Genomic DNA, 72,089 nt, shown 5'->3' on the forward strand with positions numbered 1-72,089 from the left:
TGCTCGCAGTGATGTAGATGTAGATTGAGCCTCTTGCTCTCTGCTCTCACCCAGAGGCTGGCAGTTGGCTGACAATATCAGCAGCATTCAGATGAACACTGAGGGTGCAGATTCTGTGGCCCCACCAAACTCCTATCTTTTACATGTGTAACAACTTATAACGAAAGTCAGTGGACAGAAAAATTGCACTCCACACACAAGGCAGAAACACATGACCTGACAGTTACCTGATCAGTGACTTCAGATAATGTTTTAACAACACATTTTATTGCAGATTATACATTTTACTCACTAGCTAAACAATATTATCCATGCTCATTTAAAAAAAACAGACATTTCAAAGTATTTAAGTCTTCTTCACTGAAGTTTTAGGATGTGAGGAGAGGTGGGGTGGCACCCTAGCGCTCTCTATTGACCAGCTAGATGGACACCGAGATTATTAATTATTCTTTGATGCCAGATCAAGGATATTTTGCCATTTCAGTTGTGTTTGAGTGTTTGTATGGTTACTACTTTATCATAATTATTTGCAATGTGATATGAATGTATGGAAACAATGATATTGATCAACAGCTCCTACTGTGACCTGTTAAATTTTTCTATTTCTATTTTGTTTACAGTGCGAGAGAGCTGAAATAAGTACAAAACAGGTCAGTTTTAGCTCCACTTTTAGGTCACTTTATGCAAGGTTCATTATTAGAAGGTCAGTCTGCTCAATTAATGTGAAATAATTATGTTAAAATACCCTCTGCTCCAGATGGTCTTTCAAAGGTTATGTCCCCTCCGTCTCCCGGAATCTGCACCCAAGCATGTTTCATTTGTATGTTATATAGACAAATTTATATTTAACAACATTCACACAGAAAAGCAACTGACATATGAATTAAAAATAAAATAAAAAGTATAATAAAGTGAGTTAAATGAGGGAAACTAGCATTTGAGGATGGTGACACAATCCTTGAATGTCTCCTGCTCCAAAAGTTACTCTGTTAAAAGGTCAGAAGCTGTATGTGATCACATGAGATCACATTGTTGTATCTGTGAAATGTAGTGACTAGCACCCAAGGATCATTTCACTAACAAAGACCATGCCAGAATAGATTTGCACATAAATGGTTTATTGGCTATGATGGATGGAGGAGAGCTTGGATGATGAAGTAGCTGTCTGGAAGGGGGTGCAGGTTGGAGGTAGGGAGGGAAGGGGGGCGGGGTTAGGGTTTGAGGGATGGAGGGATGAGGGTAAAGGGATGCGGGATGAAGGGATGAAGGTATAGGGATGCGGGATGAAGGGAGGGGGTGGGAGTGAGGGATGTGGGATGTAGGGTGAGGGATGAGGGTAAGGGGATGTGGGATGAGGGGTTAGGGATGGGGGTTGTTGGATGTGGGAACGAGGGGTTTGAGTTGGATGGATGGACAGGTTCGGTGGAGTCAGCTGGTGGCTCTCTCGGACTCCTGATGTATGGAGCCCCCAAGAGAACCTCGGGCTGAAAGGTGCATGTGGGCGTTTCTGATGTCTTTCAGGTCATGTCGGATATAGGAGAGGTAAGCTGGAGAGGACCAGCGATCAAGAACTTTAATGATGTGGTCAGGGATCCCCTGCTTCGATGCGGTTGAGGCGGCTCCGATGCGGAAGGAATGTCCAGAGTAAAGCTCAGGAGATATTCCTGATCTATACAGGATGTGGCGGAACCAGAAGTGGGAGACGGCCTTGCCCGTCTCGGTGAGGAATAGAGGATCTTGTGGGGATGCTCAACTGGCTAGTCTTGAGTTGATGTAGTCACATATGGGTTCGTATGGACTCGGGTATGAGTTTAGTCAGAAGAGATAGATGAGTTCCGCTGGACTAGACTGGTTTGTTTTGCTGCATTTAAGGTGGAAAACCAGGGTGTCGGTGGACTGAATTGTAATATCTGACAAGGTTGCGTGTCGCGATGGTTGGAAGTTAAGGGAGGAAGTGGTGAACTCCGAGCAGCGTAGGAAGCCGAAGAAAGCCAGCAGGAACATTGATTCTAGGACCTTGTCTATGGGAGGAGTAAGGTAGCCTGAACGGAGTGTTGCAATGCAGCGGGTGAGGAGGTCTGATGTGAGGGGCAAGCGTTTTGGTGTCTGGTGAGGTTTGGCCTTGCGAAGGCCTTTGAGTAGCATACTGATGTGGGAGTGAGACAGGGCTGGGCATGGTGTTCCAGAGGACAGTTTAACTAGGAAGTTAATACCACTGACATAGGAGCAGTCTGTGGAGCTGAGGTGGTGGGCATCAGGGTGGGAGGAGCTACAGTGGCCAAAGAAGATTGAATAGGAAAGGTAGAAGAAAGGAAAGAGGAAAGGATGCTGGGATGGAGGGATGCATGTGCTCGGGTTGCTAGTGAAGGCTGGGGGAAAGAGGAGGGATGAGATTGCTCTGAAATGGGGAGAGCTTGAACTGGTTTAGATACAACCTGGCCCTCTGAGAAGGCTGATGTGGAAGGCCGGGCGTCGTTGGCCGTGGAGTGCATCATGACGTCATCTGTGTGGTACTCGTAGTACGGAAATAAATCCGTCTGAGGCGTGGTCTTTGTTCCTGAATCTTGTTATAAAACTTCATTTATGAAAACAGCCGACCATCTGCCCCTCTGAAACTTTCCACTCACACTAGGGCTGAACGATTTGGGAAAATAATCTAATTCCGATTTTTTTCTCCAATATTGCAATTGCGATTTAACATGCAATTTTTTAAAAAATTATTATTTTATCCTCTTTTTTCCCTCAGCAAAATGTCATGAATTATTTTAATATGGGCAACACAATATTAGATACATTTAGTATAAAATGTTCTTTCCCATAGGCTGGGTGTCTGTTAGAATTAAAAGATGTCACAATAAGATGCTCATTACAGAAACATAAGAGCAACAAATTTTTGGCTTTGCCTCTATGTATTTAACTTACGGTACTGTTTAATAGCATGCACTTTTTAAACATTCTGCAAAATAAAGATAATTTTAAATGCTCAGTAGCAACTTGCTCTTTGCACTTTTTGTACATCTCTGGTATGGCAGTCTGACTGAAGTATGTACAGGAGGGTATACTGTACCGTTTATCAAGTGTATTTATCAATGCTGTGAACCCAGGCTTGGTCACTGTGCTGACCAGGCACCATATCTTTAGCAATGAACTCAGTTATTGCCCAAGTAAATTCCCCCGTGCCGTTATGAACTACGCTCATACGGAGTGACACTTTCAAACATATCGGGCAATGATGCCTGTCTTGGGTTTAGCGTGTGTGGCGCAAAGGTGCTCAGCATTTTAGCCATACGACTGTCGTAAATGGCTTTGTGGTGTTTTTTAAGTGCTGGAAGAGGTTTGTAGTTAGGGGTGCAACGGATCAAAAAAACTCACAGTTCAGATCGTATCACGGGTTTGAGTCATGGATAGGATCATTTTTCGGATCAGCAAAAAAAAAAAAGTGGTGGGATTAGGGTTAAATTATTTTAAAAATGCACTTGTCTTTGATCTTTGTCTGTCTGTAATTATCACCATAGTTATGTAATGTAATAATAATGATAATAGTAATGATAATGATAATAATATAAAAAAACTTCAAACTTATACAGTGCTGTATATACTATCCATATATTGATATATTGATCATTATCAGTGTTTCCCCTGTAGTGTATTTGGCAGGGCACTTACACAGAAATTCAAGTTGTAGAATTTTTTTGGTACAGTCACATCCACCCACACTCAGAGAGCGGAGGAGAGAGAGTTTCCGACCATTACGGTAAAAAACAACAACAAACAAACAAAAATTGTAAATGGACGACCAGAGGTTCCTCAACTGTTCGCCCCGCCAAGAAAAAATATCTTCGTTTTTTAAACGAACCGTGGCGAGGCGGGAAGCACAGGTAGCTCTGCGGCCAGTGTTAGCCAAAATGGGAGCATCTCTCCCAGCCCTGACCACAGCGCTTGCCAATCTCCTGCCCCTGTTAACGTCGCCATGACTAGACCCAAACACACATGTTCCAGACCTCCCACCGAAGCACGCAGTAAAAAGCTGCAGACAGGTCACTGCCATCAGTCTGGCTTTGATCCAGCATGGCTGTCAGACTGTAGATACTCCGCATGGCTGTACAAGAGCGAACTTGGTGAGTGAATTGATTAATGAAGATGGATGGATGGATAGATGGATGGATGGATGGATGGATGGATGGCAGCACGGCACCAGGATTTTAATTTTGGGTGGCCCACGGTAACTTCGGATGGGCCTTTTAATTACAAAAGTTAACACTGTTTCCAACTGATAATCTCACTTTAACAAAAATCACTGGTATCATACTGTGGATGGCAACTAACACTTCCAGCTGATTATGACACTTTTAAAATCTTTTTAACAGTTTCAGTCTGTAGTTTATATTTATTTCAAATGGCACAGGATATCTCCTTATCTATGTTTTCACTATGGATCAAGTAGATCAGTATATCAATTCATTAAGAAAATGTATTCCTTTTAATGCATTTTCATTTGATCTGGCTGGATTACTCTTTTGATTGATTGTAAAGAGAGAGAGAGAAACAAAGCGATCAGAATAATTGGTGAGTTACAATGACATTTAACAGGAGAGAGAGCACGGTGCGATGCACTGTTCATTCATAAACGTAACTTTCTGTGCTGTGAAGGTAATCTGAAGACATCAAGTCAGGCAGCAACATTCAGCTCTACCTCCTGTATTGTCTACATTTTACAGACGTTCTTGATGAAAAATGCATTTGCAGGTATAAAATAAAACAATGATAAGCTTTCCTCAGTACACTGGTCATCATTTCTGCTGAACAACCGCCATAGTGTGACATGACGTGATGTGCATGCAAAAGCATAACATATCTGGTGTGACAAATTATGGCCCACTGTGATTGGTCCAGACCTCACATGTGATAATAGCTGAATAAAGGTAAGGTGGACCAGTTGTGTATTGTCCCAGGCTCGTTAGGCCCACCCATAATGCTGCACCTCATGGATGGATGGATAGATGCATAAATAAGTAAATGAATGAATAAATGAATAAAAACAGTGTTCCACTGCTACAATAAAAAAAATGTGAACACAAATCAGTGTTAACTGTTTATTCAGGTCGAAATGCTCTGTAATCATGGTAATGGGGTCCTTTGGTGAGAAGGTCCTGCAAGGACCCCAATGACGACCACACTCATTCCAGCCCAGGCATCCCCCCTCCCAAAGGAAAAAGCTAGGGGAAACACTGATTATACACTGTACAGTATAATACACAACTACACTCTGTAGTCTGGCTCAATATCCTGCCTACAGCACAGCACATCTGATTGGTTAGAAGTCATGATCAATCAGCAGACACACTGTGTCACAGACGGGGTGAGACAGAGCTGCACCAGTGAGCAGAGAGGAGCTGTGTAGAAGTTAAGACAGCTGATATCACCAAAGTTTCAATAAACATCACAGTTTTTTGATCTGTTTCTTTGGTGATAGCATATTTACATCAGTGAAAAAAAGTTATGGTCTGGATTTCACTCAAGGCGAGGTGAAGGCTTTTAAATCAGTCACTCTTCACAGAGATGCGCTGCACACAGCAGCATCTGTCCTGTCTTTTCACTGCAACTCTGCATTGAGATTTCGGGTATTATAACTTATACAAAAGTAACAGGGACAGTAAAACTGTGATGCTCACATGTGGTCCGCGGATCACACGTGTGCTGAACCATAGAGGGCGATCTGTACGGGACACGGGTCAACTGCGATCCGTTGCACCCCTATTTGTAGTGTTGCCCTGTGAAGTAGCAACAGTAGCATGGCATCTTCTGCACAACACCTGACGCTGCGCAGCATCTTCCTTTTTAAAACTGAAATAATTCCACACCACTGATGTGCTAAGGTGCAGCACAAAACGTTGTTGCAGTAGAGTCTCTCTCTCTCTGTCTCTCTCTCTCTCTGTCTCTCTCTCTCTCTCTCTCTCTCTCTCTCTCTCTCAACAGTCAATAGTTTTTATTTTCTCTTACTCTCGTGCCAAATGTTGCCTCAAGGTCTGCAAAGTATGCTCTCTACTTTTGAGAGCCTGCTCTGTTTTGGATAAACCATGTCACCATATCACAGCAAGTACCTGCTTGGTTGAACAGGCTGATACAAAATATGTATTAGAAACAGAGCTGTCAAAATGCACCCGAATGAGATGCTTCTCACCTTGAGGACATCAGAATTCTAGGGGACAATAGTGACTGGACCACACTGATTAAAGGGATAGTTCACTCTAAAATGAAAATTCAGTCATTATCTACTCATTCTCATGACATTTTTCAGTCCACAAAATGCTGCTGGAGTTTCACAGGAAGGCAGTGTTGCAGAATCTCCCAAACAATGGAAGTGAATGGTGACCAGTTTTCAGACGTAAAAAAAACCACAACAGGATAAAAACATAAAACGCCTCCATGCTGCTCATCTGGTGTAATCCAAGTCTCCTAAAGCCCCAACATGCTAAATTGAGTAAAAAAAAAAAAGTTACACTATGTTTTTAGCCTGAATCTTCACTGTAGATCCTAAGCTTGGAGCCACATTCATGTGCACATGCACATTGTCTGAACTGGATGTGTGTGGTGAGACAGTGTACAAACGGCATGTCGGTACTTTAGGAGACTTGGATTACACTAGACGAGCAGTATGGAAGCATTTTCTGTATTTATGTTTGAAAACTGGTCACCATTCACTTCCATTGTTTGGATTCTGCAACACAGTTTTCCTGTGAAACCTAAAAAGTGGGTAGATGATGACTGAATTTTTCATTTTTGGATGAACTATCATATCATGTCATATCTTAAGCTCTCCAATAAAAAATTAGAGGCATAAAAGCCACAGTTTCCATCCCAAGACCCTTATAGACAACATTCCATTTGGCCAGTTCCAGCGACTAAGACACATCTGTGACACAGAGGAAGACTTTGATGACAAGGCTATAGATACGGTGAAAATCTCTTCAAAGAGCTAAGTCCATAAATAGAAAACAGTTGCCCCAAACCAAAAGGAAAATGTACCAGTCATTGAAAATATATTTTGTCACACAGTACAGTAAACAAGCATCTCAAATAAGGAATATTATTAAACGCAACTGGAATATTTTCCGCAACTGGAATATGTGGTAGTTGTAATCACTGTGAAAATGTGGTAAAAATCAATCATTTTCAAGATGACAGTACATGCCCAAATGAGACATTTTACTAACTGCAACACCACACAGACTGGAATGCCCTTGTGGTTGTTTTTACATTGAACGAACAAAAAGAAGGTTAAAAGACAGAGTTGCAGAACATAAAAATGCCATTTGCACAAAAAAGCACAAAAGTTTGATTTTGCCATGGCATTGCATTATGTGGAAGCTGGACATGACAACCCAAACACACTGAAGGTCAGAGTGTTGGAAGTTGTGGAAAAGGACATCAGAGGAGGTGATTGCTTAAAAAGTCTCCTTTAACATACCTTGGTTTCAATGAGGACAGTGACTTTTCTCCTTTTTTGTAAAAATGTTAATGAAATGAATTATATAAAAATGGATGTTAATATATGGAGAGTGTGGAACTGTTGATGGTTATGGTTGATGGGTAATTAGCAGGAATTTGCCATGAGTACACAAAGAAACAATTAGGTCCATCTTGATTTGATAGCCACATTATATTTATTCTTTTTTTTTTTAATGATTTGGATTTACCCCTACCCTCCTTTTCTTTCACTCACTTCCTTCCAGTTCTCTCTCCCCAGTTCTTTTTCTCATTTTCTCCTGTATTTCTTTTTTCTTTTATATAATTATTATTTTTTATATTTTTTTCTTTTTGTTTTCTCTTTATTTTATTTTAATTTGTTTACTTTTTTTGGTATTTTTCTTAATCTTATTTTATTTCTCTTCTTTAGTTATGCTTTTTTTCCCCCTGTTTTCCTTTTGTCCCCCACCCCCACTTTTTCAATTTGATACCACTTTGTGTGGCCAGTGGGTGTGTGCTTTGACAGGGAACTATCCTCCCACTCAACTCATTAGTGTGACACAGCGTAGGAGTGCAAGTTACTCCTGTTTGACCCTGATGAAGACCTGTGTTGGTCGATACGCATTGGTCTTTTTTTTTTTAAACTCTTTTTGCCATGTAAAATAAAGGCATTTAACACAAACACACATACAGTGTGCCTTGGTGTTTTTGAAGGAGCCTTGCATTTTTGATTTTTAACTACAACTGTCTGACCCATGCAATGAGCCCTTCACCTGAAGAATAAACCCAATTGCAATTATTTTGACTGATATTGCAATTCAGACATGATTTGCGATATTAGAAGGAATGCTCATTTTTACATCATTATTCTTATTTTCATTTAAAGATATTTATGGTGTGATTTTTGCAAGGATCTGTAACAAACAAAGATATTTTCTTAAGTATGTACAAATATGATGTGTAGGCCAGGAAATTCCTGCAGCACAATATTTCATTTAAAATGGTAGATTGACGCACATTTTGCATTTAACACATATTGTGCCTCCTGCGTTTCTGAAATTTCCATAGACCATATTGCAATTTCAATAAAATTTCAATTAAATGTTCAGTCTATATGGAGACCCTTGCCCCATCTTTGCTTGTGGACCCCTGAGCCTTTGGAGGATGTTCTTTCAACTTTTACAGTCTATTGTTGCTCCTGTCCCAAAGTTTTTGAACATGTTGCAGGCATCAAATTCAGAATTTCTGTAGATTTACAAAAAACAAAGTTTGAACAATAAATGGCTTGTCCTTGTATTCAATTGACTATAGGTCAAAAAGATTTTTTTATTTACATGTTTTACTCTTTTGGAACATATGTAATGGCTGGAACTGTTGGTTTATATGGATATAGTCTTTATCCCTGGAATAAACTTTACTATTGTACCAAGCAGTAAAAAAAAAAAAAAAAAAAAACATTACTTAGCAACGGCAGAAACTCACACATACACAGCTCTCTCTGTCTTTCTCTCTCAGATACACAAACAGATTTGTTAACTATTCTCTGTCTCCCCTGTTACTGGGCAGGGAGCAGCTCGTTGCGATAAACAGCAGGTGAACACCTGTGGCCTCCTTTCAGTGCTGCATGCTACGCTCCTCCCTCCGTCCCCCCTCTCAGTCATTGTTTTGACACACACCTGAGCTCCTCTCAGCTGAAAAGCAGCATTGTGTTACTCAGTGGTCTGTCATTCACATTCACATTCATGAGCAGAGAGGAGACTGATCATGGAATGTGTTGTGCTGCTGCTGGTGTGTGTTGCTCCAGTGGTTTGGTGCTACAGCTCAGGTGAAGTTGTGGACAGCTGTGAAGATATGCGACCCCGCCACTCTGGGCTGACCCCGCAGACAGATTCTGCACCCTTCACCATCACAACAGACCACAGCAGCTATACATCTGGAGAAGAGGTCAAAGGTAAGCATTAGGCTTATCTACAGTTACCAAAATGCAGCTGTTATATATTCATTATTGAGAGGTCCTTTTCACAACTAAGGGGGGGGGCATATCCTTTAAAATAACAAATGCACTCTCTTAAAGGGTCAGTCATTTCATTGTACCTGAGAATAATGACAATGAAGATTCTGATTCTAAATGACTAAAAATTATATTTTCTCTCTTCTGTGTAGGGTTATCTTCCCATGCAGATGCTTTTGATTTTGTTTTGTTCAGGTTTTGAGATATCTATTGTTGTCTCCATCACAATAGAGGTGAATAAAGTTTATTTAATAGTACTCGAAACTACTCTACATAATCCACATTCTCTGGTCCCATCCTCTCTAATTTGTTGTTGTTCCTCTTATATAATTGTAAATCCAGTACTTTAGTTTCTTCACTGTTGGTAAGACAAAGCAAGACATTTTTAGATGTCACCTCGGGCTCTGAGAACTCTGAGAACTGAGTAATGCACAGTTTTTACTTTTACTGCTTGTTTTTGAAATAAAGACAAATTAATGAATAACTTAATAAACAATCATTTAATAATTAACTAAAATGTAACTGATTGTGAAAATCATTCAAAGTAATGACCTAGAGCTTTATAGTGTACTGAAAACAAATGAGCATGTGATTTACCTCATGCTATACCAAAGTCAGTGTCCTGAAATGTCAGAATTTTTTGTCAGCAGGGCTGTATGTGAACACTGAGCCCAACTGTTTTTTCTTTTTGTTGTTTTTTTTCTCTCAGTTCAGCTTCAAGCTCCTGCCTCCACACCATTTATTGGTTTCCTGTTACAGGCTAGAGAGGTTGGGGGGTGGACTCCTGTGGGATACTTTGTCCTGACATCGGGGGCCACACAACTCCTTACCTGCAGCCACAGACCTGTGAGTTTTCTCCCATACAGCAGACTTTAAAGGGAACAACTTGGAGAAAACCACTATCACATATTTTGGAACTATCCATTGATAAATATACAAAAATATCCCCAACTAATTATTGGATTGAAATAATATACAATGGAAAAAAATAACACAATCTATAACACACCAGCAGTGAAATATGGAAATTGTTGTTTGATTCAACAAGACGGGAAAAATGAAATGATGGCTGCACAACTGACTCATTATTTTTAGTAAATATTGAAATCACAATTATTTATCCAACTTATTCAAACCTTAACCTTATTCCAACCAGGTGTTGGCACTTCAAGCTGTGTTCATCCGAGGTACACAGCTAAAGTGTCTACTGTGTAAACATGTATAAGCCTATTTATACAACAATCTGTTCAAAAGCTTCTTGTTTTTCAACATATGCCATCTATTTCCAGTTACAGTCAGAGGAGCAGGTACAATCAGCAACATAAACAAAAATGTACACAAGTAAGCAATGTTTAAACATCTAAGGAACTCAGATTTTAAGACTCAACAGTAACCCAGAGATCAATAATATGTAACATACACTGTTGTTACACTAGTAAGGTCCAGTCAACCCAGTTCAGTAACATATTCAGTCCAAAACATCCAATGAGATCCATAAATACCCTCAAAATGCACAAAATTAGCCAAACCAGTTACTGAGGCAACTTACCATGTGTTGTCTTCCAGTCTCTTCCAGTCAGCCAAACATGGATTATATTTGACAAAAACAGTCTAATTTCATTCCCAAAGATCCAGTCAATCCAATACTGTAACATATCGAGTCCAAAACACAATTTCCATCATAAAACCACGCAAATTGCAAAAAACATGTTGGGAGAAGTCAGATTTACTCGCATGGTGTCTGCACCTTTCATCACAGCCGCCATTATTGCACTTTCATCTCTCCACTACAGTCTGACCTTTTGATTGACGCCTCACTTGAGTCCAGGGGCATAACTACCATACCAGATATGGTAGTTGCATTAGGGCCGATGCACACAAGCTTCAAAGTATGCACTGAACAAGACATTATGATACTGCACTACTGTACTACTACTGCACTACTGTATTGACAAGGGGGCGTGGCTTATTCAATCAAGACACTTAGGTCATGGTGCAACATAGTTGATGTCATTCACCAAATAAATAACATTACAATAACACAAACTAAGTTTTACATATATAAGCTTATAGTTTATTGACTCATACACCTGTGTCACGTTTCTAAATTAAGTTTAAATAAGGATTAATTGGCCCCTCCTTGAACCACCACCTTATCGTGGTGGAGGGGTTTGAGAACCTGAATGATCTGGGGAGCTATGTTGTCGGGGGCTTGTTGCCCCTGGTAGGGTCTCCCAAGGCAAACAGGTCCAAGGTGACGGGTCAGACTAAGAGCAGTTCCAACGCCCCCAATGAATAGTTTAAAACCAGGGATATCTACGTAGCCTGGATTGGCATTACCGGGGCTCCACCCTGGAGCCAGGCCTGCGGTCGGGGCGCCCAGGCAAGTGCCTGGTGGCCGGGTCTTTGCCCACGGGACCCGGCCAGGGTCAGCCTGAACGAGCGACGTGGGCCCGCCTTCCCGTAGGCCCATCACCCGCGGAAGGGTTCAGAAGGGGCCGATGCAGTGTGGTTTGGGTGGCAGTCGTGGGCGGGGACCCCGACCACCCAATCCCAGGACATGGAATCTCACTGTAGGGACATGGAATGTCACCTCGCTGGGGGGAAGGAGCCTGAGCTGCGGGAGGTTGACCGGTACCGGCTAGAGATAGTTGGGCTCACCTCCACGCACTGTCTGGGCTCTGGAACCCAGCTCCTTGAGAGAGGCTGGACTCTTTTCTACTCTGGAGTTGCCCATGGTGAGAGGCGGTGGGCTGGGAGTTTTCCCCAGTGAACAAGAGAGTCGTTGCCCTGCGCCTTCAGGGGTTAGGGTGAGGTGCCTCACTGTTGTTTCGGCCTATGGGCTGAACAGCAGTGCAGAGTACCCGGCTTTCTTGGAGACCTTGGGAGGGGTGCTGGAAAGTGCTCCGACTGTCGTTGTGCTGGGGGACTTCAACGCCCACGTGGGTGGGGACAGTGTTACCTGGAGGGGCGTGATTGGGAGGAACGGCCTCCCCTGATCTGAACCTGAGTGGTGTTCTGTTATTGGACTTCTGTGCTAGTCATAGTTTGTCCATAACGAACACACCACGAACACTGGCAGAGGAGGAAGCTGGAGAGACTTGGCATTGAGTCCAAATGGACCATATTCTCCACCTCCATTGTTGACGTGGCCGTTCGGAGCTGTGGCCATAAGGTCTCCGGTGCCTGCCGCGGCGGCAGTCCCCGAACCCAGTGGTGGACACCGGAGGTAAGGGATGCCGTCAGGCTGAAGAAGGAGTCTTATCGAGCTTGGTTGGCTGGTGGGACTCCTGAGGCAGCTGACAGGTACTGGTAGGCCAAGCGTGCTGCGGCCCGGTTGGTTGCAGAAGCAAAAACTCAGGTATGGGAAAAGTTCAGGGAGGCCGTTGAGTAGTACCCTGCTAACACTGTTTACAGTGGTGGTGGGGAGCTGTTGACTTCAACTGGGGATATTGTTGGACGGTGGAAGGAATACTTCGAGGATCTCCTCAATCCCACTGACATGCCTTCCGTAGAAGAAGCAGAGGCTGGGTACCCAGAGGTTGACTCATTCATCACCCAAGCTGAAGTCACTGAGGTAGTTTGGAAGCTCCTCAGTGGCAAGGCACCGGGGGTGGATGAGATCCGCCCTGAGTACCTCAAGTCTCTGGATGTTGTAGGGCTGTCTTGGTTGACACGCCTCTGCAGCATCACGTGGCAGCTGGGGACAGTGCTTCTGGACTGGCAGACCGGAGTGGTGGTCCCTCTTTTTTCGAGAAGGGGGACTGGAGGGTGTGCTCCAACTACAGGGGATCACACTCCTCAGTCTCCCTGGTAAAGTCTATTCCAGGGTATTGGAGAGGAGAATTTGGCCGATAGTCAAACCTCGGATCCAGGAGGAACAATGTGGTTTTTGTCCTGGTCACGGAACACTGGATCAGCTCTATACCCTCCGCAGGGTGCTTGAGGGTTCATGGGAGTTTGCCCAACCAGTCCACATGTGTTTTGTGGACTTGGAGAAGGCATTTGACCGTGTCCCTTGTGGCATTCTGTGGGAGGTGCTTCGGTAGTATGGAGTTCGGGGCCCTCTGCTAAGGGCCGTACAGTCTCTGTATGACCGGAGCAGGAGCTTGGTTCGCATTGCCGGCAATAAGTCAGACTTGTTCCCGGTGCATGTTGGACTCTGGCAGGGCTGCCCTTTGTCACCGGTTCTGTTAATTATTTTTATGGACAGAATTTCTAGGCGCAGCCAGGGGCCGGAGGGAGTCTGGTTTGGGGGTCACAGGATCTCATCTCTGCTTTTTGCGGATGATGTTGTCCTGTTGGCTCCTTTGAACCAGGAACTTCAGCGTGTACTGGGGCAGTTTGCAGCCGACTGCAAAGCGGCTGGGATGAGAATCAGCACCTCCAAGTCCGAGGCCATGGTTCTCGACCGGAAAAAGATGGCTTGTTCCCTCCGGGTTGGAGAAGAGTCCCTGCCTCAAGTGGAGGAGTTCAAGTATCTTGGGGTCTTGTTCATGAGTGAGGGGAGGATGGAGCGTGAGATTGACCGATGGATTGGGGCAGTGGCAGCAGTATTGCGGTCGTTGCACTGGTCTGTCGTGGGAAAGAAGGAGCTGAGCCGCAAGGTGAAGCTCTCGATTTTCTGGTCAATCTACATTCCTACTCTCACCTATGGTCATGGACTTTGGGTCATGACCGAAAGAACAAGATCTCAGATACAAGCGGCCAAAATGAGTTTCCTCCGCAGGGTGACGGGGCGCTCCCTTAGAGATAGGGTGAGGAACTCTGTCACTCGGGAGGAGCTCAGAGTAGAGCCGCTGCTCCTCCACATCGAGAGGAACCAGCTGAGGTGGCTCGGGCATCTATATCGGATGCCTCCTGGGCGCCTCCCTGGGGAGGTGTTCTGGGCATGCCCCACTGGGAGGAGGCTCCAGGGAAGACCCAGGAAATGCTGGAGTGACTATGTCACTCAGTTGGCCTGGGAACGCCTTGGGATCCTCATCCTGGAGGAAGTGTCCGGGGAGAGGGAAGTCTGGGCGTCCCTGCTTGGATTGCTGCCCCCGCGACCCGGCCCCGCATAAACGGAAGACAATGGATGGATGGAATGATTAATTGGTAATTTCATGTTCAAGAATGTACAAAGTGTGCCCATGTGGAATTCTGGGTTATTGCAGTTATGGACATGTGCAATACTACAGTGAGGGAAAACCAACAGACAGTTAGTGAGTGAACTGTTAAGACAACAAATAAGTCAGAAATGAGCAATGTACAAACACAAAAGTAAGTTTGAGAAGCCAGAATTGAAAGAAGCAGCAGAGAAAGAAAAAGCAGCTTTCAAAAATAGCTTCCTTCCATAAAGTTTCAGAAAGATGAGCAAGCACAAGTTGTTCCCATGGATGTATTTTGATGTAAGTATAACTTATTTATTATTTTACTTGACAAATAATCAACTGGCATACTTATGTTTTTGTTTCTTTGCTAATGCCAACATGTAGACATGAAGATTGTAATGGTGTCACCGGTACTGTACTTTCATCTGTTTTAAGGTGCACCGTCACCTGTTATAGTTTACTGTATTTTAATTCATATTAAGGTGCGCCGTCACCTGTTAACCTGTATGTTTTTCATCCATGTAAAGGTGCGCTGTCACCAGTTAGTTTTTATGTATGAAACAGTGATGATGCTTTAAAAATAGATTTGAAGCATAAAGTATCAACAATGAGGTGATAAACCTTTAAATAGACATGTGATAACCTCCTTTTCACTGTGTGTGTGTGTGTGTGTGTGTGTGTGTGTGTGTGTGTGTGTGCATCCAGAACTCTGCTGTATCCCACAGATCAGAGTCTGCAAAGACCTCCATTCAGGTGATGTGGAGATCAGATGCATCAGCAGACCAAAAATCCATTCAATTCCAGTAAGGTTGAATTATACTTTCATTCCACTCTGTCCTTTTCTTTTGCCAAGCTTAAAGTGAACCTTTACTTAATTGCACAATGCCTATATGTCTCTGCTTCGACATATCTGCAGTGCATCCTTTGTGCAGAATTATAGGACATTCTGGGTTGATGTCACAAGTCCTGCTCTGAACTTCACTAACAGCAGCACTGGTGGATCTACAGGTCCCACCACCACACCAACAATGACTATGGACACTTCAATACATCAACCTGCACCTCCTTCTGTAAGTAATAATGATGACTGGGAACAGGGTATGAAACTACCCACCTAACCAAACCAGCAAGTGGCAGACCCAACTGCCAAATACAGCTTTAAAAATGATACACTACAGTCTTCACTGGTTAAAAAAATATTGGATTTGGGAGCAGTGTCCACTGAATCCCCTGTCCAGTCCCACAGCAACAAGCACTGTTTAACTGGCATGCGTGTCTTGGAAATTGGCCACACACAGACCCTTTGGAGGCATCATACCCATAGTGTAACAGCTCTGGGAAGTTGAGACTCAGGTGCAGAGAACACACAGGAGGCAGAGTGAGGTTCAAATGAAAATCACTGTCTTTACTGAAGTCCAAAAAATGCAAACACAGGGAGTCCAAAAGGCAAACAAAAACAGACAGGGAAAAAAGGCACAAAACTATAATCCCATAAATAGGCGAAGTCCAAACGGAAACATGAGGCCTAAAACAGCACAAAGCAGCTTCACAGACAATAGAGACAATCTGGCAGAGACATGTGAAACTGGTGGGGGTATAAATACACAGGGATGGCAAGGAGGGTAATCAGGGGCAGGTGAGTGAGTGGCCTCAGGTGCAGTTGATGAGGGGCGGGAAAACACAGGAAACTGAAAAGACACAAGAGGTAGCGTTAAAAAATAAAACAGGAAACAACATAATAAAACCCAGAATGTTACACGTAGTGAGTTGTAATGCATGAATTACATGTGTTATGTACATGTAAGTCCAGATTTGTTTAAATATTTACTTCATGCACCTCCCTCTAATCCTGAGTCCACCCCCTAAGTACTCAGAAACCAGATTGAAGGGTATAGAACCACTCCATCACATAGCACCAATGATGGGAAGTTTGTATCCACAATAGCTTAATTTTTCCAATGAGATCTGATACCGTCACTGGAAATCCATCCTTCTGTACACCACAGGAGGAATATACAGTTAGCTTCACATAACGTAAAGGTCAACTTTATTGTGTCATATATGACAATAAAAATTACAATTTTATAGATTTAGTCTCTGCATTTAAGCCATCCTAGTATCAGGAGCAGATGGCAGCCCCTGTGCAGTGCCCGGGGACCAACTCCAGGTCTAAGCCAGCACCTTGCCCATTTTGGAGTTATAGAGGACTGTGGATTAGTAGAAGGGGTCTGTGGACTCCTTAAAGAGATCAGCAGACTAGTTGCAGAGGTCTGTGGACTTCTTACAGAGAACTGTTGACTACTTGCAGAGATCAGTCAACTAGTTACAGAGGTCTTTGGACAAGTCTGTGGACTGGTTACAGAGGTACAGATCTAAACGTTTTGGGACGCATACATGTACTTACACCACTATTGTTATGTGAATGAGCATTGTACTGTCAGTCATGAGGGCCGAGGCTGAATTATATTCCTCTGGTTTAGGTATATTGACATGATAATACAGCTTTAGTCTTTTTCTACAGAAAAGTATCTCCACTGCAGACTGTGGCATCACCAAGGTGTGTTTCAGTCAGCCTTCAAACTGTGACCCTACAGTCAGTGCTGACTGTTATTTCATGTCAGCCATGATGTTGTCTACCAGTGATGCAGCCATCCGTTATGAGATGACAGGTCCTACTGATGGATACATCTCTTTTGGATTCTCAGATGATCAGAGGATGGTAATGTAAAAACAAAATGCTTGATTCTATAAAATGTTCCATATTTTGTAATAATTCTTTCAATACAGCTCTTGATATACTTGTCTTTAACAACATGTGTTGACAAGCAGCTGCCATTCCTTCAGCATTGTTCAGATACTTAACCTCAAATTTTGTGTGTACCTGGAGGATTCAAATGTATATCCATCATGGTCAAATCATCCATCACCAATATTTTCCAAGATCTGCACAGTGTAACCATAATTACCCTCCGCGCTATCAAGCAGATTATTATACTTCAGATTGACTTCAGCCGTTATGTTGTTTGTACAATCTGCAGCTGACCATGCCCCCATAGTTCATCTACTCCATTCCATCTTGTGGGTGTGCAGTGGTACTTTCCAGGGTGCACATTAAACACAGGAGTAGCTGTCATGCACATTCAAACACATGGTTAAAAGCATATATATCATGAACTCAGCATGGTCAGTTAGTTCTGTAAGACTGTAAATGGTTCATTCAGGTATGCCAATGTTACAGGTCTCAGGCTGAGAACCCATATGCAGATAAGATTCCTGTGTAAAACAGGAGAAAAGAATAAGACAGGCGACAGGTACTTCCATTAAATGCAGCTTCGCTCCGTTGACTTTATTTGCCAACATGAAAAATATATTTCTTACTGTATTTTGTTTTTGTTTTTCTCTTCTTTTCGGTTATGACTTTAACTGTACAAAACTCACAATATCAAAATTGAAACAAAATACATAACCTGGGTACATTTTCAAGTAAAACACACATTCTCCCTTTCACAATAAAAATACTGCAATTCAACCATTGTACTACTGTACTAATTTGTAATCCTTCAGTCCACACACTGAGCTGTGTTTACATTTAGCCTACCATGCTACAATTAAACAATATCCAGAAAAATAGAATTCTTAAGGCCTTGTTCCCCCCATTTATACTCACATTTAGAGGAACATTAAAAAAAAAGAAATGTATGAGCTGAAGACTTGCATAGTAACCTTTCAAAGTGCTAATCATATTCAGGAACACCTCAAAACTTTAACACCAATAACAGAGTAATTTAAACAGGCTATTACACCAATACAGTATTATTTAATAAAAAATTAAATGTACTGGAGCCAAAAACAGGACAATGTTTGCATCTTACGCTAATTTCAACAAGCAGTTTTGCGGGCAGCGCCATCTTAGGTCACACAAAAAAAACAAAGGAAAAACACATTTTCCCCACTGGTCAAAAAACATATATGTATACCAGTTACCCTCACAAAATCAATCTCATACTCATTCTAGGGTATTTAACAACATGTGTATGTAGTTATTCAAGTTTAAAACCTTCACAAACCCGTGTAAAACAGGAGAAAAGAATGAGACAGGCGACAGGTACTTCCATTAAATGCAGCTTCGCTCCGTTGACTGAGGAAGCAGGAGAGGCCGCTGGGTAAGAGGGCTCTTGAGAGAAGCACAGCGCCACACTGCCTCCTACTGGTGACATTGATGTGCAACTGAATTGCAGAGAGACCATAATTAACCCTTAAGGCTCACAATTTAGTATAATAAAATGAAATAATATCCTCAAAGAGAGAACATGAATAATACTATTTTGTATATACCATGAAAATATGTATATATATATATATATGTATATATATATATATATATATATATATATATATATATATATATATATACATACATATATATATATATATATATACATACATATATATATACATACATATATATATATATATATATATATATATATATATATATATATATATATATATATATATATATATATATATATACATATATATATATATATATATATATATGTATATATAAACAAAATTACAAAAAAAAATGTGACCATACATTTTGTGTGCGTCACACGCTCCCTGACAAAAATAAAAATGGCTCCAGACATTTCCAAACCCATAAATCTCAAATACTCTTGGATTCTATGAACACTTTCAACATTTAAAGGTAAGTTCAAGGTAAGTATATTTATATGTGTGTGTGTGTGTGTGTGTGTTTAAATCAGTACACAAATAATGGTGCAGTGTATTGCATGGTTGGGGTGTAAGGTAGGAGTGGGTATGGTTTGGGACATGGCAGTGTCCTGACTGATGGGTAGTAGGGCATGGGGTATGTCTGCATCTCCCAGATTGGTACTGAGGGTAGTCCATGAGCCCCCACTGTGTTGCAAATCGTTTGGGGCTGGTAAGAGGGCTGGCCTAGCGATTCATATGTGAACATTTGGGGAGGCCTTCTCTCACGAGTGGACTTCCGAGTTTGTGGCTGACTGGCTGGATGATCATGGGGCTGCTCACTGACCGCTTGACAAGGCAGCAGTCCATGGGATGGCCGCATCACATCTTCGTCCTCCCATCCCATAGGTAAGTGCTGCTCCTCTTCAGTTCCTTCCTCCTCGTGTGTTCTGTGCCTTGTTTCTCTGCTCTCTACAGTGGGCATGCTCTCTCTTCTTTCACTGACAGGTGCAGTTCTGGTTTCTCTTTCAGGTGTGAGTGGTGGGGTTTGTTCCGATCTCTCAGTGGTTGTCACATGATTAGGGTTTCTCTGAAATCCATGTAGAGGCTGTGGTTGTGTCCCCTCAAGACCTCTCCTTACTGGTATTCTCAGCCAGTAGCGTGGTTCATCATCATCTGAAGAGTCACTACTTGGATCCCGTACACTTTGTTCCTTTGTATTTGACTGATGTTTTCTTGCCCCCTGATGAAGTTGCCCTTCAGTTGGTTGAACAGGTAAGTGTCTTGGTGGGGCGTTTGTTCTTCCAGTTAGTGGTTTCTGTGATGGCTGGGGTAGGTCTACAGGTAAGTCATTGACCAAATGAAGCAGATTGCGGTGTAGTGTTCGCACCCTGTTTCCACCTGTTTCTGGTGTCACTTTATAAACAGGTCCATCAACAATCCTCTCCTTCACAAAATGAACCTGGTCTTCCCAGTATGCTCTTAGCTTGCCTGGCCCCCCTCTCTCACTCAGGTTTCGCACCAAGACACGGTCACCTGGTTCAAGAACAACACCTTTCATGTGGCGGTCATAGTACTGCTTTCCTCGAGAACTTGAAAGCTGACTATTCTCGGAAGCGAGCCTGTAAGCTTCCTTCATTCTTGAGGCCCACTTCTCTGCATAACCTCTTGGAGAAGCAGCTTCTTCGTCAGTGGCCAAGCCAAATATCATATCCACAGGCAGACGTGGATGACGGCCGTACATCAGGTAGAAGGGTGAAAACCCAGTTGCCTCATGCTTGGTACAGTTATAGGCATGGATGACTTGTGGTAGGTGCTCTTTCCACCTTTCCTTTTCTTTTTCCTTCAGAGTTCTGAGCATTTGAAGCAATGTATGGTTAAACCTCTCCGCAGGGTTTCCCTGAGGGTGGTAGGGGGTGGTCCTTGAGTGACCTACTCCACTCAGCTGTTGTAGGGTTTTGAAAAGTTCATTCTCAAATTCCCTTCCTTGGTCGTGATGTAATCTCCATGGGTAGCCAAACCGTGGAATGAAATCATCAAAGAGTTTCAATGCAGCTGTCTTTCCAGACTTGTTTCTGGTAGCATAGGCTTGTGCAAACCTGGTGAAATGGTCTACAACCACCAGAATATACTCAAAGCCCCCTTTGCTACCTTCCAAATGAAGATAGTCAACAGACACAAGTTCTAGGGGTGAGCTGGTGCTAATGCTCCCCATGGGTACTCTGATGTGCGAGACAGGCTTTTTCTGTTTAATGCAGGGGCACTTTCTTGTCACATATGACTCAACATCCCGCTTCATGTATGGCCAATAAAACTGGTCTCGGGCTAGACCCAGGACTCTTTCAGTCCCCACATGGCCCATATCATCATGAAGGTGTCTCAGAACCATAGGACGGTACTGGTCAGGCAAGACAAGTTGACTCCTCTGGCTGGTTTTCCTGTACAACAGTCCATCTTTGAGGTGAAGCTTCCCCCATTCATGGAGAAGTTTACTTGTAAGACCACCAACTCCCCTTCTCATGTCACTGGTCAAAGTGTTACTGGTCTCTTTCAGTCTGATGACTTGACTGATGGCAGGATCCTCTCGCTGAGACTTCATGAGCTCTTCGTGGCTTATGGTTGGGAGGAGTTCTGGTGACTGCAAGGTTGGGCTGTTTTGTAATAGGTCCATCACAGCAACATAAGCAACGTCTTGTTGCTTAGCAGCCCTGGTGCCTTCCCATATTGCCAGAATGGAGTCTCTGGGCAGTCCCTCTGTGCATGAGTTAACATAGCTCTCAATGTCTAATGGCAACCTGTAGAGCGTGTCGGCATCCACATTTATTTTTCCTGGTCGATATCTCACTTCAAACCGAAAGTCAGCAAGCTCGCCAACCCATCTGTGGCCGACAGCGTTGAGCTTGGCCGTACTCATGACATACGTTAACGGGTTGTTGTCCGTATACACAATAAAGTGGGGTGCATAGAAGAGGTAATCTCGAAATTTCTCACTGATGGCCCACTTCAATGCCAGAAACTCGAGCTTGCCTGAATGAAGGTTATAGTTTCGTTCCGCTGGCGTCAGTGTTCTGGACCCATAGGCGATGACTCTGAGTTTCCCTCCCTGGCGTTGATATAACACAGCGCTGAGCCCTTGTTCTGATGCGTCTGTGTGTAGCACAAAGGGGAGGTCAAAGTCAGGGTAACCAAGCACTGGCGGGTTGGACAGAAGATGTATGAGATGGTCTAGGGCTCTCTGGTGCTCCTCACCCCACTGTATTGGAGTCCTGGATGACAACTGTGCCCTTTTTCCCTTCTTTTGCCTGAGCTGAGGCAGCACAGTGGTGTTTTTTGCCTGCAAGAGTTCATACATTGGCTTGGCGATTCTAGAGAAGTCCTGTATGTACGTGCGATAATAGCTAAGGAATCCCAGTAGCTTACGGACTTCTCCAACAGTTCCAGGGGTTGGACCTCTTAGAGCCTGAATGGCTTCCACATCCTTGGGGTCAATACAAACTCCATCAGCAGAAACCAGTCTCCCTACATAACGGACCTCTCTCTTGAAGAGCTCACACTTGGTGGGCCTCAGCTTTACACCATGGTGTTGGAGGGCCTTCAGGACACGTCTCAGTACTGTGACATGATCTTCAAATGTCTTAGCATAGCAGAGGACATCATCTAGGTATGGGATGCAGCATTCATCCCGCAAGGAGCTGAGCATTTCTTCCATGCTCCTCTGAAATGCGGCTGGGGCATTTGAAAGTCCAAAGTGGATGCGCACCCACTCATATAAGCCCCATGGAGTGATAAATGCTGTCATATGTCGTGATCCCTCTACAATGAAGCCTTGATGATAGGCTTTTCCCTGATCCAAAATTGAGAACCAGCTGTATCCCCCGAGTGTGTCAATAAGATCTTGAATACGGGGCAGGGGATGTCTGTCTGGGATTGTCTTTTGGTTCAAGAGCCTGTAATCGATGCACAGCCTCAAGCTTCCATCCTTCTTGCGAACACAAACCACTGGAGCAGAGTATGGGGACTTTGATTTTACTATGTACTTCTTTGCCAGTAAGTCCTGGATATAATCCTTGACTTCTTTGTAGAGGGGTTTAGGGACCGCTGTGTAGGACCGCTGTACTGGAATGTCATCCTTCAGGGTTATGCTCATTTGGAGGCTTGGAACACACCCAATGTCATTATCATCTTGAGCAAATGCATTTGACTCCTCATAGAGCATTCTTTTCACTATTTCTTGTTGTTTGTCGTCTAAATGGCTTACGTCGACAGGGGGATGCCACAGCTGCTTGATTTTTGTCATCCGTCTTGACAGGAACAGGTGAGTTAACATTGTTGACCTGGATGCTGTCTGTTTGATCAGTTTCCACTATCCTGTCGATTGGCTGGATACTGCCTAATACTGTAGAGCTGCTTAATGTAATGTCATGTTTGGTGTGGTTGCACACTGGGATTTCAATGTAAGGCTGTCTGGTGTGGTGGACTTCAACCAGGCCATCCCCAAGATCTAGCGGCTCCAGTTTCAGGTCTGGATGGTTGACCTCAAACAGTGCCACAGATGAGGTGAAATCATCAGGCACCTTACATTTGATGTGGGAGACTTTGCCGGGGTGGATAATGATGTCATGTCGACCAACTCTCACTGGTGCATGGTCATGAATGGGCTCTCTTGTCTGTACAAAGCTCACAATTGCCTCAGCTTCAGCATTTTCAATCTGCATGGCTTCTCTCAACAATTTGGCAATAACAGTGACAACTTCAATGCCACCCTCCTGCCCCAGAATGAGTTCTTGGATCACGTTGAAGCCTACTATTGGTCTCATGAGGGCCACACAGCTGACCAAGAAAGGCACTCTGATGGCGAGGTTTGGATCGTCATTGCCAGGTAAGTTAAAGGTGAGTTCAACCCATCCATCATATGGTATGGGCTCTCCATTAACTGCAGTGAGATCCAGTTCTCTGTCTCCAAGAAGCTCACTGAGAGGGCGCACTTCCTGTTGAGGTAGGTATTTTTGTTTCCATGGACGGTCAACAATACTGACCTGGGCGCCAGAATCTAGGAGAGCAGTCACAGCATATCCACTCAGGTTACACTTCAACAAACATTTCTTCCCTATTAGGCTAGCTATCCGCTGGGACGCTGATTTGACATCAGTTGGTAAAGGAGGAGGGATGACAAGATTGTGGTTAATGTGTGCTGGTACAGGCTTGTTAGAATCTGGGTGGGACTGGATACCACAGTCGGCCACAGGTTGTCCCCCTGCCGTGACCGAGGTGCGTTTCCCAATGGCTTAGTTCTTTTAAGGCATCCTACAGCACGGTGCCCCTCCTCCCCACAAGCAAAACAGTGGTTGCAGTTGGTTCGGTTACTGGCAATGCAGTTAGGGCAGCCATACTGTCTCTCCTTTCGTAACTGTCTGCTCTGTTTATTGGGACACTGGCAGGTACACTGGGGTAGAGATTCAGATGTTGACGGCTTTGTTGTTGCAGCAACATTGGACTGAAGGGAGTTTACTGCCTGAGTCAGGGCCTGTACTTGAGCACTCAGCTGATGGATTAGCTCATCTTTAGCATTAGTGTTGGTGCTACATTTTTCTTTGGTCACCTCACTAGTGTTGACTTCACTACTCTGAGCGTGAGCTACTTTTGGGCGAGTGCTGCGCCCCAAGCGTCGTTTCCTCTCACTTTCCTCACTTGTTGTTTTTGTCATTTGTCTCAGAAGTGCCTCATCAGTAACTGTGGGGTCAGAGAGGAGGGGCTTCAAGTCTCGCCTGATATCGTAATATTTCTCACTCAAGCCCTGATAGACTGTGCGAAGAAGTACATTCTGTGCTGTTTGTGGCTCATATTTTATGTCTGAATCTGTCTGCCTGGATGTGAATATCACCTTTTGCTTGAGCCCCATCATTCTGTAGAGGAACTGCTGCGGCGTTTCATGCTCATGCTGTTTAGCATTCATCAGCTCCTGGAACAGTTCAGTGCTACTCTTCTCCCCCAAGTGTGATTGTAGGAAACTCTTTAGCTCTTCAATTGTCATTTCATCCTTGCTGGCGAGCATATCCTTGAAGTTGCCAGGCTTTATGATGCGGAACACTGCTCTGGTGATCTCGCCCTCAGTGTGCTTTTCTTTCAATCCTTGGTCAATTTGTTTACTGATATTGCTGTAACTTATATCAGATGAGTTGTCTCCGATTTGTCCACCATGGATTTTAAATTCTTTCCTCTGCAGAAGGGGAAGGTCTTTGAGAGCAATCATGCTTTCAATAGTGTGGGATGTTGGTCAGCATTTAAACTAGGTGACTGACTTGGGTGCAGGACATGTGGACTGTGGAACTGGTTACAGTCATTGTCAGTTAGTTGAGTCTCAGTCATGTGAGCAGTGAGTGGAGCATGGTCCTGTTTAAATTTTTGACACAACTCATCATAACTGGAGATTAGCTTACTGATCTGTGATTCAAGGACATTAGTTTGGGAAGCCAGATCTGTTGCTGAAGTTTCAGTGTGTCTACCTGTAGCATTTGTGTTAATGTGGGCTACACTAGATGGCAAAGGTGATGAAACATTAGCATCAGACACAATAACATCTGCTCCCACTTCAGGAGGAAGTTCACTCTCATTACTATTTTGAATCATCTCATCAATCATATCTCTTGAAACAAGTAGCTGTGACATTCCTTCATCTTCTAGTTCCAGCAGAACTACACTGTCCATGTATGAGCACACATAATCAATGCAGCCCTCCTCATCATGTTTGTTCAACTTAGCTGGGTCTTGGTCCAGTGTCTGTGGGATGTCGTTAGCCAGCTGGAACAAGTCATCAGCAGAAAGGTGGAACAGTCCCTTCTTGATAGCCCAAACCAACTTCTTCCTCTCGTTGTCTGCCATTGTCAGATGCCCTTGGCCCTTGAAATCCCTCGCTCTGGCAGCAGTCAGACGCCCTGGATTCTCACAGCCCCTTGCTCTGACGATGTGTGGCACACTGGTCCACGGGTTCAGGGATCACTGGATCAACGACGTTCTCCAACCACAGGTGTCGCCAATCCTGGACGAGCCCCCACAAATCTGTTACAGGTCTCAGGCTGAGAACCCATATGCAGATAAGATTCCTGTGTAAAACAGGAGAAAAGAATGAGACAGGCGACAGGTACTTCCATTAAATGCAGCTTCACTCCGTTGACTTTATTTGCCAACATGAAAAATATATTTCTTACTGTATTTTGTTTTTGTTTTTCTCTTCTTTTCGGTTATGACTTTAACTGTACAAAACTCACAATATCAAAATTGAAACAAAATACATAACCTGGGTACATTTTCAAGTAAAACACACATTCTTCCTTTCACAATAAAAATACTGGAATTCAACCATTGTACTACTGTACTAATTTGTAATCCTTCAGTCCACACACTGAGCTGAGTTTACATTTAGCCTACCATGCTACAATTAAACAATATCCAGAAAAATAGAATTCTTAAGGCCTTGTTCCCCCCATTTATACTCACATTTAGAGGAACATAAAAAAAAAAGAAAGTTATGAGCTGAAGACTTGCATAGTAACCTTTCAAAGTGCTAATCATATTCAGGAACACCTCAAAACTTTAACACCAACAACAGAGTAATTTAAACAGGCTATTACACCAATACAGTATTATTTAATAAAAAATTAAATGTACTGGAGCCAAAAACAGGACAATGTTTGCATCTTACGCTAATTTCAACAAGCAGTTTTGCGGGCAGCGCCATCTTAGGTCACACAAAAAAAACAAAGGAAAAACACATTTTCCCCACTGGTCAAAAAACATATATGTATACCAGTTACCCTCACAAAATCAATCTCAAACTCATTCTAGGGTATTTAACAACATGTGTATGTAGTTATTCAAGTTTAAAAGTTTCACAAACCTGTGTAAAACAGGAGAAAAGAATGAGACAGGCGACAGGTACTTCCATTAAATGCAGCTTCGCTCCGTTGACTGAGGAAGCAGGAGAGGCCGCTGGGTAAGAGGGCTCTTGAGAGAAGCACAGCGCCACACTGCCTCCTACTGGTGACATTGATGTGCAACTGAATTGCAGAGAGACCATAATTAACCCTTAAGGCTCATAATTTAGTATAATAAAATGAAATAATATCCTCAAAGAGAGAACATGAATAATACTATTTTGTATATACCATGAAAAAAAAAAAATATATATATATATATATATATATATATATATATATATATATATATATATATATACAAAATTACAAAAAAAAATGTGACCATACATTTTGTGTGCGTCACACCAAGATCCACTGAAAATCAAGAGTCAGCAGGTTTTTACCTTGCAAACAGCAGGGGCTGTCATCAGTATTGATCCATAGCCAACACTTTAAACCAAACCAAGTTATCTCAAAAGCAAATGTCCAGACTTCACTTTTCTTTGGATTTTCCATTTACTCACTCATTGTCATTGTCATTGTTATTGTACAAAAAAATCTAATTTGGACCTAAGTGCATTTACTGAACACATTCATGCTTTCCAAACGAAGAACCAACACTGCTCTTTATATTTGTCATCCCTAAAGTCCTACCTGGTTAAAATCACTAGTTTTTCTTCCCTCAGGGCAATGATGACATTTATATCTGTGGCATAGGCAGCGATGGCCTAGTGCGGTTGGAGCATGCCTTCTCAATGGGACGAACAACTCCACAAGTACTTCCTCTGGTAATTAAGTTCATCTGATAATATTAATTTATATGTATATATGACAAGGTGTAAGGCGAAGACTTTACTTGTCAGACTGAAATATTTCATGCTGTGTCACTGCTCTTATAATTAACTATACATGTAACTTGAAACTGTCCACCAGGGTAATGTTTCTGATGTAAGAGCATCAGTGCAGGACAGGGTGATCAGCTGTTCCTTCATCTCCATGAATACTATTTCTACTCAGAGGACCACTGGCTTCAACAAAACCTACTATCTCATGTTTGCCCATGGACCCACCAGCAACGGTAATGAATATTTAGTGTAATGGTGGAAGAGGAGTCTACACTGGGTTTCATGCAAGAACATTTTCATATTCTTATCTTAAAATTCTCTTACATTAGTTTGTACGGTGGGCTCTCACGAACATGTCACGTCAGATTCAGTAAATGCTCTTAACTTGAGATAACTGTAAATGATTTGCCTGTGCCTAAGTGCATGTGCATAGGATTTGTAAATTAGCATATTTAATGCCCCAAAATACCATAAAAAACTATGCTTCCTGCTCCATATGTCAGGAAGTCTTCATTCCTGACATTACAGAGTAAGAAGAACTTTATCAGTTTGGAGTTTGATATCCTGCTTTCAGAGATCCATTGAGGAAAATCATTTTAACAGTGTCAGCAGTGGAATTAAAAGACCTGCTAAAGTAAAGAAATGGGAAAAGCGAGTGCTGTTAATGCCACGTTACCTGGGTCAGACTGTCACTGAAATAAAAAAGAAATGTCTCAGTATGAAATGACTTTAAAGGGGGGGGGGGGGGGGGGGGGGGGGGTTGATGGGCAGATGGAGCCCAAGATCCCAAAACAAGGAAATCAGGATTTGTCTATTTCATCCTGGACTTCAAAATTGTTAAGCTCAAGCGACTGGCTGAGGGGGTATCAGTGTATACAACAGAGTTAATTGCTATAATATGGGCTCTACAATGGGTGGAGGAGGTCAGGCTGAGGAGGGCAGTCACATGGTCAGACTCAGCCTCAGTCCTAATGACTCAGAGATAACAATCCGGGGGCCCGACCAGACTTGGTGGTGGAGCTCCTCACTCTGTTGTATAGAATTGAGCAGGCCAGAGGCATGATAGGGTTTCTGTGGGTGCCTGCCCATATTGGGGTAGAGGGTAATGAGATGGCAGATATGGCGGCTAAAAGGGCATTAAGGAGGGATGTTGAATTGACTGTGGGCATCGGGATATCTGAATGTTCATCATCAGGGATGACATAACAGCTCAGTGGCAGAAACAGTGGGAGAATGGAAAAAAAGGGCGGCATTACTTCTCAATACAAAATAGTGTAAAGACAGACCAGTGCTACCTCAGATGTGAGCAAAAAAACATACTGTGATAATGACAAGACAAAGACTTGGACAATGTGGACTGGCATGGGATTTAGCTAAGACTGGCAAACATCAGGATGGATTATGTGGAGCCTGCAGGCAACAGCAAACTGTGAAAAATCTACTTATGGAGTGCAGCCTGTTTGAGGAACAAAGAACACAGTTATATGCCAAGTTGTCACGTGAGGTGTAGATCAGTCACACTGTTTTCACCGAACTATGTTAAGCCTTTGCAGACACCGTAGTTCAGGTACGTCTGCTATGTAGTGTTTTTTACATCCTTGATGTTGTAGTCAATAAACCAAGTTCAAAGACATTAAAAGTTGTTTTTTATTGACAGTAACATCCAACATGGTGTCAGAAGACTCATTCTGGACCCTTTTCACAGACTGTGCTCTTTCAACCGGGATTTGTTTTTTTTCTTTTTCAAGCGAGGACAACTATGCCTATTAGCTGGTGCAGCTAACCTGCAAAACATGGCAGAGGGATTCCGGCGGCCCGACCCCCTCGTATTTGACGGTAACATTGCTGAGAACTGGTGTACCTTCGAACAGGAATATGACATTTTCATTGCACACTCTGACAAGCTGGCCCGCACACATGTATACATCCTCCTCAATCTGGCAGGATGGGAGGCTATTGAACATGAACGGTCTTTCATGTATGCAGGAGAGATGAGGATGAGGACGAATCCTCATCCCAGTGGAATCCAAAGAAGACCCTGAATGTCTCGAGGAAATTTTGGGAGACATGTAACCCCTCAAACTACCATCGCCATGGAAAGACACAAGTTCAACACCACGCAGTCAGAAAGCTGGTGAGGCAATTGAAGCAAATATCAGTGATTTAAGGATCAAAACGAAAAGCTGTAATTTTGGAGATCTCTTTGAGGAACTTAGAGATAGACTGGTCTGTGGCATACACAATGACAATCTGAGGAAGGTGCTTCTGTGAGATAGTGATTTGACTCTAACTAAAGCTATTTCCATGTCAAATTCATGAAATGACTGAAGAGCACAATAAAATGCTGGCTTCCCCACAGCACTCAGTCATATGTGTGGATGCAATCCAGGCCAAGTTCATGAGAAAGCAAAAGCATGACGCAAAAGAAAACAGGGACACAGAGCATCTCTAATTGCAACAACTGTGGTGGTACCCATGCAGCTAAAAGAGACAAATGTCCAGCTTTTGGCCAACAGTGCCACACCTGCAAAAAGTGGAATCATTTTAAAAACTGCTGCAAATCAAAACAACAGACCTACAACAGGCAAAGACCTAGGAGAACTGTTCATCAGCTGGAGCCTGACCATGTTGATAGCACCACAAATGAGACATTTTATGTCGATGGCATATCACTTCAACTGAGTGTTGACTCAGCTGTTGCACAGATAGAAGAAAATGATGAAGCTTTTGTTACTGTGCAAGTAAATGGCACACCATTAGAAATTAAAGTTATCACAAGTGCCAAGTGCAATGTCATGTCAAAAGAGAAATTTGAACAGCTAAAATGTGAGGAACAAATAAAAGAATGCACTAAATACACCAACATTGTTGCATATGGAAGCAGTTGGTATGATTAGTTAGTGATTAGTTTGCAGTGCCACCTAGAGGGACAGCCATACATGCTGCCATTCTACATCATTCAGGAAGATGTTCTGCCACTGCTAGGGCTACGAGCAGCAGACAAATGGGGCTAGTGTCATTCAGCAAAGATGTTCACCAGTTAAGCCCCACTGATATTGATCTGTCCCACCAAATACAAACAGAATACAGTGATCTTTTCTCAGATAAGCTTTGAAAACTACCCGTAACTTACTCCATGACACTCGACCCTGATGTGAGACCTGTTGTCCGTCCTGCACATCGCATTCCCGTGGCCATGAAAGACAAAGTCAAAGCTGAACTCGACAGGATGGAGAGACTAGCTGTCATCACTCCTGTTTCAGAGCCGACTGATTGGGTGTCATCTATGGTTGCTACTAACAAAAAAGCAAGAAATCTGAATATGCATCAATCCAAGAGACTTGGCCACATCACCCTATGCGGACTGTGGAGGAAGTGGCCGCACAGATGGCAAATGCAACACTGTTTTCTGTCTTGTACGCAAAGAACTCATTTTGGCAGGTTTCACTTAACCACACATCCTCAATGCTAACCACCTTCAGCACTCCTTTTGGTCGCTACAGGTTTTTCCGAATGCCATTTGGACTTAATTCTGCTAGTGAAGTGTTCCAGCGAGCGATGGAGCAGATCTTCGCTGGGTATCCCTGTGCGATCATAGTCAATGACATAATTATCGCAAGCAAAAACATGGAGGAACATGATGCCAAATTGAGAAAAGCGCTCAACCGTGCCAGAGAGGTGAACTCCAGGCTGAATCCTCTCAAGTGCAGGTTCCGGCTGAACCAGGTCAGCTATGTTGGTCATGATTTCACTAGTGAAGGATTCAAAGCTGATCCTCCAAGACAAAAGCCATCAGCTGACAGCTCCTCTGCAACAAATCACCCACAAAGACACTGAATGGGCTTGGCATGAGCAGCAGCAAAATGCTTTTGAAGCACTGAAGAGGCACAAGTCCTGCCCTCCTGTTCTGTCATACTATGATGTGACCAAACCAGTGACACTAAAGGGGTCTTCACATGACAAGAAATTTGCTCTTCACTCACCGCCAGGTAGGGCGCAGATGCGCCGAGCGGACGCAGAGGAGCTCAGGTATACGTCATCAACAAGTGCAAGCTATTCACCATTGCTAGGCAACACCAAACGCTACTTGAAAAAGGACGAGGAGGAAAAAGCAGACTCCTCTTCTGCAAAAACTAACCACAGCTCTATGTAACAACATGATAGGATTTACTGTTGCTGAGCTAAACGACAGTTTATCTAGCTACGAAGCACTGATCCTGTGACTGTGTCTGCCTGGAATAGCGAACGTACACAAACAACTAAGCTAACGTTAGCATTGTATTTAGCTTAACAGTAGCTCGTAAACTCTGCTTAATCACAAGCCTGGTAGCCCGATCTGACTACTGACATTTCACCAAGCAGTACTGCGGTGTTATATAGTTCGGGGAACTTGGAAACACAGAGAATGAGTTTTTCTTCTATCTCCTCTCCCTCCTCTGTTTGTATGTGTAGCTTCTGGCTACGTCAAATTCAGCTGTTATCTCATTGGTTGCGCTTTGAAAGGTCAGCGGCAAACGAGGTCAAAGTTCAAATAATTTGAACTTTGGGCGCAGCAGTGAGCGGCAGATCAGAGTGGTGTGCCACGCCGAGGGTAGTGGTGCCGCTAGGTCGGGCGCTACCGCTCTCTCCATAGGAAAATAATGGGACAGCCAGCGCAAAGCGTTTTTACCGCTGATTATGTGAAGGGGTCTTTACCTGTGATGCTTCACAGTATGGGCTCAGTGCAGCATGCTTGCAGGAAGAGAAACCTGTGGCCTATGCTTCATGGACGCGAACTGACACAGAAACCAGATATGCTCAAATTGAGAAAGAGCTGTTGGCAGTGGTGTTTGCATGTTCAAAGTTTAACGATTACATCTATGGCAAACCTGTGACCATTCACCTGAAAACAGACCACCAGCCCTTGGTCTCTATACTCAAAAAGCCCATACATGCAGCACCAGCAAGATTACAAAGGATGATGTTAAGACTTCAAAAGTACATCACTCTTACGTACAAAAGTGGAAAACAAATGCATCTGGCTGACACTCTGTTGCAAGCTTCCGAGAGTTCTACAGTTCAGCATGCTGATGAGGAGGACAGTTTTAATGTAATGACAGTCAGTTACATATCCTCTTCTCATCTTGAGGAGTTAAAGAGACACACCGCAGATGACACAACCCTGCAGACACTCTGTACCTTCATCAGACAGGAATGGCCTAATAAACAGTGCAGTCTCCCAATGGCCGTTTGTCCCTATTTTCCCTTCAGGGATGAACTAACTATTGATAATGGGGTCATCATGAAAGGTCACAAAGCTGTCATTCTTCAGACATTACAAAAAGAGTACATTAGCATCATGCACAGAGGACATCCTGGTGCTGAAGCCAACTCAAACTTTTATTTTCCTTTCAGTTGGTTGGTCGTGTTATTTCAATAGGTTGTAAACCTTTAAAGACAGAGAAACAAAGTTAACACCATCAAACACAGAACCAAAGAGTTGACATATTAGCTATTTTAAATGAATCAATCACTTAAGCCTTTTAAAGCAACTAAAGAATAATCTAATTTTTATTAAGTGTCCACATTTTAAGCCTTTTAAATTGAATAAAGAATAATCAACATTTTAGTAAAGTTTAGTAAAGTTTTAACATTTTAACAGAATATATATATTCTATATTTTTACTTAACTTATACTCAAAATGAAATATATTAATTCAAACTCATTTGACACAAAATCAGTGAAGTAAATGCTGCAGTGCTTTCATTAACCAATCACACAGCAGTTAACATAAACTTGACCATATCAAGAAACATTTCAGAACACCAAGAAAGCAAATAAACATTTCACCGACCATTGGCGTCTTTGGACTGAATCCATGAGTGGACTTGGATCTCCTTTGTTCTTTCCTTGCTTCTTTCTCCTCTGAAGATTGTTTGTCTGAATAACTGAGCTTCCCCAGTCCTTCCCAGGTGCTCTAAATCAGTGATGACTGATTAGGTGTCAAGCACCTCTTTGCTGCTACTGGTGCACCCTGGGAAGTGTAGTACTTAGTCCCATGTCTTGAGATTCAGCTCAACAGACATCAACAAAGAAATACAGTCATGTTCTGTTGGTAACAGCACAAAAACACACCAGCAAAGAGAACCATTACAGCTGCATCCAGTTCCAGACCTTCCTTGGTCTACAGTAGCAATTGACATCTTTGAATGGAGCAACCAGCAGTATTTGGTGCTAGTAGACTCATATTCAGGCTGGTATGAGATGGACCTGCTTCGTGACATTACCTCTGCATCAGTCATCACAAAATTCAAAAGACACTTTTCAGATCATGGAGCTCCTCACACTCTCATATCTGACAATGCCAGACAGTTTACTAGTCAGCACTTTAAAGACTTTGCTGCTCAGTGGGACTTCACTCATGTAAACAGCAGCCCAGAGTATCCTCAATCCAATGGGTTAGCTGAAAGAACTGTTCGCAGCACTAAACAACTCATGGAAAAGTCTCACAGAGATGGAACAGATGTTTTTCTCAACCTGCTAAATCTCAGAAATGTGCCATGTGACAAAAAGCTTGGTTCTCCTGCACAGAGACTCAAGACAAACACACACTACTCTTCTCATCTCCAGGAGTATTGCAGAGGTCTAAAGATCAGGGTGTGCTATCTCTCCCTAACTTCAAAGTCTATCATCAGTCCTTACAATTAAGTACAGTCCTTGCTTGGCGTAACAAATGCTCTTTAGTATCATGGAGACCTCTAGAGGAAAACTTTGTATATCCTAGGAAATTAGAGGATGTCTTATTTTCTCGTTTGAAAATGAAACACTGTATGTTACATTATTAACCCTATTATCAGCAATATGATTAGGAACTAGTGTTGTAGAGAAAAACTTGGTGGGGAACCCAAAATGGCACTACAACACCCCCTTGTGGCATAATTTGAATATACTGATCGCAAATAGGCCTCTGGAGTTTAAACCATGGGCCTCCAAAGGTATTACTACAATTGGTGATTTATACAATGACAAAGGTATGCTGAGTTTTCAGGAACTGTGTCACCTCTTTGGCCTACCTTGCATCTTGAACAGAGGAACAGTACTTTGTACTTTTACTAGTATTGGTGGTGGAGCAGTCCATGGGAGACCCTGGGGATTGTTGTCGGGTGGGTTGGGGAATGCTGCCATTGGGAGGGACATTGAGGGAGGGAGGCTAGAGATTTATTTGTGGAAGAGTGTCATTTGTATTTCTTTTTTATCTATTACTCTTGTGCCAGTTCCAATAAAGTTTTGTTCACAACAGGTTCTTGCAAAGGTTTTTGCATATACAATAGCTCCTATCAGTAATTATAGGTAAAAAAAAATGACTGAACTTAACTGATGTAACAAATAATTTAGCTACACTAAAATAATATAGCTACATGTGTAATAAGAAAATTACAGCAGACATTTAACACAAAAGACATTTTCTGTGATTTCAAATGACTTTTTTTTATAAGGTTAATTGATAAATGAATTCAATTATGTTGAGATATGTAATTAGTAACTGTAACTAACTTAGAGTACTAATTAATAATAAGTAACTTGCCAAACTCTGATTGTAATCCAATGAAAAGAAAGTTCTGACTGTTGTCTGTCTCCCCCACAGGACAGATCCAGTTCCATACAGCTACCTTCATCAGCACTGACAAAGTGGACATTTCTAGACCACAGCATATCGGAAAAGCTGGATGGCCTCATATCATCAAAGCACATGGTGAGATCCTGCCCAGGGGGACAGCAACACTAATTGAAAGCACAGGGATGGTTTCAGGTAATTATGGGCACTGATGTTTGTCTAACATTTTGGCAGCCACTATACTATGACCAGTCAAAGTCCTCAGAGAATGAGTCATAATGATTTTGACCTTTCCTTTAAAGCATCTGGAAATTTGGCTTGAAATAGTAAAAATGGATATATGATATCAAAGCTGAGTGTCTTATCTGCATCAACAAAAAACTGAGTGACAATAATAATTCATAACTATTATAAACCCTGGTTTTAACAGCTCATTTTGTCGATTAGATCATTTCTCAAGACTGTGTAGGTGTGGCAGATCATGTTTTGACTGACATCTCACCAGTGGCAAACTATGACTATTAGAACTGGGACTTCAGTTAAGCCAAAACTTAGCCAGACACACCAAATGCAGCAAACTGGAAAAAGATTTTGCTGGAATAAGCAGCAGGCAGCAGATAGTTTGTGATATCTTTTGTAGTGTGTAGTTGCCACATACAAAAACCCCATTAGAGGCAGCAAACGCCACACAATAATAGCAGTTTTCTTTACTTAAATTTGTATTCAGCAGTTTATGATTGCCATTTACTGTGTTAGTATTGTTTGGATACGTTCTAATGAAGTTTGTGTTTGATATGAAGAGCTGTAGTAATCTTAATGAATCCTTGTGAGTTTCTTTTTATCATTCTTATTTCTCTGTTTCAGCACCACAAACAGTTACATGTAGCATAGATCTCCAATTATATTATTTCTGTCTACCAATGAGTGAGCCAGCCCAGAGACAATAACAAAAAAATCTAATTGGATAACTCTATTTGGCTTTTTATCAGGATAGTAACCCTTTAATTTCTGGAGCAAAGTTGATAGGAAATTACCCTTATATTAGAATTAGACTAGAATACCCTAATAATTAAATGAAATAAATCAAATATAATATACTTAAATATGACATTTGAAATACTGATCTGTTAGGCCTTCTCTGAAAGCAAAGAAAGCCCTCAGGGTTCTCCTCTGCATTTTGCTCAGGAGTACTGGTATAGGATTCAAAGTAATGTACTGCTGTGGACTGCACCAGCACCACAACATATTTTAGACCAAAGAAAAAAAAAAAAAGAATCTAAATCAGTTTAACCTTTTCCGATCAAGTGTCAGAGCTTTAAGCACACTTCTAAATTGTAGATTACTATGTAAACATACTCATGCAACATACTGTTACAAAGTTGGATTCTTGTGTTTTGATCTATGCCAACCATTTCCAGATACAGTCACAGCTGCAGGTACAGTCAGTACCACAAACAAACAAGTACACTATTAAAAAAGGTTTTGAAAAAATCTGGGCTTCTCACATTTACAACTCAACAGTAACCCCACAGATTAGAGCCCGACCGTTAAATCAGCCAACTTTTGTCAGTGCAGATTGATATGCTTTTTTTTTTAACTTCAGTTTATTGTATATTTTGTTCTATTTATTGTTTTATTATTGAGTCTACTGTTTCAGTGCCATGATGTCATTTTGGACAAATAAGTTTATTGTTAAACGGTAAAACATCATGCTTACATTCCATATGCAAAAAAAGGGCTGGTTTATATAGGGTATATGTTTTATATTCTGTATAAAGAATATCAGCTGGTATATTAATATCAGATGTATTTTTTTACTCCTTAATATCAGTGTTGGCCCCCAAAATCCAGTATCTGTTGGGCTCTACCCAAGATCAATAATATTCAGCACAAACACTGCTGTTACACTGGTAAGGTCCAATCAATCCAGTCATTAGTTGGGGCCCCTATAGCTGACTGAAATTCTTCCAGTTGAGCTTTTGTTTTTTTCCCTTGGTCAGTCAGTGTGCATTGCAGTTACAGGATAAAACAGATAAAAACAAAAATGCACAGGGAGAACATTTCAGTGAGGAGTAATAAAGAAACTGATGGAAGAGGAGAAGGGCAATAGAAACGCAGAGCAGTGTGAGCAGCCATCTCCTCCATTCAGGTGTACCTACGGCATGCACAGGGCAGGTGACGCTGGCTTGTATGCTTGTGATTGCTTTTGCCACTGACAGGCTCAGATTGTTATTCTAAGTGTCTGACAACATTATTGAAAGGATCACAACAGTGAGAGACCTTATTTCAAAGCAGCTGTTTAATTGCTCTTGCTAAACTCACAAGACTCTTTCTGCATAATTGTTAGCTTCATTCAAACTAAACAGAAACTAAATAATACTCACAAACTCTGGTTTGGTCCAAATAAATCCTTAATTCACAGGGTAAAGGTGCACAGGTGATGCTGGACAGCAGCTGCAGCCTCAGGAAAGAAGCTCTGCAGGTGCGCTGATTTTATAACTGAACTATAAGAGAATGCACACTTTTGCCCTCTCTCTGAAAATATGAAAATCTGATGTTTTCACATCACAGATAACAAAGGAGGGCATTAAAACACAAGTTTATCTGGTAAAACATATTCATATAGGCTCATAGAGGAATTTAGTGTGGAGCATTGTGGAAAAAAAATAGAATGAATCATCAAATATTCGTATAGGACAACTAAATCTGATTTGATGAAGAAAATCGGGGACTAGCTCTAATGTTTATACTTCCACTTATATCATTATATATATTATGTGTAAGATATACATTATATTATTATCCATTAAGGGAGATATATGTGTTTTGTTACGTGTCCTAAATGGCGTCATATCCTTTTTCGCATTGTGCAAAGGCTCCAAAAGCTGCCACAGTACTTGGTCATACCTCTAAATTTCCCTCTATGTACCAAACAGTAGTAGTAGTTTCCATTGACAGGGACAATACATGCATGGAACTGGAAATGGCAATGACTCAATTGGGAAGAACAATTGAAATAAATAAATAAATATAGTACAGCCTGAATATGACTTAAGCCTGTGAAAATATGTGAGAAATAAGACCTGACCTAACCAGATCTCAAGCGCTAATCAGGACAGTGTAACACAGTGTGACAATATTTCAAATTTGGATTAAAACTCATTTCTAATGTTTTTAAACCCTTATTGTTATTTGCATAGGACAATAAATTACATAGTTAGAAGTTATTGTAGTTTTGGGTTTCCAGTGGCATTAACGCTTCTATCTATGGTGACATTGAAATTTTCTGAGCACATTCATGCTTCTCTGAAGACAAAGATGTGCAGTGCAGTCAGGGTGTGAGCTGATACTGTCTTGTCTGGCATAATCCAAGTTTCTTTAAGTTCTGACATGCTGTTATATATCTGCTCACCATCAGAACACACACCCCCAATTCAGACAGTGTGCATGTCCACATGAACGTAGCTCAAAGCTTAAGATCTACAGTGAAGATTCACGTTAAAAACATGGTGTAATAACATGTTTTTTTAGTCAACATGTTGGCGCTGTAGGATATTTGGATTACGGCAGATGAGCAGTATGGAGGCATTTTATGTTTTTATTCTGTTGTTTTTTTTATGTTTGAAAACTGGTCACCATTAATTTCCATTGTCTGGGAGATTCTGCAACATTGTTTTCCTGTGAATCTAGCAGTGTTTTGTAGACTAAAAAACTAAACCCAACCTCCAGTCGGCATGAGGGTGACTAGATAATGACTGTTTCACATAGGGTCTGAAATGGCTTTTTAATGTATCGCTGGAAGAATTTCACTTTGAAATCTTTGATCATAGTCACCTTACAAACATAGGCTTTGTGCTGAGACAACATGAGAAAACTGTGCAGCTTTCTAACCACAGGTGAGTAGAGGTGACAAAAACTGTACTGTACTAAAAAAATATCAACTGAAAAAAAAAACTATTTTAGTGATTATCTTGAGTAGTGAGAGTACTGCCTTGCACCTGTACCTGAATTTATTTGTGATGAAAAGACAATTAACCTGCCTCCAGGACAATATTCCCAATTTGTATCTCTGTGTGGTATTATACTCTTTTAAGTATACCAATCAGTAAATATTTTTTAAATTACATATTTGCTTCTTGCCTCCAATATTATATTATGAGCGGGCAAATAAGTCAGCAAACCCTGTTCATGTGCATGTGGCCAGGCCCAGCAGCTAAAAGTTGAGCCAGACATTAAACTTAATTGATTAAATTTAGATATTAATATTAAGTAAAAGCCAACACCACCTAGAGATTAGCAGAGCCTTGGAGTCTGAGAAGGCTCACAGGTTCTTAAAGAAAAAACATCTCAATTTAAGATTAAATGTATTACAAACAAAATAACAAGGGATGGTACCACAGAAAAAGCATAATGTTAAAATTAAATTAACACTACTAATAAAATGCTAAAAAGAATAAAAAAAAAAAAAAAAAAAACACTACTCAGGCCAGTCCAGTGGCCGTCTCCACGTCCTCACTCTGCCATTCCAATGCCATTCTTGAACATCTCCCATGCCAGCTACCAAGGCTCTCCAACCCTGTCATATCTGTGGATGGATAGAGACACAGAGCTGCTACACTAGCTCCAGCTATGTCTCCTCCTGGCCTGCCTCCCCAACATGTCAGAGGGTGCTCAAGGTGGAGGAGAGATTTGAGCATGGGCAAGCTGTTCCTGTTCACATGGCACTCTTGCTCAGGATAGGTACGGTTCGCATGCTGGTTAGGGCTGCTGGCTTTAAAGACAGGTACGTGGGTTGTTACTCACATTAACATACTTTGAGCAGCTGCAACAGGCCCCTGTTGGTACCCAGATAGCACGCATACATCTCGCCGACATCGGCCTCAGATCGTACGTCGGCATTCTACTCCTGATGTCTGTAAATGCATCTGAGAAGCATCAGCCCATAGCAGGGACATGGTTTGCCAGAGGGCGGGATTATGTGTGCCATTTCAAAGTCGGCGTTGGAGATGGAGAGGCTACTTCATGTCAGCCACGACTGGTCTTCAGGTAAGCTCACTTAAAGTAAATATAAAAAATAGCTGTTTTATAAATATGACATACAGGGTTAGCAAGATAAGTCAGGATTTAGCAACATAAGTTGTTAAGCCCTGACTGGGTATGTTAGCACAGGTGATGCCGACTTCTAACAGGCTAGCTAGCTAGCTTATAAGTCACAGACCTGACCAGCAAATGTATCAACTAACTTAATTTAGCCATTGCTAGGTAGGCATAAGTCTTTCCAGCACATGAACAATCTCCATCTGGACAACAAATCAGTGTTGAATTTGGGAAAGGGTAAGGAAATGTTAGTTAGCGTTAGTTGTTAGCTAGTAGCTGGTGGGCTTCTGTGTTTTTACAGCTGTGGAGCTAACTTTAGTGGTAAACTGGCAGCTATCGAAGGGAAGCTCTGCTCTGCTCTATTTGCAAAAATGGCTCAGTGTAACATTATCTCATAGTTCAGTACTGGTTATGGGCTATTGTTGGTGTGTTTACACTGTAAGTGAAGTTAATATCCACTTCACGTAGGTGTATCTGAATTTAGTGCAGCGTCTCTGGAAAACACAACAGACTCCAGTTGTTTCTGTCATGTCCCTCCAGCTTTCTGCTAGTGCTTCATACAGTGTTGCCTGTGACACTGTATGAAGCATGGGTTATTTGGAGGTCTTGTTGTGGTGCTTTTTAACACGTTTAATAGCTAAAGAGCATAGGGGCTAATACTATTAGCTACAGGTCTCTTATCAACTACGGTGACTCTGTAAGGTCAGACAGCGGCCAGGAAAAAAGGCACAGCGACGTTTTCCTTCCTTTGGTATGTCTATTTGTACGTGTTTATTTGTGAAGTATGGGTATAGTATTGTATAGCCTAAGTTAACTGAACAACCTGGGCTCATGTGTTTTGTCTTTTTCTCCCCCTTGCAGGCTCATAAGTCTGCCAGCAGTCCAGACCTGCTGTCCGTGTGTGTCTCCCGACCAGCCACCTGTATATTTTTATCTGTTCTGTCTTGTTTATCTTTTCTGTGCTGGAGTTGTCTATGTTGACTATTAGACTTGCACCGATTTCAACTTTCTTAGCCGATTCCGATTTCCGATTTTTGGGGGGGTCTGACCTACCGATTCCGATTTTGGCCGGTTCCGATTTTCAGTCTTTCTAAGAACTGTAATTGACAGCATTCACAAACATTTTTGCAACTTTTCTTGTAAATATGTTCATAATAAGACACTGACTATTAAATATTCATTTAATACTTTCTCCAAAATCATCCAGATTACAACCAGGCCTAATCATAATTTTATATTAAGATTATGAATTGGGTGAACGTGATCTCGCGAGATAATCTCGCGGGATTTCGTGGGACGCGATTTCACGTGATCTTTTGTGGAAGTGGATGTAAACAAACCGGAGACTAACGCGGTGCAACAGTTTGAAGTAAAACTTTGCAGTGAGAAAAACAAACACAGAAGTTAAACAAGTCTGGATGAGAAAATGTCTGAGGAGACACATCAACACAGGTTGTTTATTCTTCAGCCAGAACAGGAGGTGAGATTTGAACTGTCCTTCTGTGAACAGCAGTCTGCTGCTAGCTTGCTAGCATTAGCCTGAAGTGCGAGAGAGTTTACGGCTGTTTTGCGACATTGTCAGCTGCTCTGTCTCGTTGTAGACTGTCTGTCTTTTCTTTATCCTGTTCTTGGAATCTGTCTCTGACACCATCTTCAAGCAGACGTGTGTCTGAGTGTGTAGCTGTTATCAGCGCTGTGTTGACGTCACGGTCAGTTTGTCTGCTGCGCGCATGACGTGACCATCGTGCAGAACGTGTGTGACAATGATGGGCACAGAACCGGAATTGTGACGCTGACCAGCCGGTCACCGGTCAGGGCCGGTCACGTGAAAACCGGCCCGATTCCGAGCATTGCCGATTAATCGGTGCAAGTCTATTGACTATGCAATCTGAAATAAATGTATGCTCATGAACTTGAATTGTTCGTGTCTCTTTATTTTATTCACACACAAAATTAGGAAGCTATTTTGATGGTCAAGCATATTGGGTTTTTTTTTATTGTCATATTACCATGTTCCTATCACATTATAAGTAAGATAGTGAGATATTTGCTGATAGAATGATTCAATCTGAATAAATAAAGGTCATAGAAGCTGTAGAGAGGCTACGCTGTGCATCTTTGATACATCGTCCCAACATTGTCTGGAGAGCATTTTTGACCAAATGCCGACGTCTCGGCGACATCTTCCCAATGAGCAAATGCTCTCCATATGATGTCTCGGCGATGCAACTTTATTCATTGTGCTGACGTTGGCAAGACGTATTCGTGCTGTCTGGGTAGGTTCAAGGAAATGGTTGGGAGTTACGGCATGCCTTCCTCTAAGGCATATTGGGTATGTGTGTCCAGACAGTCACTTTACCCTACATTCCAAATCACATACTTTTTCTACTTTTAGTATGCACTGCAGCTGCCTTTACAAATTATGTACTGCATACTGCAGTATGCATACAATTAGAACATACTACTTCCTCATAACATTGTGCCTTGAACCTTGACCCTCTTGTTCATACACCCATCACACAAGACTGTGTGTCAGAATAGCCAGAAAGACATGCTGGCTTGCACAATGCAAAATGTGACCAGATGTAGTGGGCCATCTTTGTATTTTTGGCATACTGCATTTGACATGCTGTGTATCGGGACATATTAAATCTTTTTCTTTTTTGGCATATAGGTGTTGGAAAGCACACCCTTTGCTCTGCTTCAGTAAACATGTTGTCCAATTGTGACATCAGAGTTAATTTCAAAACAGTCCACAGCTCAAAACATAGACAAAACACAAAACTGAAGAGGCAAATATCAAAAGCATGCAAAGTAGAATAAAAGCACAGCATTCAGATAAAAACATGCAAATAATTATAAAATGAATACAACATGCACAGGTATTTGACCCTGTCACATGCATAACTGACCAAACAGACCTGTCGAAATCACTCTTTTCTTTATCTCATGTCAGATAACTCATTTGTCTCCTTAGTGTTAATGTTTCATCATTAATTGCCTATTAAATACAAGTGTGTTCACTTCCTCACTTTGACCCGAAGAAGACCATTTATGGTTGAAACAATGTCATGTCCACATGAAACTAATGTAGTTTGTCTGTTTTTCATGTCCAATTTACTTTTCTGTCTCTCTTCAATAGGCTTTATGTGAGCATGATTAGATAAGTGCACACTTTTAATTTGAATATTTCGTGGCAGAAAGTAGGAAGAGTAGTTTTGAAGCACGATATACTGTGTGAGTTTTACTCAGCTTATGAGCAGACATTCTGCTGCTTTGAACAGACTTGTGTGAAGGTGTGGCTATGGCAGGATAACGGGGGATTTATGCTCGCCATAGTGTGCCCAGCACCAAAAATGACGTCTTATCTGGGGTCGTGTCAAGCGCAAAGTCTTCAAAAGCTGTTGTGTCGCTTGGTCGTGCATCTCTGAATTTTTGAAGCAAACTTGGGACCAGCTGACCACCTGCCTCAATGGATCACAAATGCATAAAATAAAAACTAGCAAGATTAATGTATTCAAGTGTAACAGAGAAAAAGTAATGGCTTTTCTCAAAAAATCTAGTCAAGTAAAAATGGTAGAGTGTGCCCATCCTCTGTAGCAGCTGCCAGGTTGACTCCTGTTTGCAGCCTATTTGCTGTGTGTCATCCCCTCTGTCTGCCCCCTTTCCTGTCATATCTTTAGCTGTCACTATCACAAATAAAGGGATAAAGACAACATCTAACATTAAACTGTGTTTCAGGAGCACTGATGCTGATAGCCTGGATGACCACGGGATCGGTGGGAATGATGGTAGCGCGATATCTGAAAGGAGTGGCCAAAAGACAGAACCTGTGGGGCAAAGATGTCTGGTTTCTGGTGAGACTTCATATATACAACAGTGTACCACAGAATTACTTGATGGCCTTGATGAAGGCCAGTGGTTCCCAAACTGGGTGGTGAGTCCCCCTGGGGGAGCATAGAGCCACTGCAAGAGGGGGCATGGATGACCAGGGGAGAAATATAGTGAGAAAAATAGGGTGAACATAGTTGAATGAATAGGATTAATGTGGGGGAAATAAACAAATAAAAGTTTGCAGATGCTATCATGCTTAACTTTATTTCACTAAAATGCAACTTCCTTTTTTATCAGGTGCCTCCTAATTATTGTGAATGATTGACAATAACTGTGTGGTGGGGAGTCCTTTGAAGGGGGCATGCCAGAAAGATTATAGGATAATGCAGATTTTTATTCACAAAAACTCTTTTTGTTTACTGTTTTAAATCACAGCTCAATCTGTGAAGAGTCAAAAATGATGCCAAATTCCTATGTCCAAATTAGTACCTCAGTAGGAAGCACTGTTCATCCAACCTGGCTTTTATGTTGTTAACCTGGTTTTTATGAATTTAGAGGACGATACCAATACCAGTGAAGTTCCATGATTCTTGATACCATGATAAAAAACAAAAACAAAAAAATAAATTCCATGTATTTCAATAGTATTAACAACACTCTGAAAACTACTTCCACATATGGCTGTTATCAATGGGGGACAAAGTACTCAACCGCAGTACTGGAGTCAATGTACAGATACTCCTGGTCACATATTATATTTTCTAATATCAATACTTTGCTGTATTATTTTCACAGTGCATTTACAGAACCTTGTAACTCTCTGAAACCACCTGATGATGCACTGACCTGTTTGTAGAACCACTCTGCTACACAAAGCCTATAGAAACACCTATAAAAACTTCAACATAGAAATACAATCTAAAACTAAAAGGACAGGTGTTGTCATTTTCTGATGTAGCTGTATTAAAATCACATCATAAAATTAGATTGAAGACAACTGTAAAGAGTTCTTTAAGTCTGTTAAATAACAGATTTCCTTCTGTCTTCAGAGGCAATATATACATTAATTATGGGGTATTTTTCACCCCCAATAAAAAACAATCCAACATTAAAAGCCTACCTGGAATAATTTATCTTTTACTAATTATAATAACATGTTGAGATTTAATTTTGTCCTTCTCCTGCCGTCACCATTACCAAGTTTTGTTTGACTGAAAAAAGGAGAGCTTGGTTGTGCTTCTTACAGAGCGCATCTGGATGACATATTTCCACTTTTACATCAATCTCAGTTGAGAGCAGGTACTGTAATTGGTTTTCATTTCCATTTTAGAAAAGAAAAAACAGCAACAGCTGACTTCAAAGGTATGTTTAGCCTAAAAGTTATGAGTAACAGCAACCTTCCTATAGCAGAGTCAAAAGCACAAAAGTAAACACTTGTCTTTGAAATGTAGTGGAGAGAAAGTCTTAAGGTTCCAAAAAAAAACCCCACAAAAAAACAAATACTTAAGTAAAGCACAGATACTCAAAAAATGTACTTAAGTACAGTACTCAAGTAAATGTACTTCATTCCTGTCCACGACTGACAAGGAACAAATAAAGTTGAGTTGAGCTGAGTTGAAGCCTTGGTACTGAAGCATGAGTTCTCATGACATAACCATTCATTTGCCATCAAAACCAGAGTCAAATGAAAACACCAACATCAGAGAGTCTGTGGTGGTGCCGTAGTAATCTTTAGAAAGCTTGGTCCAAACCTTCCCTCTGTCGGGCCAGCGTATGTCTCCTGAGCTCTGTGTGTTCAACAGTATCATGTTGTACTGTTTGTGTGTTGTAGGTCCATGTTGCAGTGATGAGTGTGACGATAACAGTGACAGTCATTGCCTTTATCCTCTCCTTCTCCCATGTCAAGGCCTGGTCTGGGGTAAGTACACCAGCCATGCTTGTGCTTATTTAATCATTTTCCCTCCTGCAATGCAGACAATTGGACTCGAGTCAGACTCGGACTCGAGTCAACTCGAGTCGCAAATTTGACGACTTGCAACTCGACTCGGACTTGGAGGGTCAGAGACTCGAGACTCGACTCGACTTGAGACAAGATGACTGCCGCCCCCAACCCCCGCTCCGCAACGGGGAAACGACAAACGAGCCCCTCCCGCATCACTCTTTCACCTGACTGCTGCTCTCTCCTCTCTCTTCCTCCCCCCGCGCGCGCCCGCTTCACCACGGTGCAACGAGCCCCTCCTTCACCTGACCGCAGCGCTCTGCTCTCCTCCTCTCTCTGCCTCCTCTCTGACAGTCAGTCAGCTGTTCCTGTCAAAAACATGACGTGCCGTGGCTTTTATACCTATGGATGTTAACATTAGAGCTGGACAGTATTTCGTTACAAGGCTGGTAAACATATAGCTTCGCTGTTTGTTTTTGTTTTGTTAGTTTTTTTTTACCCTGCGCTACGTTGACTTTGCTCGTCTCAGCCATAGACTGTAAAGGTCTCAGCTTTATGGTCATCACCTTTTTAAAAAATATTTAATAAATCTCTAAAGCCTCTATTTTCTTCTTCTCTTCTTCTCTTTTATTTTCTTCTCTGTGCATCGGACTTCTACCGACCGCACATAGAGCATACTGAACAAAAAAAAGACAACGTCAAAGTTTGATGGCCAAACCATTTGTGTGTGTTTTTTTTGGGGGGGGTTCTTCACTATATTAAGGACAACTGGGGGGGGGGGGGGGAGCTATTATGATAACTCAAATATTAGATTTTTTTCCACAAATAGGCCTGTTTTGAAATATTTTAAATAATTACTCCATAATTTAATGTTTATAGTTTCTTTATCTATGGTCCCGGCACCCCCTGCACCCTCCAACCTGGGCCCAGGACAACAGACCTGACTACTGTTAGTCTCCCTCCTTCAGCGGGAATCATGGCAACGGCGAGTGTCCCAAAACTGGTCAACTTTGGATACAAAAACTACAAGTTTGTTTGAAACATGTCATATCTTTATTGGAATGTAGCCTTTCCATCTACCTTGGTCTAAATGATCAAACATGTAATGTAAGAATAGATAAAATTAACAGCTTTATGCTTTAATCCATGCAGACCAGACTGCATGTTCTTTTTTGGATGAGAAACAATAGTGAGAGACTTGACATAATCTGCGACTTGACTTGACTCGACAACCTTGTGACTTGACTCGACTTGACTCGACAACCTTGTGACTTGACTCGACTTGACTTGACATAACCTTGTGACTTGACTTGACTTGCCAATGACAAAAAAACTTGGGACCTGCTTGAGACTTGGACCGAATTACTTGATACTTGCTTGGGACTCGGATTGGAGGGACTTGTGCAATTGTCTGCTGCAATGCATTTTTGTGGTTTTATCTTGTGAGCAGAATGTCTATCATTGAAGGGCATCAGAATCCACAAGGTCTTGGCCTTTCAGGGCACTTTGTTAAAGGTATAAAAGGAGTATATATACATAAATACACATCCATATAACTAATGCGTAAATGTGTTCATTACTTAAATGTTGCATCTGGTAAGTATGGAGCTATACATGTTTGTTTTAAAGAGAATTATGTCACTTAAATAAACAAGCATCCAAATGCACAGAATCTGCTTGGACCCTGTCATTGCTGCACATGGATATATTTTCCGTTAATATGTGTATTGAATACAGCTGCCTCAGCATATCACATCTCCTGTCAAATTTATCAGCTAGCTCTTTACACCAATAAATGTTTTCAAGTAAATGTTCTACACACTTCTTGGTATGACAGGTTTATGTCAGTGACCATAAGTGTTGCTGTATGTTGTTTGCAGGGAGCCCATCCAGTGTTAGGGTGCCTGGTTATGATCTTCTCACTCCTGCAGCCCATAGTAGCTCTGCTGCGCTGTGGACCACAACATCCACTGTAGGTACCCTGCTGCTGGGGTTTGATTCAACAAACCCTCAAAACTAGGTAACAAAATATGTCATGTGTCAGTGAAATCCAACACAGCATATATCAATGCTGTATTGACCTGGCATCACAGCCAAATGCTGGGACCCCACAGCTTTCTATTGTTAAGTCATAACACCACATTGAAACAGCAAGTATCCTGGGCCCTCATTTTAAAAAAAATGTTCTCAGGTTGAGCTTAGTTTTCGGATCATTTCTGACAGGCGATCAGGTTTGATTCATTTAAGATATTGGGCATTTAAAAAAATCCTACTGCAACACTATCACAACTGCTGGACACAAACCGGCAGAAATTTGCAAAGTTCTGCCGTTATGCCTGGTTTGGGGAAAAACCTGAGCACAACACAAAAGTGGTTCCCCTCTTTCCCTACTCCCAAGGATGACCAGTGCCATAGCAGATACTGTCCAACAAAGAATGATTTACTCATCACTCACATGAAAAACATGGTAGTTAGACGTCAGGGTGAGCATGGCCCAAAATAACAAACGAAATTATCTGGGTATAAATTAACTAACTTACTTACCCGCAAAGCAAAGTAAAAGAAATATACGTATCTCACCTGACTCCCTAACATAAACAGGAGAAAAAAGGGGTATAAAATAAACGGGCTTCCCACCCCTACAGCTACCGGGACTGCTCTCTTTTTTTAGTAGGTATTTCCAATCACAACATCAGCTTTCATGAGGCAGCACAGCACAGTCGGACTTGGTTGGACGGCGTGGCACAGTCTGGTTGGGAGTCAGGAAACAGAGGAGACACGCTGACCTCGGCAGGTGCCATTTTAAACTAGGCGGCCTCAGCCAATCATCAGCTGACACCCGTGCTAGGGAAAGAACACAAATGAGAACACCCTCTGGCAAGGAGGGGGAAACAAGAACAAACATATTGCCATATTATAGAACTCCTCATGACCTGGGTCATAACACCACCAACATTAACATGATCTCTACAGAGAATTACTGCCTCGTAGTTGTATGTCTACACCAACCAGTCAAGTTACAGTTTATATCCATGTCTGTCCAAACTCATATAATGTCTGTAAAGAAGAGTAAAGGAATTTAATATGGAACTACCTGTACTATACTGACTCATAACATTGAAGCAATTTAATAAAAGGTATTAAGGGTATCTTTTTTATTATTTTTTTTTACAAAACTGAAGGTCTCACCATTCCTGTGAATAATTTCCAGGTAGAAACATGCAGTTACATACTATTTTTTACAGAGGACTGATAGAGAGCTGAACATTATGATGTCACAGTGAAACTGACCTTTTGGATGTCATTACCTCATAATTTTATCTTGTTAAATATTTGCCATAGGAATTCTTAAGTCATGGCCAAAATCATCCAATGAGGTCACCATGACCTGGACCTTTGACCACCAAAATCTAATCGGTTCATCAGTAATCAGTTCCTTGAGTTGAAGTGGACACTTGATCCACGTTTGAAGGAAATCCTAACAAGTGTTTTCAAGATTTACAAGAATGTTATGACTTGAAAACATGGCTGTCACAGGTAAGGGGGCATAAAATAAGATTTTTCAAAGTTTTTGCAAAATAATGTAACAATTAGGCTGATTAGTCACGTAGTTTGTAAGACTGGCTCCAGACAAGATGCAGGTCTGTTGATCATACACACACACACACACACACACTGGAAGAAAAACTAATTAAAAATAAATAAATAAATACACATACACTACCGGTCAAAAGTTTTAGAACACCCCAATTTTTTCAGTTTTTTTTATTGAAATTCAAGCAGTTCAACTCCAATGAATAGCTTGAAATGGTACAAAGTTAAGTGGTGAACTACCAGAGGTTAAAAAAATGGTAAGGCTACCCAAAACTGAAAAATAATGTACATTTCATAATTGTACAAAAAGGCCTTTTTCAGGGAACAAGAAATGGGTTAACAACTTAAAGGTTTTCTGCAGCAATGGAGGTTGCCTTGAAAGTTGGTGCTACCAATTCCTCCAGGTGTCCCAACTTTTCTTGATTCCTTACAACCCCCTCTGTCTGCATAAAAGTAGTGCTGGAACACACTATGGTACCATACTCTCATGAGCATTATTTGAACAGTACTGTACTGCAGAAAGTAGTGTGTTGCTATAAAGATGGTGAGAAAAAGGCAATTAACAATGGAAGAGAGACAGACCATCATAACACTTAAAAATGTAGGTCTTTCCTACAGAGAAATAGCGAAGAAAGACAAGGTGTCAGTGAGTACAGTTTCCTTCACCATCAAAAGACACTCAGAACCTGGGGGAAACTCTGACAGGAAGTGGTCTGGCAGACCCAAAACCACAACAGAATCGCAAGTTTCTGAGAGTCAACAGCTTGTGTGATAGGCAGCTCACAGGACAACAGCTTCAAGCACAGCTGAATAGTGGTCATAGTAAGCAAGTCTCAGTTCAACTGTGAAGAGAAGACTTTGAGTTGCAGGTTTGACAGGTTGAGTTGCAGCAAGAAAGGCATTGCTAAGACATCAGAATAAGAAAAAGGCTTGCCTGGACCATGAAACACTGCCAATGGACTACTGAAGACTGGCAGAAGGTGTTATGGACTGATGAATCAAAATTTGAAATCTTTGGTTCATCACACAGGATTTTTGTATGCTGTCGAGTAGGCGAAAAGATGGTTCCTCAGTGTGTGACATCAACTGTCAAACATGGAATAGGAAAGCGTGATGGTCTGGGGCTGTTTTGCTGGATCCAGGGTCAGTGACTTGTACAGAGTGAGAGGCACCCTGAACCAAAACGGCTACCACAGCATTCTGCAGCACCATGCAGTAACCTCTGGTATACACGTAGTTGGTCAGGAATTCATCCTACAGCAAGATAACGACCCAAAACATAAGTCCAAGCTATACCAGAACTACCTTAGGAAAAAAGAACAAGATGGTAAGCTTGAAAACATGGAGTGGTCAACACAGTCTCCAGACTTAAACACCATCGAGCTGGTTTGGGAGGAACTGGACAGAAGAGTGAAAGCAAAGCAACCTACAAGTGCCACACATTTATGGGAACTTCTGCAACAGAGTTGGGAAGAACTTTCTGAAGAATATTTGATTTCCATTGTAGAAAAAATGCCAAGAGTGTGTTCAGCTCTTATATCTGCCAAAGGTGGCTACTTTGATGAGTCAAAAGTTTAGAATACATTTTGGTTTATAAATTGATTCCATGATTTATTTTTTAACTTCAATTGTTTGTTTGTTCTATGCTTTCATTTCAGAGTACAATGAGACATTAAACTGCATAATTCTCAATAAAAAACTGGAAAAACTGGGGTGTTCTAAAACTTTTGACCAGTAGTGTATATTTTTAATCCCAACAACACAATAAACAAAAATCATTTTAAGCAACAAAGGACCAGTGCCCTTGTTCTTTTAGTGAGGACAATCTTGTTTCAGCAGCTTATCATTTAATATTTTTCCTCTTTTGTTTGACAGGAGATTTCTCTTCTACTGGACACACACTTTAAATGGAGTGGCAATAAAAGTTCTATCTGGTAAACTCTTGTGTTACACTATTATGCACTGATAAAAGCCAAAATGTCTTCTGTTTTTGTCCGCTCTTTAATAACAAATGTTTGAAAATTCTACTTCAAACATGCTGTCAACAGTGACCACCCCATGAGTCTTAAAATGACTGTTTTTGTGTGACATAACACAGTGGCAGCCATATTCACAGGCCTGAAGCTGATTGACAGAAGTTTGGACCAATGGCTAATGAAAGTGATGGGTGGTTTTGTTGGCTGGGAAGTCTTGTTCTACATCCTGCTGGATGTCCATTTGAAATGGAACTTTATAAGAACAGGTAAATGCTTTAATTTTGCTTCTTTTTTTTTAATCATTGTTATTATTATCACTTATTATTCTAAACTTAAATTAAAAACGATAATAACGAATAATGTCTGTGACCATAATTTTTAGGGTTGACTTTTTCTCTACCAATTTTTTATTCCAGGAAAATCAGAAAATGTTTATGGTGTGCGTGATTTTATCAGGGTCTTTGACCTCTTCAGCCCTAATTAGATTGATAAAACTGTTAAATAAATAAATTGACTGACTAAATAATTGACAATTAGAACCCTAACCCTGACCTCTAATTTACACTGGGAGTGGCTGCGCCGCGGCACTCACAGACATACACTGCCATTCTAGTCAATGCTGCAATTTATACTAGAAGCGTCGCGGCGCGTCTCAGCAGCGTCCCAGAAGCAGCTCGGCGCTCCGCTCTGCGGAGAATACACAGCCAGTCTATTTTTAATGGATGGTGCGTCAATTGGCACAGAGCAGGTCGAACGGGTAAGAAGTCAGGCACGGAAAACGGGAGAATACGTCGATTATCAAAATAAAAGACCCCGTGCAGACTCGCGATCATAAAGACAGACAGAAAATAAACAATTTAACCATGTAGCCTACTTATCCATGGTAGAATCACAAAGAGCAAGGAAAGAGGACTTAATCAACAAAATCAGAGCAAGTAAACATAGTCAGATGGGCAAAACGCTGCGCTGCTGAAACGCTTCTGAAGCGTTGCTGGTGCCGGTGACGGAGCAAAACCACAGTGCAAAAAAAACTCTACCTAAATTTAATTATTAGTAGCAGACAATTACCAAATTAAAACAAGATTTTTCCGTAACCATTTTTTTGTCCCTAAACCTGAGCAGATCTCAAGGACAGCATTGTCACAGTAAAATTAGTTTGGACTAGGGATGATTACGGTTAATTGATGATTGATTGATCAGTCATTAGGAATTTGATCAGCATTTAAAGTTTATCGTTCAATTGATTCCAAACAAAGTTATTGTTGTTCTTGTTTTATTCATGTGATGTAAGTCCTGTATTTTTTACTCCCATTGTGCACGGATTTTATAGTGCTAGGTTACTGGGTGAACATAGTTACCAACACCAAAATATGCCAACAGTGTTGGCACACTATACTGCATTTAAGTGACAAAAAATTAGGGAAAAATCAAAGTACTTTTCTTTGGAATCAACTTAACAATATAACTTTAAAACTTGTCTTATGCATCAGGTTGACCTTGGACTGGAGGTCTCAATTTGGAGTTAGCCTTGGCGGTGGTGTTACGGGGGCCTCCCTTGAAATCTGCCTCAGGAGGCAGCCCCTGAAAATCTTAGTGACAAAATAAATTAAATTCAAACATGTATTGAGACTAGTATCGAATTGAATCAAATCAAATCAAAATTATTTAAATGAGTGACCTGTTCCAGTAGTGTGACTCATAGGATTCCCTGCTCAGTATTGGTAACTTACACCATTGAACTAGCCTGCTGGCAGCTAACCATGGAACTTCCATTGACAAGAAGAGAAAGCTAATTTGTCATTTCATGTCATTACTTTCATTACATTATTTCATTACTTTCTGCTCTCGGTACTGCAGTTTGACTGATAAATGTACATGCGGGCTGAAATTAAACTGTGGTATTCTGTCGAGAGAGGCAGTGATATGGTTATATGTATAAGAAGAGGAAACATCTTCTAGCAGCTAGGCAAATTTATGCCATGTAAAATGCCAGTGGGTTAAGACAATAATGGTAACTCACAATAGACAAACACTGAGTTAGTAGTGAGTCGAACTGCAAGTGTTCTTGCTGATTTATCTTAAATTAGCAAAGAGAGAGGTGGCAGTGTGTTTCTTGTCCTCATAACTTGTATTTTCATCTGGAGAACAAAAAGAAGAAAATGGAGAATAGCAAAAAATGCCAAAACAAAGCAAGGAAATAGTAGTGCATAATATAAATAAATAATAGTCATTCCACCCCACATGCCTTGCTTATGTGTAATTACAAAGTAAGAATGGAAGACATGCACAAACTCAGCTGTAAAGAAGAGCACATGGCTTGTTATCACATAATTACAGAGTAAAGGGCTGTCCCTGATGTCGATGCCCTATAAGCCTTTATAGTTGAGCCTCCACTCCTACTGTGTAATTACAGGCTAACGAGTGGAGAACAGTCAATATTTTTCAGAACTGTCTGCATACCTAGTTTATCATATATAATTAAAATGATGAAAATAAATACCAGACTCCACTGGACCAATTTAACATTTAAGATTTGCTATGTTTGAGCCACCTTCAAATACGTGTGACATTATTATATTATGGGCTGAAGAATAGAGTTATTTCTTCATCTTGTTCTGAAGAAAATGAAGTAAAAGACATGCATCATAACTCAATGGACATATGAACAGAATACCAGATATTTCTTTACTGGCTCATACAACAAAAAAAACATTATATATTGTCATGATGTCTTAGACATTTAAATGACTTTTCTTGGCTTGAGAAACATTTTACATACATAAAACCACCATGGATCAAAATCCATAATATAAATAGCCACCACTGACCTGTCAACAATTTTACAAACATCTCTGACATAATGATGGTGTATTTTCAACCGTTCAGGTCTGTTTACCGTCACTGTAACCCAGGAACACAGTATTTTCAGTTTCAGTCATGTTTACAAGAAAACCAAAATGAGCACATGAACACATAATCACACTGTTATATTTGTTGTTGTAGCATGACAATTCAAACAAGTCCTCTCATTTAAAACGGCTATTTTTGGGCTGCAGCTCTGTAGCTGCTGTTTGTATCATCAGAGTTTTCAGTTTAAAATGCTGGCAGTGCTACCATAGTGCTATCTAGTGGTGGTTGTCAAAAAAAGCACCACAATTTTGACTCTGCTTCTACACTCTTTTGAGTAACATAATTTAGCCGTGTCAAATAATTTCTGACGGCCAGAAACAGTCCCAAAAGACAGTTCTCTTTGCATCACTTATAGTAATGACATACTATAAGTGATGCAAAGAGAACTTGCAGAAATACAAGTTCAGACCTCACTCCCACAATGTGACCAAGTATGAATTTACTTGTTTACTTTAGTTCCTAAGAATGTATTAATAGAGAAGTTCAGAAAATCATGTCTTTATAGTCTTCAAAAGCCAATATGAGCAAACCATTTTATTTCATTATTTTTTTTACGTTTTTAAGCATTCAAAATTCAAGAAGTTTTCATTATTTTCATGTTGCTTAAAATGTCTGACCTTGACTATAGTGACTGTGCAAACTTTATCACTGGAGCCATGTTATCACATCCCTCTACTGAAGGGGGAGATGCCTGTTCACATTCCTAAAATCTGAGACTCAAACAAATCAAATCTGAAAGTCAGTCACTGTAATGCAGGCAAAGAAAAAGACAAGCAGTGGTGGTTGGTGGAGTGCAAGGCAGAGCTATAATTTCTCAAAGAGGGAGAAAGAATAGATATGCTTTTTTTTATTTTATATTTTTTGCTTTTCCTTACTTTTATGTTGGCCAAAATGTGAAAGCATTTACCATAGCAGAAAATGTGTTTGGAGGAGAATTTTAAAGAGACAGTTCACCTTCAAATCAAAAATACCTATTTCCCCCTGCCCAGTAGTGCTATTGATCCACTTAGATTTTTCTTTTTGGTCTGAATTACTGAGTTTTGGAGATATTGACTGTAGAGATGTCTGCCTTCTTTCCAATATAAAACTCAAAGCCAGTGTCTCTTTCCAAAAATCATGACCCAGTTACTCAAGATAATTCACAGAACATGTTGAGAGCAGTTTCTACAAGATAGGAAGTAGTTCTAAATTCTAAATAATTCCAGTAGATTATACTACAGAAAGAAAGCAGTTCCTACATGAAACTGCTCACAACAAGGTGTGGGAATAATCCTGAGTAACTGGGTCATGATTTCTGTGATGAGACATTGCTGTAGAGTTTTCCAAATTGTAAGAGCATGGATATTAATATTGCATGGATATTAATATTGCTATTGCTAATAATGGTTTGGAAATTTTCCTTTAAAAATGTTGAAATGCTCCTTTAATAATGCTGTACAGCCACAGACAGTTATTTGACTTGCGCCTAGCTGAGCCAAAAGAGAATCTTGTAAGTTTGTTTTTGCTTTTCAAGTAAAGTTTTTGAATGGAGTTACTGCCTTTTTCTGTCAAATTTATTGCCAAAGGACTGCTTAATAGTGGTGGTAAATATGGAGTACTGAATGGAAGAAAGGTTGTCACTACACAAATGTTGTGGGGTTTTTTTGCGTTTTGAGCACCAGAAACCATCTGTTTCCATTATATGGGAGAGAAGGCAGACATTTCTGCAGTGATACCCCCAAAATGAGGCAAGTAACACCAAAACAGTAGAGATGGATAAATAGCACTACAGGCCAGGGGAGAAATATTTATTTTTTAATTTTGGGATGAAATGTTCCTGTAAGAAAAAAGTATGCCAAAGTTGTTTTGTAGTTATTTATTCATTCACTGATTTTGTTCTGATGTGAGGACAAAAAACAAACGTAATGTAAACTAACATACTGCAACTCCTTCATTTTTAGTTTAGTTAGTCCATTTTTTGCTTTCAGCACTAATGAGCACTTTCTGTTTACAATTGCATTAGATTAAAAGAGAAAACCAGTGAAGTTAGGAAGAACAACTAAAAGGGGAACTAGAATAGTATTTGCTGCTGACCCTGTCCATAACAATACATCACTTAGCTTCCCCCACCAGTAATCCTGCTGCTTCTCCAAACTGGGGGCCTGCCAACCACCATCTATTGTAGGTATTACACTGACTATGGAGAAGCACCTCATGCAACACCACAGGTCTCCACAGAGTCAGTTTGTTTGGTGCAGTTGCTATTGGATATGTTAGGGCTCATGCCCAAGTTTATTGATGGGTCTCTCTCAAGCTCCAGTAAGACATTTAAAATCCTTTTTATTAAATATAAATATTAAATGTGGAAAAAATGTTTAAGTATCCTGCAGCTGCTTTAACATTTCTTTGTTCTTTGGAATACAGGTCCTTTGGAATCAACAATGGTAAGACAAAAATGCTTTAAATAAATTAAAAAACAACAACATGCTGCTGATTTCTAATGTTAATCCCATTGTTTTAGCAGATATCAACTGACATCCTGCTGATGGCTCTGTTCTTCCTGGGAAACCTGATCTTTCTGGTGGCACTGTTGGTTGGAATTGAGATGTCATAACAGGAGACACAAAAGAGCAAAAAAAACAAACAAAACAATATACAATTTCTATTATTTTATACATATTTTTTTTCAGTGAAATGCTTTAACATATTGCTTTATTATCTAATTTTTAGTTGTATGTCTACCTCAAATTAAATAAAATAAATAATTTACAGTTTGTTTTTTTAGTAGTACATGTCTTTAAAAGATGTTTCACCCTGTGAACATGGTAGTTAAGTTTTGATGGATTTATGTTACCGTGCATACATTTGGAATTCTGTCCAAATCTTCTATCTCAGAGATGATAACCAACATCTCTCCTTTTTTATTTCATAGATTGTACTGTCATTAACATTTACATAACATTATATCCACCACTTATTTTCAACTTTTGTTCTTTCCACTATTTTAACTTTGATCCTAGTGACCAAATCTTTTCTGGACCAGTATTTTATGAAGAAAAATGTATCTGTTGGGGGAGGGGCAACTACTCATTTCACCTTCTCTCATCAATTAACCACCAGCACAAGTTTTCACCAGGATTTTTCTTAACAAATGCATCAGTTAATATATAATTCTGACATGATTTCCCTTGTTTATAATTCCTTAATAGAAATGTTCTCCCTTTTGCCACTTAACTCTCAACCAGGCTTGAGGTTGTAAGACATAGAAATCATGCATGTACGAGGGGGCCAAAATATGATGGTGGGGCAGCCAGCAGTGCTCCTCAGGCCCATATCCTTCACAGTCCACCAGGAACTGAGAGCTGCAGCCTCGACAGTGCATATCCAGAAGCCACCAGACGGTATCAGCAGGATTCTCCTCAATGAGCTGAGGGGGCAGAGGAGCTGCTGCAGGAGCAGACAGGGAACTCAATCGAACCAATGAATCAGGGGGTGGGGCTGTTCTTAGAACAGAGCCATAGCTTTTGGATTATGATGGAAACTGCTTAAAGTTTGTCTGTCCGGATGGTTATGATAACTGCAACTTTTGTGCAGATAACCATCCAGTTGAATCAGTATATTTATTACATGAATATAAAATAATAAAAACAAAAAGTTACTGAATTTTATTTACTGTTTCAAATGCTTTTCAAAAGCACTGTACAAATTAAATGTACAAATTAAATTACTGCACAGCCATTAACAACTTAAATACAGAATAATACAGATCAGTAATGTATATAAAATACAGCTTACCCAAGTTAAAATTACAATTTGGCTTGGTGGTGGTTTGGTGGCATTTCTTAAAGAAGAAATCTATAATATATTAGCTGTAATTTATCACAATTTTTCTCAGTCGCTTTGGTACATTTCTCAGATCAGAATTGAAATTCTCAAAACTACTTGTTCAATCTTCACATCATTGTGTCACTTGTGCACATCAAAAAAGAAGTTTCTCATTTCTTTGAACAAGTTGCAAATGCTTTGGTACATCCATGCAAATGATTATGTAAAATTCTCTGCTTTTTCTTACATTATCAATTGCTTATGTCATGTTGATCAAAATGTATTATAATGGGTCATTATTGAATAGTCTCACCCCCCCACAACATTCAGGCATTAGTTCATCGCATAAGTCTTTACATGCAAAATGGTTGAATAAGTTGTCATAATATGTCAAGCATATTACTATACATTTCCATTAGACTTTTTTCTAAATCTGTCCTGATTTGGTAAATTGCTCCCAGGTGAATCTTGACTTTCTCTAACGAAGGAAAATGTGTGAAGCATTAGATCAACCAATGATCAACCAGTTTTCTGAAATAGCTCAAAGGTGCATCTCATGAACCATCAACTGGCAAGTATATATATAGCTGGAGCACAACACAATGTTATAATGTCTGACAATGGAAAGACAAGGAATTGGACGGGGTCAACAGCCAGAGAGAAGAAGAAGAGGAAGAGGAGTGAGGCCGAGGACATATGCACGTTCCTGATGAGATAAGAGCCACACTTGTAGACCATGTTCTCAATCATGGGCTTACAATGGCTGAAGCTGGTTGAAGGGTGCAGCCAAATATTGGGAGAACAACTGTGTCCTCAATCATTCAGACTTTTCGTCAACAGAACAGGTATGTAATCTAACAATAGACACTGTACTGTATACTTTGTGTAATGCTTCATACAATATTACAGTATTCCACTTGTATTTTACAATATACAGTATGCAGTGTTGGGAAAGTTCACTTTCTACATGAACTAATTCAAAGTTAAGTTCACAAATTTTAAAATGGACTAGTTCAGTTCATAGTTCATAATTCAAAATGTTTTAACTAAGTTCACAGTTCCAAAAATGAACTAGTTCATAGTTCTTTTTTTTTCAATATGTTGCTGCGAGCTATTATTTTTCAAAATTATTGCCACAGCCCATATAGAACCACAGACAGAAATTATTTTATCAGTTTTAATGTTGGAGTATCTTTTGATTTTTTATTCACTTGCACATACCTTGAAAGGCTACCCGGGTGCTTGAGTTCAATGTGCCATTTCAGGTTTGCTGTTGATGTAACTCGGGTGTCAGACTCAATCACAGAAGGGGCCAAAATTTAAAACACAGTCTAAGTCGCGGGCCAAACATGATTAATATGTATTAAACTGTCTAAAACTGACTATGTTTTATTCAGAAATATGAATTTGAACAGCCGGACTGCAACAACTTTGTCCTCAATAAAATAAATAAGATTTTAAAATATTTTTTTTCTTCAACAATAACAAAGGAAAACGAGAATATTTCAGCTCAGAATATTTAAGCTCTCATATCCAGGTGGGGGTTACATTTGAAAATGTTTGCTTTTTGTCTGCACACAAGATATCACACACTTTAATCATGCAAACCCTCAATGGCAGTGCATTATAAATATGATCATATAATAATATAGGGCTGGGCGGTATGACAAAATTTTCATACCACGTTTTTTTAAAAAATCATATCGGTTTCACGGTATTTGACGGTATTTTTTTTTTTCATGCAACAGTGTTCTTACCCACATTTTCTTCTACTGAGAACAGAATTACTGCAGTTGATTGTCTTTAAACAGTCCATTTTACTGTCATAAGGATTCATGTGTCATGTGTCATGTCCAAACACAGGTAAAAGCATGACTCCTTCAAAGTATGGTTACCATCACATGGACAACTATACAATTAAACGTCCCCACCCACGCTAGTCAGCACCAGAAATACTAGTCGTTTAAAATAGTCGTTTATTGGTCAATATTTCATTCATGCATGATGCCAGTTATCTGTTGCCGCACGGCACTGCAGCCCCTCTCACCCAGCGTGTATGAACCTATCGCCGTGGCAACACCGGATGTTTACATCAGCGAAGTCGGACAGATGAATGTAGACTGTGACAGAAGAAGCTGATATATTTTCACTTGACTGGAGAAACGTGCCCACATTAAGCACAGACACAGACATAAACCTGCAGGCGGAGCTGCTGCTGCTGCTGCTACTACTAGCAGCTAACGTTAGCCACACTGTGTGTCAGGCTGGCAGCTAACGTTAGCTCTGGGTCCTTTACCTGCAGACACTGTGACCTTATTCAGTCTGTGTGTATGGTACTCCCTGTTTGGTGAGTACGAGACGCCAGTGGACCGAAAGGAACAGCGAGAGGACTACAAGGCCTACCCTTTACTGCCACCCCCTTGAACAGAATAAGTGGAAGCTTCCCCTTCCTGAGCAATTGTATTTGCTACCACAGACCCGTTCCGAACTTTCTTTTAAAGACTTTATTGGGCCATCTGGTTGAATTGAAGATTTTATTTTAACATTTGTATTTCTGTCATCCATTTTAAGGAGCCCATTTTAACTGTTGTATTAACAGTTTTTATCTGTTTAAATCCCTGCATTTGTCAATGCTGTTTTTATTGGTTTTAAATAAATTATTTAAAGCCACCAAACAAGTCGTTTTTTAACAGTGGAAATACTAATTGCTGGTATAAATAAGAACCCCCCACACCCTTGTGTGACAGTATCACAGTATTAAAGTAATTTATTCCTGCCCCATTATTTCAAACTAGATATGTTATGGTAATCATTGTTACTTTTTTCTTCCTTGTTAGCTTTAGCTTCTTTCTTGGTCATTTTATTTCTAGTGTTTTGTTTGTACCTTGTCTTGTATTCAGTCTGAAGTGCATTACTTTTTTCATTGTTTATCTTTATATTTTTTGTTACATGGGAAAAAAAATAATCAGCTAACCTTAAAACACTGATATTTCCTTTTTCGTGGAGCATCAGACTTTAGTAAATGGCTATTTCCCCTCCTATTTGTTATTTGTTCCATTCTATAAATATTAGATACCATGCTGCCTGACAGATTCTTTTAGCCATGTTTCAGATTATACCACAGAGGAGCATCCTCAGCAGGCTCAGACTTTCATGACAAGCTCGCCCGATCCATGCTCAGACAAGCATGGATCGGGTGAGTTTCACCACTTCACTCACCTTTGAAAAACTATGGAAAATAGTCCGGAAGTCCAAACCGGAAGTTGGTCTTCTTCGTGTCTTGTTACTTATTTGGCGCTCCATCTTTATGGTGCGTTCAGACATTGAATATTTGTGCGATTTCTGTGGACTTGAGGATGAAACCATTGCTCACTTATTCTATTAATGCACTTACAGTAGAACTTTTTGGAAATATGTCCAGCATTTTGTACAAGAAAAAACAGGAAGAACAATCAGTTTCCAGCAAAAAAACATTTTAATTTATTTTGATGACTGGACTGTAGACAAAGACTTGTGTTTTTACACGCTATCATGGAGAAATTTTGTGGAAGTGATCTGTAAAGTCCTTTTCCTTTGATTGTCAGTTTGCTGTTTGTTATGCACAGTACCCCCTGTGTGCTTGTAAGTTTGTATTGGTTTGTGTCTGTATGTAAGATCGCACAATAATAAAAAAAAAAAAAAAGGTACGTTCAGAAGGTAGATCGCTAAGCTTTTCTCCTATGCTTTTTAGCAAACAATGTGTGGGAGTCTGTAAGGTGTTTAATGAAGGAATCTTCTGGTGGGCAGGCTGGGCCATATCTGGGAAAGGCAGGGAGAGCATGCCAGCTTCCTGCAAACAAGATCCAGCATAATATCTGGGCAATACAGTCCTTACACTGTATTACCACCAGTGCTGGCCTCCTTTTTTACACTCAACATAAATTGCAATTAACCATGCTAATGTGAAGGTGATTGTTATGTTTTAGTTCCAGCGTAAATGATATATGTGATCTGTGCTAACATCTCAGTTTTACATACTGTATAAAGTCGTGAAAAGACTTAGAGTCAATTAACTATTAAATTATGCAGCATGGAGCAGCAAATGGCGAATAATATACACGAAAGAAGACTAACTTCCAGTTGTGACTTCCTGTATGGAGTAGAGCTATGGCGGTGCCCTTGTCCGCCATCTTCCCTGCAGACAGGTACTCTTGGATTATTTCACAGAGGTTAAGCTCTAAACACAAATAACTACCCCACACACCACAGTAATACCTGATTCAACCTGAATGTGAAGTTACGACTTCACTGCTTTCTCCATGATACTTTGTTATGCAAATATCAGAGTGAGACATCCTCTTGATTTTACATGCAGTGCTTGAGTTGATGTTTTATTCTGGATGCATGTTTTTAATTGGTCATATTTCTGGATTTTTAAATGGGTTTTATCAGTGTTTATATCTATTTTTTTTAACTAGTTTTTATATTGTTGCATGGTCTTATGGTTTTATTTTCATAATGCATGCTTATGGAACCTGTTGAATAGCATGCTTTGTGGACTGAGGATGAGAGGAACTGTGATTAACTGACCACATCCCCCAAGACTTATGATTGGCCAGCATAGGTCAGTGTGCTCTTCTTAAGCTGATTGGATGCAGGTATGAGGGAGGCCGGAAGAGGGAAGCAAGGCGGAACAGAGACACTTGAGTGTGACGCGAGGAGGAGGAAAGTCCACACAAGCATGGGGCACACAGAGTGGGAACACAGAGCAGAGGTGACAGAACAGAGGATCTACACAGACGAAAGGCAGAGCGGGAACACAGCCAAGAAGAGGCACCAGACCGGCGGGTGGACCTGGAGCAACGGAGACTTGGTCAACACCTTCTCAAAGCTAAGTAAAGTAAAGCTGACCAAGCTAAGCCTTTTTTTATTATTATTCTTTATTTTTTTATTTCAATAATGTAAGAGTGAAATTGTGATGGGTGAATAACTGTGTAAACACAGGTCTAACTATCCTAATTGTTCAGACGTAAGTTCAATATATTCTCACTGAATTATTATATGGTTTACACCTATTTAGTGTTTATAGTGATGCTGATATTCTGGTTTACACCTACTGTGTGCATTCATCTTAAGCTGATATTCTGGCATAGAGTTACACCACTGGGTGGCGCTGTTGTAGTGTTTTCTGTAGTGCTGTTTTTTTTGGGGGGGGGGGTGGAAAAGAGAGAGAGAGTATGGTGATCCTGGCAGGGTAACGAGTGTACTGAGCTGCGTTAGCTATAGGCTAACATTAGCCACGCTACCCACTAGCTTAGTTTAGCCTGAAGCACAGTGAGTCAGTTAGAACATTACCACCCCGTTTTTTTGTTTTGTTAGGCTCAAAAAAGTTGAGAATCTGTGTTTCGGTCATCCAACTCTGGCTGAGAGCTAAAGAAAATAATAAATAGAGGAAGAAAGATCATCAGGTCTGACAAGGAATCACTCTCTGCTATGCAGCAGCAGCCAGCTGGCACAAGCAGAAACGGAGCTACAGCACAAGTTTTACCGCCATCCAGCAGAGCACAAGCAGCGCCACGGGCATTTCCTTGCAGCCACCATTTCTCAACGATGGCCACGAGTCTTTTCAGCTATGGGCCCGCCACTATGAGGTAATTCAAGAGGCACATTACAAGGACAGTGGTGTGGATCTGGCTACAGTGTTAGCAGCTAAGTTACCCACAAGACTACCACCAGAACTGTTCATTTTTTGGGATAATCTGCCCCGAAAAACTCAGTCATAGACTGCCCAATGAAGCCATGGAAGTTTATGCTGCAGATATATGCAGGCTTGTCAAAGAAGCTTTGCCTGAGTTTGAGCATAATGCTTCAGAATATATTAAAATGTCTCGCTTCATTGCCGGTCTGGATCAGGAACTTCAAGTAAAGTGTCATGAAAGAGTTGCCTCCCAAGCAGAACGAGCCCGCCAAGCAGCTAATTTAGTGATGCCAGTGTCCTCCGTTAATGTCGCCACCCCAATGCAGTCAGTAAATTCTGTGCATGAAAACAACAGTGAACTCAGAAAACCAGTCCAGAATCTCACTGCTACCGCCAAAGACTTAAGTAATGATCTGGATGCACTGAAACTGAAACTGGATGAGCAGAGTCATGTGCACCGCCGTGACAGACATATGCATACACATCCCACATTCCCCATCCAGATGTTCATATTCCCCATCCAGATATCCACATTCTCCCCATTCTTCTCCAGAACGTCCCTCTCCTCACATGACTCGCCACCATCAAGACCACACCTGCAGGGAACCTGACAGGTACAGACAGCCTTACAGGGATACCCACTACTCAGACCATGCCTGTAGTCCAAACCGACCTGACTATGACTCTTGCTGCCGCAGCCCTAGTCCCCATTCAAAATGTATGTCCTCCCAGGAGTACGGGGACAAAGGCCAGCCACGTCATTCCAGAGATTGGGACCAGTAGTACCGCACTCAAAGTGGCTACAAAGGGCATGGCATGATTTCAGCAGGGAAACGCTGATGAAGCGGGGCGCTTGTCAGCTACCTTTTTGGCAGCCCCAGATCCCTGCCTCACTGAATAAAGAGATCTTAATACACTGCTATTCCCTAGTGGAAACACTGACATGACTATTCCTCTAACTGAAACAGTGAACACTGAAGCTGCTGTAAGCAAAGATTTCACCTCCTATGTGAATGGTATTGTCAAGGGCACTGCTATGAACATCATGCTAGACACCGCCTCCACTATTTCATTCATTAGTGAGGAGACCAAAATGTCAATTCCATCCCTTGCAAAGAGACCTATAAAAAAGATGTTCATTATGTCACAAGCTGTAACCAGTGTTGCCAAGTCTGCTTATTATAAGCGACTTTGGGCTTGTTTTTCCGTGAAGTCGCTTATTAATATTTGTAGTCGCAGGTCGCGGTTTTCTTGGGCTTGTTTCTAAAGTGTAGTTGCTTATTTGGGCTTGTTGCCAGCTCCGTAATAAGTTGTCAAGCAGATAATTTCAATATGTTATTTAAATGTAGGATAATTTGTCCTGCCTGATATTCTGCCTGTTCCCTCTGCCCCCAACCCCCGCCACGCACAGGCACACACACACATTCACAGAGGAGACAGCAGAGTCTGTTCCCACCCACATCCTGCTTCTAATTGGCTCTGATCCTGATGGCAATGAGTACTAGCCAATCAGCATCAGACTGAGCAGGGCAGTGTTTTTTTCTGTTACGGTAAAAACACGTCGGTGAGGTTTGAATGAAAAAGCGCGACTGCCGACTGATGGACTGTGGGAGAGTTTTTTTTTTTTTAAGCAACAATGCCCTGAGACAAAGTGGGCGAAATACGGGAAGAAATACAACAAAGACTGGGAGAAAGAGAGCGGGTTAAAAGAATGGATTCAACCTGTCGTGGGGGACGACTCGAAAGCCCTGTGCAGAGTATGTAAATGTGAAATGATGACATGACATATTGTTTCAAAGTCATGTAGCTAAAAGAAAAAAGGAAGATGCATAAAAGCAGCAATAAAGAATTTGTAAATTCAGGATATTTATTTGTGGGGGGTTACTATGTATATAATGTACTTGCATCAGTTTATATTTGTTATCCCATCCCATGTTCTAATGGTAAAAAATGTGAAAAGATGGTTTAACTCCCTCTGGTCATTATCCTGAAGCTCAGGGGAAGAAAAATAAACAGTACTGTCGGTACAATTTTCCAGAACTGCGCACCAGTCTGTCCATATGAATGTACATTGGCAATCTGTAGTACCCACAGTTTACGATCCATCCACACAGATTGTAAGAATATGCACACAATTTCTGTATTTTTCTCTCCCCAGAGCCTAGGGGGGCTCCTTAGAAAAAGTCGCTTGTTTTGGGCTTGTTTTTAAAGGCCTGGTTGCTTATTTGTCTCGCGAGATCTGGCAACACTGGCTGTAACTGGTCAAAGTCTGGATACCCTGGGTATGGTAGACATCACCTTTAAGCTACGGTCTCAAACTTTACAACATGAAGTGCAAGTCATCAAACATGTCAGTCAGGGCTTCATATTAGGCTGTGATTTTCTTACACCTAACAGTGTTACTGTGGACATGGGCAGAGGGCTGTGCTATGTAGGTGACGAAATCCTGCTTTTACTTAAGAAGCATGAACTGCCACCTGCTAGTCGTACAGCACAAATAATGGATAACACCACTGTCCCTCCATGTTGTGAAATGATCTGCAAAGTTGTCTTGATCCCCCCTGTACTCAATGCAGGCTTCCCTGGCAGCTATAGTGGCTGTCTCGAACCCCAGCAACCAGGGATCGAGGGAATTGCAGTTGCCCGTACATTGTCTACTGCGGAAAATTGTACTATTGCATGCATCATCAACCCCACAGATGGCTCCATGGCGCTTCATGCAGGTATGCAGTTAGGACAGTTTAACCCAGTATCTGAAACTGAGATAATCAAGGATTCAATCCCTGTGTGTAATGTGTCCACCTGCCCATCCAGTCAGCCCCCTAATATCACTCAGCCAACCAAACTGCCATTTGATGTAAAGTGTGGAGACCTGACCAGTTCAGAGAGGTCTGACCTACATGACTTGCTCTTATCCTACCATGATGTGTTCAGTAAAACCAGCACAGACTTTGGTAACACTGACATTGTTAAACACAAAATCCACACAAACAATGCACCCCCAGTTAGGAAGCGTGCATATCGCACTTCCCCAAAAATGCATACACTAATTCAGTCACATGTGGATGAGATGCTGGAAAAAGGGAATAGTGGAAGTGAGTCACAGCCCCTGGGCAGCACCTGTGGTGATCGTGGCCTGAATGCAGTCACTGTTAAAGATGCTCACCCTTTGCCCAGAACAGATGACACTTTGGATGCACTCAAAGGTTCATCAGTGTTCAGCACCATGGATCTTTCACCAGGGTACTGGCAAATGCAGCTTGATGAGGAAGACAAAACCAAAACAGCTTTCACCACAGGCAGAGGACTCTATCAGTTCAATGTGATGCCCATGGGCCTGGTAAATGCTCCACCCACTTTTCAACATCTCATGCAGCTGGTATTGCAGGGTCTCTCATGGAAAACATGCCTGGTATATCTTTATGACTAAAACCTGACCCCAAAAACATTGAAAAAGTGAGAGATTGGCCTGCGCCTAAAAACCCCACTGAGGTCAGAGCATTCCCTGGGCTGTGCTCTTACTACAGGCGCTTCATTTACCAGTTTTCAAAAACGTCTGAGCCGCTGTATGCCCTCACTCAGAAAGGAAAGACATTTTTATGGACTGAGGTTGAAGACAGCTTTTGAAAACCTCTGTCATGCACTGTGTGACACACCCATTCTCTCCTACCCAGATTTCTCACACGAGTTTCTGCTTTTCACTGACGCATCCAGCACAGCCATTGGATGTGTGCTGTCACAGAAAAATGACAGGGAATTGTGGGCTATCGTATGGGCCATCCGTCACTTTATAATATCTGATGGGCCACCCCTTTCGCATCATCACAGACCACAAACCCCTTCTCTTCCTCAGAAAGATGGCTCTGGATTGTAATCCTACAGGTCGCAGGGCAAGGTGGGCTCTGGAAATTGATCCCTATGACTGGACAATTGAATACAAAGGCAAAAAACATGCAAATGCTGACTCAATGTCTTGTCATCCTTTGACAGCTGAAGAAGCTGCCCCAATGGTTACAGCCAATCAGGTGGGATGTGTTTCCAGTCACACTCAGACAGACTCAGAGTTATTTACATGTACTCAAGCCACTGAACTGGCACCCTGCTCAGAGGCCCCATCCACTGCTTTACCTGCTGCAGATGTGATATCACACGTGCAGTCTGCTTTGCCAGTCACTCCAGCTGTAACTATGGACAATTCACTCCTGAATGTGAACAGACTGTGTTTCATCCAAGCTCAAAAAGCGGAGCCTGTACTGCAAACAATCATGAACTGGGTGTTGACTGACAGTAGGCCGCCATTCTCATACATTAAAGAAGTTTCACCTGAAATAAGACAGTACTGGAGAGAGTTTCTTCAACTCACTCTTGTTGATGGTCTCTTATGTTGCAAAGTCAGACCCCCACCAGGTGATCCTGTTTTATAGATTGTAGTCCCTAGTAAGTTGCAGAAGGAGCTATTTCAAACATTACATGGACATTCACTCTCTGGACATTTCAGCGCACAAAAGACATTACAAGGGGCACAGGCCAGATATTATTGGCCTCACATGACACGTGACATAACTCAGTGCTGTCTTGAATGCATCGCCTGTGAAGCAGGGTGACCAAAAACACCACATCAACAGGCCCCTATACAAAACATTGTCACATCTAGACCTTTTGAGAAAATTGCAGCAGAGCTGACTTAACTGCCACAGACACACCATGGTAATCGGTATGTAATGGACTATTTTACTAAGTACCTCAACTTGTACGCACTCGCTGATCAGCGAGCAACCACTGTGGCTAAATATTTATTTGAAAATTACATCAGCCATCATGGTGTGCCTCAAAGTTTGCACACTGACCAAGGGCGTCAGTTTGACTGTTCCCGGCTAGGCATACACAAAACAAGGACATCTCCTTATCATGCTATGTCAGATGGCATGGTGGAACGGGCAAACAGGACCATAAAGGACCAGTTGGCAAAATATCTGTACACCAGAGGAGGTGAGTGGGATGACCACCTACGACAAGTTGAATTTGCATACAATACAAGTGTTCACTTGTATTGAAACAAGTGGAGTTTCATATGCCACTCCTGGTATGTCAAGTGAATATGCCAACTCTGTCTTAAATAGACTGTGCGCTGCTTTTCACTCTGTTGCACATAACACTGAAGCAGCAGCTGTTCAACACTACTATGATCATCGGCAGGGACGCAACTACCTACTTTCTAAGGGGTATGCAGACACATTACAGCCCCCCCCCCCCCCCCCTTTTTTTTCTTTTCTTCAATGTTTACGTGTATAAATCTTATTTATTCATGGACTTATAAAATATAAGACTTTTATTACAGACTTTTATTTTAAGTAACATATTAATTAGTTTTTTGTGGCCTCACTAGTTTAATTATTCCTACCTGATGTCATCACTGGTCTCCTCTATAGCAGATGCCGTCACTGACCTCATATCTGTCTCCTTCACCCCTTGCCTGTGTTTTTCTCCGCTAATTCATATGGTCAAACAAGCATTGTTTAAGAGCTCTGAATAAATTACACATCTTGCTAATGCAATTTTTCAATATAAATAATATTCTCTTCTTTCTCTCCATTCTCACATCTGAATCACATGAACTTTGTGTTCAGGAGGTTTAAAAAATACAGCAGTCAAACCACATATAAAAAACATGAAATTTTAATTTAAAATTATATTCGTATTGGATCAGTTTGGAAATCCTTTGGAGAAATCATTTTTTAAATAAACTCAATAATATCTCATTGGAAACAAATGTGAAACGTCACTAAATGAAATCATATTCCTGACATCTAAAGACTAAGTGACGTGTTGAAAGAATGAAGAACGTGTTTCAGTATCAGATCCTTCCTCCCACAGTTGCAAGACCTGTCGTTTTACTAGTAGTTGCTTTAGCTAACCTGAATATTTACAAGCCTCATCTTGATACACTGACGTAACTTACCCACTGTCTTTCAACCACTTTGAAAAGCTTTTTTTCATCCCTTCGAAATCCTTCTCACTCTTCCGGTTTCTACTTTGTGCCCCCGAGAGCTTTCTTTTCTGCCTCTCCATCTTTAGCTCCCTGTCATTTGATGTGACAACACGAAGCAAATGAAAAAAAAAACCCGCTCCAGCGTGTGCTCGTGGGGGTGCGCACTGGAACGCCCATAGTGTGTGTGGGAGGGGGCAAGAGGAGGGGAGCAGAGGGGTGCCTAATTAGTGACATGCCCCTCTGTTGATTGATTGATCATATAATTTACACGTGCATAAACAGCTGTTAAATACAGAAAATGCCAACTCAAAATAATGTTTCCCCCATCGCTTTGGCACCCCCTCCAGCGTGGCACCCCTATAGTGCATACCCACTTTTTGCGCCACTAATCATCGGTTGAAACAGACAGCCTATGAGTCAGGTGATTTGGTGTGGGTTGACCTTCCTGCCCTGGCCAGACAAAAGCTTTCACCTAAGTGGACGGGCCCCTTCAAAGTGTTAAGGCGGTTGGACTTACACCCCGGTGAAATCGGAGTGGACTATGAACTTTTGGACCAGCGGGACCAAGAGCTAAGCCTAAAGTCATTCACTACAACCGCCTAAAACCTTATCGCTCTGCCTGGTCCGCTGAAAAGAATCCACTCTCATCGTCTGGGCTGGCTTCATCACCAAACAGCCCAGGTACCCCACCACTTACTGCACTCTCTGGCTGCAGACCATATGTTTGCTTGGGCCCATCCACACAAAGTCACTCTCCAATTAGGGCTCAGACTGATATGTGTCCTTCGCCTCAAGAGGCCTCATACTACCTCGACACAGGAGGGAGAAAACACTGCAATAGGGTCTTCCAATGAACTGTCTCCTGTGGGCCAGTCTTTTGTAGGAGTAAGGACCAACTCGGGACATTGTGTGCGTCACCCTGTGCACTGTATGCCTGATGAATGAACCGATGACTGGACTGTTGCTTGTCTCTGATGTCTGAGTGACATAGACAAGCGTTATAAGAGGGACTGTGACTGTTCTGGACAAAACACACAAAAAAACAAACTGTATGCTGTTTCTTAATTGTTCATTAGTTGTTTAGTTAATCCTGTTGTATTGCTAATACCTGTTTATATTGATGTTAAGTGATGGTTAAGGTTTTCAATTTTGAAGCAACAACGCTTTTTTTGCAAAGGGGGGACAATGTGTAAGAGTGAAATTGTGATGGGTGGATAACTGTGTAAACACAGGTCTAACCATCCTAACTATTCAAACATAAGTTCAATATATTCTCACTGAATTATTATATGGTTTACACCTATTTAGTGTTTACAGCTATGCTAATATTCTGGTTTACATTTACTGTGTGCATTCATCTTAAGATGATATTCTGGCATAGTTACACCGCTGGGTGGCTTTGTTATAGCGTTTTTTGTAGTGCTGTTTTTTTTTGGTTTTTTTTGGGAAAGAAAGAGAGAGTATTATGATGCAGGGTAAAGAGTGTACTGAGCTGCGTGTGGACTTCACTAAAGTTATGAGTGAAACCCAGAGGTTGTCGGGCTGATTTATTCCTGCTCACACACCCATGTCGCTTACAGTAACATTGCAAAGTGCAAAAGTACACACATCAATAAAGAAACAACAAAGAAGTAATGGGGAAGAAATAATAATATGAAGAGTGTCACATTGTAAAGCATAATGAGAACATAGATCAGTTCAAATAAGTTATTGAAAAAATAAGTAAATAAATAAATAATGTATAATATAAAAAAAAGATAATTCTAAAAGAAATAAATGAATAAAAACATAAAGTATGTGCGAGTGTGACATAAGATTCACTTTAAGATATCAAAGTGAATGCAAATATTGAGTTTTGATAGCTTTTTTGTTTTTTGAGGACTCTATTAAAGATATATATTCTTTTATTTCCTTCATTAAAACAAAGAATTGGTTTGTAAATTTACATTTCTGAATATGGAATTTACAAAGTAGTAATATTAGATTGATAAGAAAAAAGGCATTAGCATCTTTTTCTTGATTCTTGAAACATCCTAATATAACATCCCTATAGCAGAGAGCAAAATCTGTGAAAATCTTGTCTGTTATGTACTGATTAACATCTTTCCAGAATTCATTTGTAAATTTATA

At 41.2% G+C, this 72,089-nt stretch overlaps 1 protein-coding gene across 1 annotated transcript; it reads left to right on the plus strand.

Moving 5' to 3' along the window:
• The first annotated feature begins 8,583 nt into the window (after positions 1 to 8,583).
• On the plus strand, positions 8,584 to 57,093 carry LOC146307158 (ferric reductase 1). Its single transcript, XM_084747458.1, has 15 exons — positions 8,584 to 9,418; positions 10,188 to 10,324; positions 15,277 to 15,374; positions 15,488 to 15,641; positions 17,093 to 17,290; positions 27,386 to 27,487; positions 27,633 to 27,777; positions 35,170 to 35,277; positions 43,978 to 44,093; positions 45,902 to 45,988; positions 47,890 to 47,981; positions 51,479 to 51,537; positions 51,702 to 51,845; positions 56,893 to 56,912; positions 56,993 to 57,093. Exons 1-15 carry the CDS (start codon positions 9,232 to 9,234, stop codon positions 57,080 to 57,082), a joined length of 1,737 nt encoding a protein of 578 aa, XP_084603584.1. The 5' UTR covers positions 8,584 to 9,231; the 3' UTR covers positions 57,083 to 57,093.
• Positions 57,094 to 72,089: the final 14,996 nt, after the last annotated feature.

The sequence above is a fragment of the Lutjanus erythropterus genome, chromosome 21, assembly GCF_056507025.1.
Source record: "Lutjanus erythropterus isolate fLutEry1 chromosome 21, fLutEry1.hap2, whole genome shotgun sequence".
Classification (NCBI taxonomy): Eukaryota; Metazoa; Chordata; class Actinopteri; order Lutjaniformes; family Lutjanidae; genus Lutjanus; species Lutjanus erythropterus.

Excerpts from the sequence above, each read along its gene's own strand:
- LOC146307158 (XM_084747458.1), top strand. The coding sequence starts at position 9,232 with ATGGAATGTGTTGTGCTGCTGCTGGTGTGTGTTGCTCCAGTGGTTTGG. Across the intron at positions 9,419-10,187 it reads ATCTGGAGAAGAGGTCAAAG|TTCAGCTTCAAGCTCCTGCC; the intron begins GTAAGCATTAGG and ends TTTTTCTCTCAG. Across the intron at positions 17,291-27,385 it reads TCTCAGATGATCAGAGGATG|GGCAATGATGACATTTATAT; the intron begins GTAATGTAAAAA and ends TTCTTCCCTCAG.